The sequence below is a fragment of the Pelodiscus sinensis genome, chromosome 4 (genome assembly GCF_049634645.1).
Source record: "Pelodiscus sinensis isolate JC-2024 chromosome 4, ASM4963464v1, whole genome shotgun sequence".
In the NCBI taxonomy this organism is placed as follows: domain Eukaryota; kingdom Metazoa; phylum Chordata; order Testudines; family Trionychidae; genus Pelodiscus; species Pelodiscus sinensis.
In genome coordinates this window covers 116,862,830-116,915,167 of record NC_134714.1, presented here as the reverse complement: position 1 = coordinate 116,915,167, position 52,338 = coordinate 116,862,830, and the positions used below count along the sequence as shown (strand labels likewise).

At 49.7% G+C, this 52,338-nt stretch overlaps 1 protein-coding gene across 1 annotated transcript; it reads right to left on the bottom strand.

Moving 5' to 3' along the window:
• Nucleotides 1-632: 632 nt before the first annotated feature.
• Nucleotides 633-39,846, bottom strand: CTSD (cathepsin D). The gene is made up of 9 exons (XM_006134928.3): nt 39,508-39,846; nt 36,042-36,198; nt 21,328-21,451; nt 17,679-17,797; nt 11,221-11,420; nt 8,451-8,573; nt 7,479-7,623; nt 5,807-5,905; nt 633-3,902 (listed from the first exon to the last, which is right to left on the bottom strand). Exons 1-9 carry the CDS (start codon nt 39,570-39,572, stop codon nt 3,741-3,743), a joined length of 1,194 nt encoding a protein of 397 aa, XP_006134990.1. The 5' UTR covers nt 39,573-39,846; the 3' UTR covers nt 633-3,740.
• Nucleotides 39,847-52,338: the final 12,492 nt, after the last annotated feature.

Genomic DNA, 52,338 nt, shown 5'->3' with positions numbered 1-52,338 from the left:
GTAATAATATGGGGAAGAGAATCAGCACATAGGATGGATTTCTTTTTATAAATTTGAAAAAATTAATAGTGCACTTCCTAACTCTAAAACCTTTAGTGTGATCCCTATTTTATTCATCCTTTAAGTGAGGCACAAAGACATTGGTGCGTGACTTGTCTGTCGGCCCACAGTAGCTCATTGACAGAAACCAGGATTATAAACTCAGGCTCTGATCTTTGGTCCTAGGCAGGTGGAAGAGGTCTGCTTTATGTCATATCTCCAGCACGAAGAAGTCCTAACGCTGTTACAATGGATCACGATGCAGTGATCCTATGGTAGGTGGCTCCTTCATTGTGTAGAGTCCATGTAATATTTTTGGGCGCCTTTCGGAGAACCACACAGTGGGCGTGGCTGGGTATTGCTCTCCTTTTCACTGTCTTGTGGCCAAGAGGCTCAAGAAGTAGATGATGGGTGTTTTATTCTCAGCGCTACTACTGGCCTGGGGGAGAGAAGGGGGCTTTGGACCAGGCCCATCAGCACTCTAAGTTCACAGGGTCCTCTACTCTTCTAGGTACTGTCCCCCAGCCTTTTAGAAGCCAGTTTGCTCAGTAGCTTGGCAATTCCAAACCACTAAAAAGAAAACAGGCACACGGTAAAGGGGGGAAAAATACATTTTCATTTCAATTTTCTATAATAAACGAGACAAGAATTTTGACAGCAAATGAGATTGCTCAAAAAAGAAAAACAGTCAAGCAGCAGTTCAAGCTCTCTTTGAAAAACACAAATAAAAGAAAAGGGAAGAGACTGATTTCAGAAGCTCCATGATCTTTGCACTGCAAATGTGTTGCATTAAATAAACTGTGTCCCCAGCCTGCCTTAAGGTGCATCTTTTAATTTAGGGCATCACCATGGATCAAACTCTTCCCGCAGGTGTAAACATCCTGCATGTCTGATACAGAAATTAGTTCAGTATTAACAGTTACTGTTGTCATTCTACAGCATGTACAATATAAGGCATTATATGTTCAACAGCAATGTCTGTACAATGGTGCCTTCTTATAATGCACTGTGCCTGATTTGAAGGGGTTAACAAATTGATCCTTAATCCAATTTGACCTTGGTCAATTCCCTGCTAGAGAGTTACCATCTTCCACCCAATCTAATTAACAGGCATCTGAGAAAAGTTCTTTAAGTCAACCTATGAGATAAATTCTTCAGCTGAGATAGGATTTAGCAACACTTTAAAGAGCTCTGGGCACTTGATCAATTTGCAAACAGGACTCTCTGGAGGACAGCTGAGTCTTTGTGTTTGATGGTTTTTAGGAACAGGCTATTGTTTCCTAGTTAGGCTGTAGCAGATGCCTTCAGGTTCTAATCTGAGGCTGCAGCTGAAGAGTGTAAACAAACAACAGGCGATAGGAGGAAGAGCATATTCATCACTCCTGGGGCTGTGCAGCCAGAGACATATATTAGAGCTACTACATTCACACCAGTCACAGCTGCCTCAGGCAGCCCCTTCCAGGTGTCTGAGGAAGAGTAATGATTGCAAGCATTAAGTACACACAAACAACACCCGGCCCAGTCTGAGCAGCAGAGGCAGTTATTAAAGTCTGAGCCAAACACTGCCAATTCCTAACAGGTGCAATGGACTTGAAAAGGGCGACGCTCAGCAGGCTGACGTGACGTGACTCAGTTTAGATCTTTCCCCTGAACGGCCCTTGCTGAACTGGCAGCCCCTTTCTCTCCCCAGACAGCAGGCTCAAGGTTGGCTAGGACCTGGGGGAAAAGAGTGCATGTCTCCTAGTGTGATTAGCCTCCATTATGCCCCCAGGCATAGGACTGCACTCACTGACAGCTGCTCCCCAGGGGGAAGCCTGGCTCCCTTAAAGTCAGTGTCAAAATGCCCATTGATTCAATGAGGACAGGATTTCATGCTACTGTACGTTTCTCCCCTTCCCCTCACGTTACTGCTACCCTTAGTGTTGCACTGGTTCACAAGAGGGGAGGTTTTGGATCTCTAACCCCTTTTCTACTCTCCACTTTGTACCATGGCTCATGCTGGATTAGACACTTAGGGGCCAAGCCAAAGCCCACTAAAGCCAATAGGAGTCTCTCTGCTCACCCCAGTGGGGTTTGGATCAAAGCCTTGAATAACCCTGCTAAGCTCACTTCCCCCCCTGCTTCCTCAAAACCCAATTTTAACTTCCTTCTGTCCACCAATCCCCACTGGCAGTCCCTTCCCCAACCACTACCCTTCATTTGTTTTGTCTAAGGGCCCAGCTGGGAGAACAGCTTTGCATCCACAATTCCTGACTCCTGGGAGAGTGTGGGTCTGTGCGCATGACCTTCATAAGCTCTCCAGACAGGGCAACGTGCCTCTCTCTCTGTTGCCCAGTGTACGTTTACAATGGCTGCTACATGGCTTTTTAAAGGAAAAGCAAGCTGCAGTTCTGAATAGGGAGTGTAGAGTACAGCTGAGCTGGCTTCCAAAAGTTTAGAGTTTTGGTAAAGAGAAACATCTGGATGCTTCCCCAAACCTCTGCTCTGGAAGTCTTGTAAGCATCTCTCAGGAGAGTGAACAGTCTCGTTTGATCAGATCAAAAATACCACCAGGACAATTTTCAAAAGCATTTAAGTGACTTAAAAGCACCTAATCCCCATTGACTGTCTACAGGACCTAAAGCTTCTAGGTAACTTTAAATGCTTTCACAAGCGCTTTAATGCTTTCACAAATGTTACCTGCCAGATAACAGCTCTGGACAGAGTCAGCGAGGCCTGAGGTTTGGGAAAAATTAAGGAAGAAAAGACCCCCATCCAACCAAACTATTTCAAACCTCAAGAAAAGTTTGGGTCTTCTTTCATCTGAACTGATTTGCTCAGCCCTACGCATAAAGACGGGCCGTTGCAGATATGAACTCAAACACCACTATCAAACCCTCCCATGGTCCCCTTCCAATTTCTGGTCCCTGAGGATTCTACTGGCTGGAGCCCCTATTGTAACCACCCCTGCCGAAGTGTCTTACCGGGCAGGGATGACACCATGCCACATTTCCTCTGTGCTGCCACGCCACAGGAAACACAGCTCATGGTGTTTGGATTCTAAACCTTCCCCTTGTGCATTTTAAGGGCTGGCTCATGCAGTCATCTCCCTGGCACCCTCCTCAGCTCCACAAGCGAAAAAGAAAAAAAAAAAAATCAATCGGTTTCGCAAGGAAACACATTAAAGCAGCACAAGCTTATGAAGAGCCACCAGGCGATTGCTGCTGTTCTTCACGGGACTCCCATCAGCCATAAGAAAAAACTCAGCTCCCTTTCCCTGTCACTGGTTAGAGAAGAGGAAGGGGAAAGTTTTCTGCATCTACATATAATCCTCCTCTCACCCACCCAATACAACAGAGCATCCGTTCCCAATGTGGGTTCTCTGCAGGAGGAGTGGTGTCACCACATGGATCTCATAAGCTGGCTCCCCCATTTGTGAGGCTGGCGCTTGGAGACATGAGTGGGCATTGTGCAGCTTCAATAGCTCATCTATAAAATAGAACTGGAAGATCTAACAAGGCAGGGGCTACTCTAGATTGAGTGATCAGCTAGAGCTCTCTGATTATCACTTACTCAAAGAAGGGTTATTATGAGGGCAAATTATTTTTTTCCTTTTAAATATTTCAAATTTAATTCATTTCATATGCTTTCTAACCCTGGTACTCACTCTCTATAGTGTATGTATGTGTGTGTGTGTGTGGCAGGTGCAATGGGGAAGGCACTCAGACACACTTGGCAAAGCCAACAGAGTCATTATCACGGTCAAACACAGTGTAGTAGGGGCCAATGAACACATCTCCCAGGATCCACAGCGGGCCCCCAGGAGGTGGGATGTCCAGGGCTGAAAAGCCACTCATGCAGATGGTCTGTCCCTGGACAGTAATCTACAGGAAAGAGAGAGAAGGTCAGTAGAAGGACAAGTCTCTCATCCCTTCCCCCAGCCTCCCACATGCTCTCACATAGGGCACCGATTGGTGGAACTGACTCTACATGGCGTGAGGTATTAACAGTGATTAATCTAACTATATATTTGAGAGAGTTTGTCTGCATGTCTGCCTGTTCAAGAACACTTCTAAAAACGGTAAGAGCTTGGACCACCAAGCTTCCTCTCATCAAAACCAAGGATGGTAAGAGGCAGGCAATCCGCTAATTGCAGAGCCAACAACATTTTTATCGACTACATGATTGGTAGGCTTCCTCAATCCTGGCTCGCATCGGGACCAGGACCTACCCCTGCTGTGGCTCTGCAGTTTAAATGTAGTAAGAGCCAGGTCCAGTAGCCCGTGGCCAGACCGCTGGGACCTCCCTCTTCCTCCGGTGGACGGGGGCTGCTGCTGGACCAGCGGCGAGGGCCCCTTCCCCCACCCCCGGCGGGAAGGCAGGTTGCACCTTAGAGTGCTGGGGAGAGGGAACCAGCTTTTTAAGTACCAACTCCTGCTTCCCCACCCCTGCTGCTTCTGATACAGAGGCAGCAAGGGGTGCATGGGGAGTGAGCAGTAAACTCAGCTGCTGACATCCCTAATCAGAATTTAAAAGAAGTCTCAGCATCTGTTTGTGCCAGGAAAAGTGGGATGTACCTGGAATGGGATTACTTCTCATATAACCCATACAGAACAGAGACCGAATCACCAAGCAGATGAAAGGGGCTGCCCAGGGGTGTACCCCCCTCTCGTCTGGGACTGCCCCAACCTCCTACCCCGCCACGTACCCTTTAGGGAGGGCGGGTGGGACAGTCCCATACAGGAACATCACTGGTTGGTCCCCTTTGTCAGGGAGCAAGGGGAAGTGCAGAATTTGCTGCATTCCTCATTCTGCCTCAGGAGCACAGGGAGCAGATGAACCTGGACCTACGTCAGTCGAGGAACATGCACCCCTCTCCCAGGCTCTGCCTGTTGGAGCTACAGCAGCTATGGAGAGGTGCTTCTCACCTGGCCCCAAGCTGCTGCAGAGAGAGAGCTGGGGTAGGCCTCTCTCCCCAGGGCAGCCTGCATCCTGAACCCCTCATCCCCAGCCCTACCCCAGAGGAAGTATTCAAATCAAGAAAATGTTTAAGATAAGGACCTGAGCAACATTGGGTAAGTCTTCTAGCCACCAATATTTATCATGTCAAGCACTAGCCTTGAGCTCTCCAAACCTAGTGGTAGATGGACTCCAATAGCAGATGAGGTGTTTAAAGAGTCTCATAATGTCCTGTCCATTTCTACCCCATCCCCGCTGCCTCCCTAGTGTCCTCCACTGCAGGAGCATGTGGATTTACTCAGCCATCTCCTGCTACTGGAGCAAGCCAGCGGAGGTCTGCATTGCTCCCTATAGACCCAGCAGCTGAAACTCGCACCCCAATTCTTCAGACTCCTGCTTCTCCTCGAGACGGGCAAGCAAGCGTCCCCTCAGGAACCGCAGCACGTGGAACCAATTCAAACCAGTGTGGGTAATGTCAAACTCTCTGTAGGGTAACTGCTGATGTAGCCCAGAGGGAGCGAGGGGCGAGTCGGACCCTGCAACAAGCTCTGGGCTGAACCTGCTGCAGGGCTCACGCTTTGGAGTCTTGAAGAGAAGCGGCTCTGAGGAGGACTCAGAGCCAGGCTTGGCAAGCAGCTAACCTTGCAGCAGTGACCAGGCACTATCGAGGCAGGGCTCACACGGGCATGGAGGTGAAACCCCTGCTCTACTGCAGTCAGCCAGCCTGCTCCTGGCTTCAGAGGGACCAGGATTTCACCACCATGGCCCTGCCTCCTATACCGAGGAGAGACCAGCCAGCATAGGAGAGGAAGCTGGGTTGCAGACTCACCTTGAAGACATACTGTTCTCCGGTGAGCGCGTAGGGCTTCCCGCCGAGCACGAGAGAGACGACGGGCAGGGACGGCACTTTATCGCAGGGGATCACGTACTGGAAAGAAAATGGCAGCAGCACACTGAAGAGCAAGACCTCGTGGGCACAGAAGAGACTCTGGCTGGCAGGCGTAAGGAAAGGGGGTTCCCTATGGGAGATGCCACACTGCTCCTTCCATGCTCAAGGTGAGTCTGCAACCCAGCCTTCTGTGTGTAAGTGGCGAGCATGCCAGGCAAAACTGCCTGCTTGGCCCCACCCACACTCTGACCCCCGTAGGCATTCTGGGGAGGAGAGGCAGGGGCTGTGCTCCGCCCCCCCTCTCCATGCTACAGGGCCAGGCAGGCAGAGACTGTGGGCCACGCTGCATTGTGAGGCTGGGGGGGGGGGCAGGGCCTGAGCAAAAGAGGTGGGGCTGGGGGTGGAGTTGGGGGGCTTGCCTGCCCCAGACCTAACTTTACTCCCCCCCCCCATGCTTCTGTGGATTAAGGAATGGAGGCAGCTTACAGTCACTAGCACCCTCAAGCCCTAAGGAGCTGCTAGCTGAGCCACAGGTCCTGTCTCATCAGAAGAGCTCAGCACAGGCCACTGCACAGAGATCCAGATAGCTAGTGGGCAGACTAGCTTAGAGGTGCGGTGGTGTGGGAAGGAGCGGAGAAGCACCCTGGACTGAGAATCTGGAGACCTCGGTTCATTCTCAGCTCTGCCCTGATCTGCTGTGAGACTTGAGGCAAGTCACTGCACCACTCTGCCTGGCTCCCCTCCCGCCCTTGGTCTGTCCCGTCTCCAACTCCGCTACAGTGGGTGCCTCGGAAAACCCCTCCCTCAAGAGCTCTCTGGGGAACAGGCTATTTTACCAGATGCCCATGTAGTGGCCTAGTACAACGGGGTCCCTAGGAGCTGCTGAACTATCATGAATAAAAGCACAAGCCACCGGATGAGCAGAGCAGGGGCTGGGCACAAATACAGGGGTTCAAGTCCCTCAATCCCAGGGCCAGCTAGCCCCAAGTTGCTCTCCACAGACCGAGTTGTGTCAGTGGGGCTTGCTGGGGGACATAATGATGAAGTGTTGGTTTTGTTGCACCACTGGGGCGATCTCTCAAGGGCTTGTAACTAGGGATGCTAGATAGCGATTAACTGAGCAGTCATGTAACTGCACAAAATACGATCAGTTACAAGTCTATGTGATAGTCCCTGGGGGCAGGGCTGGCAGCCAGTGTGCTCCCAACCCCACTCCTGTGCAGACTAGCATCTGCCTGCCACCCCAGAAGGAGCTTGCAGTCTAGAGGCATGTGCAGGACAGACCGACATGCAGGTAGAACGCTACCACTGGGTTTCCGGAGCTATGAGCCAGGGGACGGTAGGGGGGACAACTTGTGTCATATTAATCAGGAGGCTTTCAAAGGCCTCTGCCAAGAGACCCTTGGGCAGAGCACACAGTGTGGGGAAGGCAGGCAGAGATGCAGGGAGGGAAATACGAAAGCTGCAAAGCATGCAGAAGCCAGATGTTGACCCCTCTGAAGAGGGGAAGCCAGTGTAGAGATTGCAAAAGGTGGGGGCCCCAGCATTCTGGAATATTCTGCCCTCCCCAAGTTTCCAAGTCACAACCCCAACTTTCTCTGCCCAGGTTTACCTGTCCTTTGATGAGTGGTTTAGCCCCAATGGCAGCCTGCAGCGCCTTCACCTCCTCCGTTGGCCCAGTAATAAGTGAAGTTCCCGTGTCCACAATGGCTTCACAGCCCCCTTTGCACAGGGTCAGGCTGTTGGCAACATCCACTCTATGAGAAGAAGCGTCCCAGACTGCTTACAAAAGGCTTTTGTTGGCATTCAGGTTGCAAATGTGAATCAGTTACTTAAACAGAGGGAAAAACCCGACCCCTTAACAGTATAAAAGAAATCTGCAAGCCTGTGTAGGGGAATGAAGAGTTAAAACTCCCTGAACATGTGGATAGATGGAAATTCCTAGGTCTTGATCCAACCAAGCACTTGAGCAAATGCTTAACTTTAAGTAGCTAGCCCTGCCACTTTCAATGAGTGCACACATGCATCTGAAGTTATATAGACTTTGCTGGAGCAGGGCCATAGCAGCATGTGTCCAGACACTTAACTTCTGCCTAGTATCCCACAGCTAGCTACCTAGTATCCCACAGCTAGCTGCACCTGTTACCACCAGGAGTTACCAGGATGAGGACACTGAAAACTGCATGACCTTTGGCACTTCCCCAGCAGGTATCTGAATCCATTTCCACAGTGGTTTGCGCAGCAGAATGTACCATGACGGAGGGCAAAGGGTTAGAAGGGTCATGTAACATTTCCCACTTCTAGGAACTACATTAGGCAGGTGAGATAGTGCCTGGTTTGGCCTTTGCAGAGGTTAAGCATCACAATATTCAGCACTGCCATAAAACCTTTAAGTCCAGGGTCAGTGAAACTTATGCTCATGCATCTGAGGGAAGAATTTATCCCATTGCCTTCTGCTGCCCTCCACTTCCCGGGGCTAATTGGTTGGGTGTGATAGGAGATTTAGGAGGGTCCGGTCCAGATATGTGCATGGGCAAGTGCAAGAGGCAGAGAAAGGGCACACAGAAAGGGAGGTGGAACTTACTCATCCATGTGGACCTGCCAGTATGCCTTGCGTGTGACATTCACCCACTCTAAGTTTCCGGTATAATACTTGGGGTCAGTGCCCCCCAGAAGCAGCTCTCCTCCGGGCTGAGCTTGTGGGTCCCTGAAAGAGACGAGACAGAAAAATCAATTCAACTGAAGTGGGCGGGAGGAAGACGCTGCTTCCGCAAGCATGCTCATCTCAGGCGGGATCCCCTTGCGCTCATTCCCCAGGGAGAGAGAGCAGGCCACCCATGTTGGAAAGGTATACAAATATTAAGCTGCCACCACGGTGGCTTAAGCTGTGGGGAGAGTGGCACTGTAAGGGACTCTGGTACGGCCCAGGCTAGCGGAGGGCCGAGCCATTCTAGAACAGCCACACATGTTGTTGTGGGCAGGGATTCAGCTGATCAAATGGTACGTGGTCACTGCCTGACTATCATGGCCACTAGTCCAAAGAACCCAATTCTCTGGGTTTCCTCAACTTGGACTTATTTCACCGCAGAGATTGCAGCCGAATGGGTGTGAGGAATGGTCGTTCCCTGGGATTTTTACCTACAACTAAGCCAGAAATCCCCAACAAGACATATTTAAGCCTAAGAATCTCATCTCTCCTGGGTCCATGGAACACCGTGCCCATGTCTGTAGAGGTGGCGATGGAGCCAGTCAACATCTTCTCGTCAGGGCCTCTTGCTGCCATGATTACCGTCCTCCCTCTGTATTGTTCCCTCCCCCCTCCACAGCCTCTCCTGGCCCTCTACATTTAACTCTCCCTCTTAGGGAAAAAGCCCCTGAATCTTCCTTCCCCCCACTCTGGCTTCAGACCAGTGTAGCTCCGCGGAGGAACTCCCAGCTGACACCGGTGCAAGGGAGAGGAGAGTCAGGCCTAGACTCCCTCAGCACGGCACGCCAGGGATGCCTGTCAAATGTTACATGGGTAGGGTTGATGTGAAAGAACCCAGAAGGAATCCATGACTCCTTCCCAGTCCCAGGTTTGACTTCCAGCCAACCTATAAAACAGTGCAGAACTCTATCCACTATCCAAAGCCCCATTCCTCTGCACCTTGGGTAGCCATCTGGTGTCCCAGGCCCTGCCTCAGAGCAGGAGGACAGACTAGATGGCCTCTGGAGGTCCCTTCCAGCCCTACAGTGCTATGACTATTAACTGCACCTATGCATAGTGGGTGTGAAAAGTGGCATGACCCTATCCACATTGCACAGGTGGGAGCGACTGGGGTGCTGAGCAAGCTGCAGGCTTATGGCTGCAGGAGTTTGGGCTGGGATGCATGAGGGACTCAGGGCAGGGAGGCTGGGAATGTGATGGGCTCAGGACAGATTTGCAGTGTGTGGATGGTGCAGGAGTGTTGTGGCAGAAGACAGGGGATGTGGGGGTGCAGGAGTTTGGGAATGTGAGAGACTCAGGACAGGGAGTTCCAGTGTATGACAGGCTCAGGTTTGGGTCTGGGGGGTGCAGGAGTGTTATGATGCTGCAGCCAGATGGGGGCTTGGCCCCAATTGGGGGCTTGTTGGCCAGGCTTCATTTTTAAATAAAATATTATGTCAAACACAAAATGTTTTAGCATTGTCTTTATTTATGAGAGGGGCAGAGAACCTGTTTTGAGTCAGGGGTCACTGACCCATAGAAAAGTCATTCGGGGCCACACAAGTGAGATGCAAAAAAACCCCGAACCGCTCCAAAACCTCCAAGCCTCCCTAATGTGGCCCCAACTGTGCTGGTGGGAGTAGGGGATAGGGTGCAGGGGCAGGGTACCCATGGGGGGGGTGTCTGGACAGGGGGAGGGGACAGAGACAGCTGGAGCCAGTACTTGGGGATCCCGGGTCTCAGGAAGCACACTGGCTGCTCTTTCCTTCCCCTTCCTTCAAGCACCCCACCCCCAACTCTAACCCAATCCCCGTCATCCCCTTCCCCAGAGCCAGGCGTGCCCCCCCAACCCAGTCCACTTCCCCAGAGCCAGGCACCGCCCCCCAACCCAATTCCCCCTCATTTCCTGTGCTCTAACCTAATTCTTGGGTCCCGGAGGCAGAGCTGCCACGCATCTCCCTCCAGGTGCTGGAGCATGGGCGCTGAGCAGCCAGCATGCCATGCGCCCCCCCCCCAAATCAATACCCCTCTCCTCCCATCCTGCAGAGCCAGACACCTCCCCTCCCTGCTCTAACACAATCCCCCACCCCCCACAACCTTATACTTGGGTGCTGGAGCCAGAGCTGATGCTCCCACTGCCACATGTATTCGGGATGCCACGTACACCCCCCCACCCAATCACCTTCCTCTCCCCTCCCCTCCTCCAGAGCCAGGCATCTCCCCCTGCTTTACCCCAAATGCCCTCCCCCACTAACCTTATGCCCAGGTCCTGTAGCTGTCGCTGGCACTGGAGCCGCCGCGGCTGCAACCAGAGCCCTCGCCACTGCCTGCTAGCACATGCAGGCAGGGACGCTGTGTGCAACCTGGCCTGCACGTGCAGGATATGACGCAGTGCGCTGGGGGCCGTGGGCGGAACGGCACAGGCTGTGAGCACGTATGCGGCTCAGTGGCCTGGCCATGCGAGTGGCTGACCTGAGCAGTTCTGGGTTCCATCCCGGTTCCGTCAGGAGCTGCAATTTTTTTTTCTTTGCGGCTCACAAGCCGCGGGATACCCACTGCTGCACTACACTATTACATCCCTAATGGGAAGAGAAGAGGTGGCCCATAGTTTGGAGACAGCCAGACTTCAGATGTCTCAAGAATGACTGCCACAGCCCCACTGTGTCACCTGTTGAGGTAGAAGGAAAAGATGTTCTTCTCTATCAGCTTCTGCAGTATGACATTATCAAAGAAGGGTGTGACTTTGTCCACAGAGATCTTCGGGAAGGCCATGCCCATGATCCCGTCAAACTTGGCTGCGATGAAGGTGATGCCAGGCTGCTTAGTTGCTTCACCAAAGACCTGGTCCTTGACAACCAAGTCACCAATCTGTGGGGGAGTGGGGAAGAAGAGAGAAAAATCCATCAATATGGTTAAAAAGAAACCAATCTTAGAGTCCCAAGGTGGGAGAAAGCACGGCCCTGGAAGAGAGGGTGGACTCAATGCAGTTCTGGCTAGATAGATCCTTCCTCTCAATTCTGGCTTGAGAGAGACACTATGGGTGGGTCTCAGGCCAGATGGTTATGCTGCAAGTACAGGCCATTGAAGAGGTGACTTATCTAGTGCAGGCAGACCGACATTGGGCTCTCTTAGTGCTTCCTGAATTTAGGGACAGGAAATGCTTGTGTTACCTTCCCTGGCTCAGACTAGCTGCCCTTTTTCTTGGCTTGCCCCGTGCCCCACCCAGTTGCTCCCTTTTGACCCCTCCTCTCAATCTGGATTTAGTGCTTAGCACAATGGGGTTCTGGTCCATGGCCTGGGAGGCCAGGCGCAGTGATGACACAGGTCATAGTAACAATGAATCCCACCATCTCCCTGCCTTGCATCTCTGTGCTTCCATGACCCTGTGCTTTCCTGGCCTCCTCGTGCCCTCAGCATGTGCTTTGGTGGCTTCCTCTCTGCCCCACACGACCCTGCATGCAGTCCTCTTTGCGCTCCCCCTCTTCTGGTGTCCCCCTCCCACACATCTCCTAACCTGCCACAATGACTGCCACTCCTACCCCCCCCCCCCCCCGCTCCCCTGCTTTGGGAGAGTCACACATTAGTGCAGAGATTAGAGCGGCAGCTAGTGTGGCCAACTCCAATTCCAACTGGCTCTCAGGCCCCATCCCACCACCATTATCCTTCCTGTCTCTGCTCTCTGCCCCCACACATCTGGCCAGGTACTCAGCCCCAGAGCTTCCGCCAGCCCTCTCCTGGCTATCCCTTAGCTGAAGTCACCTCCTCCAACCCTGCCCCTTCTGACAACCATCTCCTCTGGCTTGATGGCCTCACTGCTCTTCCACATCGAGGCACGTCCAGTGGGTGCTCCCATGCCGACCACATCACTTCTGATCTTTTAGTCCTCCACTGGTTTCTGGTCACTTACTGCATTGTATTCAAAGCTCCCACAGAATCCTACCTCCACCTGCCACTCTCCCTTTCATTCCCCATGCTACTCCTTGCCGTACCCTTTCCTCCCTCCCCTCTCAGCAGCCACCACGTTGCCACCTACTCCCAAAGGACCTTCCGTTCCCCATTACTGTCTGTTCTCCAAAACCAAACCCCCCATCTACCTGTCTAGAATCTGCATCCATCCTCCTTACCCACTGCTAGTCTGCGCCACACGTTTGTCTGCCTGCTGGGATTTGGACTGCATGTCCCGCAGGGAAAGGAATGCTCCCCCATCGTCATTTATAGCTCTAATGATGCCCCTTAAAATTAGGATCCCAAACAAAGACAGCAGACATCTTGGATGCTGACTCCCACAAGCCCCAGGAAAACAGACACATGGTTGAGGGGAGAACTGAAGCATGGGTTGGGATGGTGGGAAGGGTGAAATGGCAATCAGACTGATGTGAACTTAAGGCCAGATATCTTGCCAGACACACAGCTAGATGGGTGAAGCAGTAGGAAATCATCTAGCTCAGTATCCTGTCTTCTGACAGTGGCCAATGCCAGATGCTCCAGAGGGAATGAACACAACAGGGAATCATCAAGTGATTCGTCACCTGTTACCCATTCACAGCTTCTGACAGAGACTAAGGACACCATTCCTGCCCACTCTGGCTAATAGGCATTGATGGACCTAACCTCCATAAATTTATCTATTTCTTTAAACTCCTGGCCTTCAGAACATCTTCTGGCAAGGGGTTCCACAGGTTAACGATGCGTTGTGTGAAGAAATGCTTCCTTTTGTTTTAGGCCTGCTACTTATTAATTTCATTTGATGGCTCTTAGCTCATTGGCAGCATTACAATGAGATGTATGGGACTGAAATGAAAAGCTCAGCCTCTCTGCCTTGACAGCGGAAAATAATCCCTTGGAAAGGACTCAAATCCCATTAGGGTCTGATAGTGACTCACTGCGCCATTGCGAAGGACGCGTACAAGCATCGTACTTTGTAGCGTTCTTATCTGAATGGACTAGGAGCATTTTTTTCTTTCACTGTGCAATTTGCTTCACAGCAGATAAAAGCCAGAGAGCAGGATGTGGGGCAGAAAGGACGCGAGTGACACATCCGGCAATGCACAGAGAAGGGGGAGGCATTTTCAGAAGTGACAGATGCATTACTGCAGCACTGCTTCAGTTTTTAAACAGCAGCAATAAGCTATCTGAAGGACCAGCTCCCTACGCGGGAACGATGCTGATTTATGCCAGCTCAGGAACAGCCCAAACGCTTGAAGCCAAGTCCGTATCTTTCACGATTTACCTGGCGACATCCCTGATCAAACAGTTATGTACACGAGTAACTAGATGGCCCTGAGTTATCTCCTTGAGCATGACGTGGCCTCACCCCCGCGACGGTAGCTGCAAGCGCCAGCCATTGCAGGATCAAAGCATCATTAGCAAAGCAAAGGTGTTGGCTTACAGAACTTCCCCTCTCCAAGTCACTTGTTTGGCGCCCAGCCAGGTCCATAATGACCAAAAATCATTACTAGCTGATGGCGGTTTGATGGCCTCGCTCCAGCTCCCTGCAGAGAGGTGTCACGCATCACATCCGGCAATTGGCACCCTCGTTAGCAGCCTCAGCAGAAAGACCAAAAACTGGAAGGGGCAAGGAGGCGGACGGCCAAATCCTCAACCGGAGCAGGGAAGGGGAGCGCCAGTGACTTCAGTGGAGTAGGGCCGACTGATCCCAGCTGAGCATCTGGCCTTGAATTCTCCCTGCTACCTTCCATACCAGATCCACTGCGTGGCTGAGGCCCTCACTGTGCAGGGCTGTCAGCATAGATGTGGGAGTGCTGGGCTTTCTGTCCTGTACTTGTGAAGCACCCCCTAAGCTCCCTGGGACACTAGAGCCCCCATGGCAGAACTCGGAATCACTAGCACTATGGGAGGCAGGGGTGTCCCTGCTCCAAGGTTACTTGGAGTGAGAGTCGCATCACCAGCAGGAAGTACCTGGATGTGGAAAGCTAACTACCAGAGCACGGGAACAGGCATCCCAGGAAAGCTGCGGAATCCTCCTCCTCGGCAGCTTTTCAGACCAGCTTGGACAAACTTCTTGAGGGTGGTCTTGGTTGGTCCTGCCTTAGTGTGTGGCTGGAAGTCCCCACCCACCCTACATTTCTGTGACTATTCCCTCTCCTGGAATGTGTCTCTGGGGTGCTCCATAAAAGTGCTAGATGCCCAGAACTCCTGTTTAAGGGCAGGGGTTGGGGGCAAGCAGGGCAGGGAAAGACACGCCACACCAGATCCACAGCCTGGCAAACTGTGACTTGGACGGAGCTCTGCTGAGCCGCCCGCCTATGGCCGGGGCTCAGACACTGGCAGCGGCCCTGCTGGGCATCTCGTGTGCATCCAAGCCTCTCTGATGTCCATAGGAGGTCCTGGTGTGCAATGAATGCAGAACCAGCCCAGTACAGGGAGCCACTTAGGTTCCCAGCATTTCGCGCCCCACCTCTGAGAGCACCAAGAGCCCGCTGCAGTGCGCCCCTGGCTCTCAAACTCGGCTCCTCATGGAAGTTTACTTTGATCACTTCTACACACAGGCTGCAGAGAGCCCTTTTCTCCCTCAGGCAGGCAGGCTCAGGAACAAACTAATTAAAAAGAAGGCATTATAGCGATAATTAAAAAAAAAAAAAAAAGCTATAATTTTCCTTCTGACTCATTTTGTTCCCTCCATTAAATCGGAGAGCATTGGAACCTACCAGCACAATCCCATAAAGCCTGCTGCTTTGGATCACCGCCCCACTCCATCACTGGAGCAGCTCCTTTCAAATTGCCTCTTCATCTCGCCAGTCACCTGCCCTCAGCTGCCCCCGCTGTTCTCTCCCTGCAGTCCTCTAATCCCACTAGCAGCCGCCGACAACCCAGTGCAGACAGCAAACATCTCTACTGGCTCCAGACATTTCTGTAACCTAACAGAAGCGGTGCATTTATGGCTGAGTGCAAAATGACTTCATCCAGGGATTATTGCGGTTGCCAAATGGGGTTTGAGTGTATCCTAGAAGCTGCAAGGTTGCAACAGAATGACTAGGGCAAGGCTGGGCAATAAGACAGAGGCGGTTTGCTAGGGTCAGCCGCTGGTTGGGCCGCTGCCATTTTATTTACCTGCACCTCTGCAGGTACGGGCGATCACAGCTCCCATTGTTCACGGATCACCGTTCCCGACCAATAGGAGCTGCAGGAAGTGGCACAGACCAAGACACCACTTCACACTGGCCAGGAACAGGGGCCCATGGCCAATGATTGCTGTACATGCAGAGGTGCAGGTAAACCAAACAGTGGCAGCCCAGCAGGGGCTAACCTTGAAGAACTGCATCCGGTCCACAGGCTGGTGATTGCTCACCTCAGGACTAGGGTCCCGCTCGCTCCCTAGAGTTTAATGTTGCAATGCCAGGGATGTATGGCAGGCAGGGACAGAAAGCCAGAATGGAGGTGCAAGGATAGTATTGGGCTCTGCAAGTCTCCCAAGATCAGTGAACTACTTGGGGATGGGAACGGGGAGAGGAAAGATCTAAAGCTAGTAGAGGTCTAAGCTGGTTCATGGTGGGGTGGCAAATCTGCTCGCCTGTCTAGACCATCCTGACAATGATTCTGAGAAGGGGGAAAACTCACTAATGGGCTTCATCTGAACTCAATCCGCGTCTGGTCATTGACTTGGGATTTATTCTGCATCAGAACCCAGGGTCTTCTCTGTCACTTATGGGGATATCCTCGCTGCAAGTCAAGTATTTCTGCACTCATCTAGAAAATACTCGGGCAGCGGGGAGTCAGAGTCTATTCCAAGCTAGATGGGAAATGCGATTCAGATTGTTCTTGTGCTCAGTGAGGGAGGGAGGGATCCCTTTCTTGGGACACCAGCAGACTTCATTAGCCAACGCTTTTCAACTGGGACAGTCACAGAGAAAGCCCCCAATGGATTTCTGGGCATACTTAAAACAGGGTTCAGATAGATCTGGGCTACTATGCAAGTTTAGGTCTCTCAAGCCAGCACTAAGGACTAAAGTCAAGATACTCTGTGGTCTACAAGTGCATAACTTGCATTGATTTTAACACCTTTGAGGATGTGGGCTGCAGTGTTCCCTCTAAGTCATGGGTTCCCAAACTGGGGGGCGTGAAGAAATTCCAGGGGGGCCCCCCAAGGCAACCCCCCCAATCAAGTTTTGCTGCCTTGGTCAGTTCCTTTCCCCCTCCCCACTAAGTTTTGCTGCTATTTTTTGGGCAGCAGGGGTGTGGTGCTGAAAAGAGGTGTGGTGCGGAAAAGTTTGGGAACCACTGCTCTAAGCTGAGCAGCAGCACAGCTTGACAGGTGATTCATCAGCCCTGCCCAGTCAGCCAGCTTCCTGCTCAGAGCCCTGGACCTCTGACTAGGTGGGGCTGCCGCACAGCTTAGAAGAAACACCTGTGGGCTCCCATAATTTGGAAGCCCAAGTCCCAATGATTTTCCACAGGACTTTCACTCTCCGTCACAGCTGTGCTGTTAAAAGCCCGGAGCCCATTGAAGAGTGAAGAGCAATTTCCAGATCTTATTGTTCTAGGTGCCTAACTTGACACACTCTAAAAGAGCCTGATTTTCAGAGGATGGATGCACTTCCTGGGCATCAGATCCCTTTAAGCTGTATGTAAGGCACACCTCCCCAGAGTTTCTACCAAGGGTCAGGATCAGTGCTGTTCAGGCGATAGCAGTACAAGCTTAGCCCTGACCCTGATATGATGGAGCCACCTGTAGCGGTAGTGGAGTTTAATCTCCATTCTCTCTCAGTGCTTTAACCTTGCTAATAAGAGCTGCCAAATGCACTGTGGACATGAGTCCCTGGGGGAGCTGGATTGAACCTCCAACAAAGGCTGACTCAGCAAAGCACTTACGTATGTGCTTATCTTTAAGCAGCAATGGGACCAGTCTTTCCTAGGGTCTAGAAAACTGGACTGGGAGTCAGGAGACCAGGGTTGGTTTTATTCCTAACTACCATTGGCCTGCTGGATGACCCCTCCCTGTGCCTCAGTTTCCCCCTTCCAACACTGACCTCCTCTGTAAAATGCTTTGAGAGCTGATAGACGCATTAGGTATTACAAAGTGCCAGGGAAATCAAAGGTAAACACCTCAGTTCCCAGCTCAACAAGAGCTCACATGGGTTGCAGAAGAGAAGTAAAGTAATTACTAACCGCCACAGTATCCTGGCTGAGGAATCCTGATAGGCTCCCGGTTCCATAATGGATGGCGAAATCGGTGCCATTCTTCTGGTACGTACTGGATTTGTCTGAGTTGTATTTGTGATGTATCACTGCAGCAAGGAATAGGAACAGAGGAGGTACATGCAATATTAACACTGCTCAGCAATTTATAGTGTGTTTGTTTAAAATGCTGGTCAGGCATTAGCCAATTAACTAAGCAAAATCTCAAAACGTTGAGGATAGATAGATCAATACATAGATAGATATCAGGAAGGCCTAATAATGAAGTTTCACAATCCACCTGCAAGGTGCAATAGGGGATTATTATCCCATTTTACACCGGGGGAGGTAGTGGAGAAGCAGAGAAGTAAAGGTTACATGAAAGTCAGCAGTGGAACACAGATCAAGAAAGTGAGGACTTCCAGACTCACGACCCAACACTCATAACTTAGTCTGCCATACTCTTAGAAGTCCATGCATGTTGAAGGAGAGGCTAAGCAGAGCCCTGATTCTTACATATGCCAAATCTGGAATGCCTTACAAAGCATCTCTGACAGGCAAGGAATTCAATTATGAGATCCAATGTAGCACTTCAATAGGATTTGGCTACAGGATTTAGAGACTAGACTACACATGGCTGAGGTGTCAGGGGACATTAGAAACCACCCAAGTGATGCTCAAATCACCATAACTGCCCCCAAGAGGAAGATGCTTTGTGCTATGGAGGATATGGGTGAATTTAAGTATATAGCGGTATTAACACAAACATTTTATATTCACTCATTGAGATCATAGTTTCTCTTTCTTAAAGGTGATCTGGAGAAGATCTTTTAAAAAAAATGGTTTTCTGCCTCTTTTGCTTCTTCACCTGGAAAGCTTTAGTTTAAAAATAAAATGAAAAAAAAAAGGCAGAGAAAGGGGGGGATGGTAAGAAAGAAGAGAGTCTTCCCCCAGACCTATTTGTTCTATACCTTAGGACAGCGGTCTCCAACCTTTTTAAGCACAAGATCACTTTTTGAATTTAAGTGCAATCCAAGAGCTACCTCAAACCCAAATACTGTTGCCCCACCCCCTTTGTGTGCCTTTTCTGAGGCACCACCCCTGCTCACTCGATCCTTCCTCCCTCACTTTCACCATCTGGGGCAGAGGGTTGGGGTGCAGGCTTTAGTCTTGGATTAAGGGATTTGGAGTGTGAGAGGGGCTCGGAGATGAGCTCGGGGCAGGCAGCTAGGATGTAGGAGGTGGTTCTAGGTGCAGGCTCTGGAAGGGCATTTGGATGCAGGGGCTAAGACAGGAGCTTGGGGTGCAAGAGGGGGTTCATGGCTGGGGTAGGAGTATGGGATGTGGGCTCCAGTGGGGCACACCTTACCTCAGGTGGCTCCTGGGTGGTGGTGCACTGGGGCTAAGGCAGGCTCATCCCTGCCCTGGCCCTGCACCACTCCCAAAAGCAGCCAAACTCCATCCCAAGTCTTGTTGTGCCCCCTCTGCTCTGGTGAGAAAGTGGGAGAGGGGGGAACCTTGATATCAACCCCCGTCCTCTGCCTCCCCTGCCCTACAGAGAAAGCAGGAGGCTCCTAAGGGAACAGCTCCCAGGCAAAGGGCAGGAGATGAGCAGCAGTGGGAGAACAGACAGCTGAAGTGCTGACACTTGATAGCCTTTTGACCAAGCCAGTCAGGATCACCTGTCAGAGGCTCCAAGATCTACCAGTAGAGCCTGATCTACTGGTTGGTGACCACTGCCGTAGGAAGACCCGGGATTTTATTTCTTCTCCTGTTTTGCTCAAGGACCTAAATGGAGGTTTCAGCAGATATGAATTTTTTTAAATTAAAATCCCAGAGACAAGAAGTTAGTAGCAACATCTTTGTTCCCAAATATCTATTCATTCCTGGAGTTAAATAGGTCAAAAGACAAAACAAGCCAAAAAGACAGGATCACTGCCTAGCCCCTTGTATATAATCACTTATGTCTGTGCAAACAATTCCAGTTTGGGGGCATTTTACATTTGCTTTGCATGGGAGTGAAATGAGCTGGGTAAGATGCACATTGAGAATCAGGACCACAGAGCTACATATACAGGCTAAAAATCTTTCCCTCTCCAATGCTTGGCTCTCTTATCCTTGGCTTTTGTGTTGGCACTATTTCCCTAGTTTTCTAGCTGTGCAAAGTCTCCAAGATAGACCAGTCCTGAGTCAGAGTCTCCAGCCTAGATGAGACCCAAATCTCCAATATAGAAAAACAAGTGGGAAACAAACCCACTTAAAAATATCCTCCTGCCAACCACAATACATCATAAAAGGCACAAGTCCAATACACCACCCCACCCCACTTTGCAGGTCACCTTTCATGTTTGTGTACTTGCTGGCTCCATTTTGCTTAAGTAGCACATTTGGTGGCTTTTAAAAGGCATTTTACCACAGTTGGGTTTGACACCTTCTTTGTGGATTTATTATACTGGAACATCCCAGGGTGAAAACCTTGTAATTTATAAGCCTTTGTTTTAAGCCACAACATTCTTCTAAAAGCAGTTATTAATTATGGATCCATAAACATGTGCATGCACAGTCTATGCCGTAATAAACTAGAAACTAGGACAGTCCGTATCGGATCTAGCAAGATAGGCTTTTTTGACAGCACTAAGCAATAGGACAACACAGCTATAATCTGGGGACATGGAATGGCTCATTACCCAGTCAAGGTCATTCAAAAAAGAATTAGTGTGTAGAGGAGCCAGAGAGGGGGAATGAAATGAAGAGGACAGAGCTAGGGGAGAAGGAAGGGTCAGCAACTCATCAGCACACTAGACCAGGACCCAGGACCCATGGGTACTAATCCTGGTTTTGCTGGTGACCATGGGCAAAGGTGCTTTGCCTTCTGTGTCGCACAAAATGGAGATAAAGATACTGACACCTCCTCTGTAAAGGGTTTGAGATCTACAGAAGAAGACTGAGGCAAGAGTTAGGCATTATTGCTACTTTCTATTTCACTCACTCCCGACCACCAATACCACTTCTCCATTTTAGATTGGCCATCTGCCTAGACTTTCCTATTTCCTGCTCCTTTGTTCAAAGGGGGTGCCAGCGCCCAGATATCAGCCCTGTGCTCCACTAACGGTGTGAAACTCATCACAGGATATGAAAAAGAGCTTGCGCTGGTGAGTCTGAAAAGAGCAAAATGTCAACAAGAAAACCCCTGCACTCTCCAGGCCCGTGGAGCAGGACAAAATTAAGGGAAGGGGAAAAGGGTCTCTTCTTTTGAGGACCTAGTGGCCGCAGGTACCAAAGACAGGCAACATCTCTGCAGTCCCAGAGCTATTTGTGTCTAGCTTAGCCACGCTGCATCTGCCTAAGCTGGAGGAGCCATTCTGCAACCTGGCAAGCAAGCAAGAGCATTAAGCATTCTGTGCATCACCCAGATCATTTCCTTGCCTCCTTGCCCCGCCCCACCCCAGGCCAAGAAGTCTGCAGGACAGACATGTTTGGAGGCTTCTGGTTGCTTTCTGCAAGCCAGGGATTTTCAGATTCTCCCTGGCATGGTTGGACCTTCAGTCCCTCTTTGGGGCCTAGCCTGGATAGGTGAGGAAACTCAAGGACTGCTGGAGGTCCGGATGCCAGGCAGCTCTGCAGCACAAAAACCACTTACAGCATGCGATGTCCAGGAGGTGGCAATGAACAGAGGGCACCCAGAGGTTGGATGAGCCAGTGTCAAAGACCACGGTGAACTTTTGCGGTGGGGTCCCAATGCCAATCTCGCCGTAGTACTGCGCCTGAGGGAGGAGAGAGAAGGGAGGGGAGAGAAGAGGCATTTTAATATAGGTACAAGTTTCTGGTGATAAGCAGGTCATTGCCATGGGCTCTCGCTCAAAACTTCATCAAATAGGATAACCCTGTAGTGCTGATGCATACACAACCTTGCAGTAGGTACAAGAGTGCAACCCAAGTAGGAGCGCGAAATGGTGTGGTGGTCCCAGAAAGGAAAAGGGGCCACCACAACTGGTTTTCTGCATACAAGAGCCAGGGCTGGCATTAAGGGGGGGGGGGGCAAGCAGGGCAAAGCTAAGTTGCGCAGGGTTTGGCTTAAGCACCAGGCTGTGGAGCTTGGAGCCCCAATGAGTCTAATGCCAGCCACACTTGGCGGAATCCCTGAAACCTGTGCATGGTCCCCCCCCTCCCTCCAAAGGGGCACCAGAGCCCTGGTTGAGGACCACTGGAGTGGACAAGTGCTGGCGGGAGTGAGCTCATAATCACTCCAGTACCAGCCTCTTCCAGCAGGGGTCACTTGTAGGGGAGCGTTGAGCATATTAGCTACTATGTGTGGGGAACTCAGAGCTTCTCCAACCCCAGCCTCTCCCGGGAGGAATTTAGGGAGGAACTGGAGTAAGAACACTGGCTGCAGTAAGTTCCAAAGAGCCTAACTCCCACTGATTTCAGGCCTATGAAAATTGAGCCTCACCCAGCAAGAGTCACTGCAAGGAACAGCAGAGTCTCCAATAGATACAGTAGCACCCAAATACATCACAATGTTGCATGCTGGGCAGGAGTCTCCCTCTCTCCTCTCCTCAGGCCACACAGCGACAGAGTGCTGGAAGGAGGGCCGGGCCTGTGAGGATATTCTACTGCAGTGGTTCTCAAGTCATGGGTTGGGACTCCAAAGTGGGCCGTAAATTTGGGGGCCTGTGGGATCACTTGGGTCGGTTTAGACTTGTTGGAGCCGAGGGCCAAAGCCCAAGGGCTTCAGCGCCGGATAGCAGGGATATAAAAGCCCATTTAAAAGGTTAACCAGTTAAACCACATGTTTAACCACCTGCCCTCCCGGCCGTATGGTAGGCCCAAGGCTCATCACACTACATGGGGGGGGGGGGGGGGGGCAGCTGCTCCAGCCAGTCCACATACTGGTTAACCGGATACCCCAGCAAGCATGCCAGTAAGGCATGATAACTCCTGATGCTCTGGAGTTTTAGCTTCCCCATCCTGAGGTGGTGGGGTTGGGCAGGCTCAGGCATTGGTCCCCTCTCCGAGGCTCATGTAGTAAGTTGTATCATCAGAAGAAGATTGCAGTGCAATAAAGTTGGAGAATCTCTGCTCTGTAGTACCAGTCATAAGTTCTGGGCTCTGTTCCCAGTTCTGCTACAGGGTTCCTGCATGACCTTAGCCAAGTCACTTAATCTCTTGGTACTTCCATTCTCCCCTTTTGAAACAGTGGCAATATTCCCTTCGCCTGTCTGTTTCTCACTAGGTGTTTGCCCAGCACCTAGCACAATAGGGTCAAGGCTTCTAAGAGCTACCACAACACAAACAGAAGGAAACTCATCAGCCCACACCTGGACGTTAACACATTTCACTGAGTGAGGCAACTTCCAGTTATATTTTTCCCGCTTCTTAAAGTGTCTGTCTCATCTGCTGAGCATCTGCAGTCAGCTCTTACTACAGGGGTGGGGACCTTTTTTGGGGTGGGGCTGCGACGTGGCCCCCGACTAAGGAGAATGGCACTCCCCCTAAGCTCTGGCGTGCAAGGGGAATGTGGGGACCCAAGCTAGTCAAGTTTGTGCTTTCCAGCCCTGCAGTGGGGGGCTAGAGCACCAGCACAGGCTCCCCAGTGTTGGGGGGGAAGGAGAGGGGGGCGCTGAGCCTCAGGGGCCTGATCCAGGCAAGGTGGGGGCTGCATCTGGCCCGCAAGCCTGAGATTCCCCATCCCTGTCTTAGCAGGTAATAACATCAGGAAAACTATGCATGAAATAGAGCAGGTCCTTCTAAGTCAGTATGTGAAGCCTCTGCCTTTGGTGCTCTGCTGGGTGCCTGTGAATGGATATGGGGCTGTCCCCACTCAGCTCCTCCCAAGCAGAGCAAAACCGCACAGATCAATTCATCCGACAGATGGAGGCACACCTCAGTGGAGGTTTTAGCCTGCCCAGAAAAGCCTGGCATCCTGCTGGTTTCTTACCTGCTCAGTCTCACTCATTTTAAAATACACATTTACATTTTAGAACATTTAAAACACAGCATCAGTGCCACAAAAATGTGCTGCCCCCCAAAAAGCGCCGTGGGCATCCAGCTCCCTGAACTTTTGTTCTAACCCCCATATGCAGGGCTGCATTACACTTGCTTGTCCCTGTGGTAGATTTCCTAGGTTAAGGCCAAGTTTTGGCTCTTTTGAAGTAAGTTTCTAACCTGTATGACAGTGCAGACAACCTTCCCTATGTGAACCAAGCATGCAGGGATGCAGAGCTGGCAGAGGCTGTGGATAGCCAGCTCTGGTGCCTCTGCTCTGCCAAGCTGCAACAGAGTGACTTGGCACCACTGCAGTGCCCATTTGCATTGGTGCCATTCCAAGAATCAGGCCAGATCCAGTCCTGCCAACACTGGACAACACTTGTAAGAGCATATACAGATAGATGTAGCGTAGCAGGGAACTTCCAAGCACCATTGCAGCTTTGTGCATATGAGAGGAGAGAGGAGAGAGAGGCTCAATTTTCCTTCCAGCAGGCAGGGGATAGATAGTACAGTACGGAATACACACCAATTATACCTGCATGGATTGGTTTGAAAGAAGCCCTTGAGCAGAGATCAAAGATTCCAAGAAGGACCTCCAGGTGTTAGACTGGCTTTTCATGTGGGTAATGCCTTTCCATCCTTCTTATCGGTCTCTGGCTAGATAAAATGGGTGAAGTAATATCTTTTATTGAACCAACCTCTGGCAGCAAGAGACAAGCTTTCAAGCCAACACAGAACTCTTCTTCAGATCTTTAGCTACTAGTATTATTCCAGAGGCACACAGACATCTGGAAAGATTTTCAACCTCTCTTTGAGAGAGAGTGGGAAAGGGAAAAAAAAGTCAGGAAAACTCAGAGACAGGATGATTTATTTATTCATTGGAGGGAGGGAGGCAGAAGGAAAGCCAAAACAAAAATTAGAGGGGAAAAGGTAGAGAAGTGGCAGAAGGAGAGAAAAGGAAGAACATACGCAAATGCTGAAGACACCTTGCTCTATTATAGGACAGAAACAAAAAGGTGGAACAAAGCCAAGAAGGAAATAAAAGCTATTACAAAAGAGAGAGATAAGGTGAAATATTATTAATTAGAAAGCCAGCTGGCATGATGACAATTAATTACAGTGCACAAGAGTCCTATTCCTGCACAGTTCAAGGAGTGGGGAGTAACAGCACAAGTATTTCCCACCCTGGCTGGCAGGCTAGTAGGTAATCAGAAACTTTCAAGTGCCAGGTGTAGAAGATAGTTGTGGAAGCCTGGGGAAAGCCAGGAGTGAAGGAAAAGACCCCCACCCCTTGTGCCTGGAGCCAAGAATGGGGATGGGAGAGGTGTTGTCAGTCTTGTGAGGAAGAGCTGCCACAGCAGTTTAGAAGCAACCTTGGAGTCTAGTTTATCAGCCAGCAAAGCCTGGGAGTTGGCTGGAGGCACAGGACTGCAGAGCGGACGAACACAGAGATGGCAGTACAAAGTACAGCCAGTTAGGCAGGGTTGATGCTCCTGTTCAGGCAGCATCCCCTGGCAGTGGCAAAATTTTACTTATCCCGATGGAAGTGACTGCAGAGGATGGGGAGGGAAGGGCAGTCCCCTCCCAGCGTGCTAAAGGCAGAAGAAAACCGAGAACTGAGGCAGCCCATAGGTGCAAGGCACACAGATGTTCTCAGGTTGCTTTTACTGAGACTCTCACACTAAGGGGCATGGCTCCATGCTCTCCTAAACTTTCTTCCTGGTGTCAGGAACTACTGGGATTGGGAGGGCTAAGGAAAGCCACATGGAAAGCAGGGACTGCTATACCAGGGGAAGGGGGTAAAATGAGGTTCAGCTGGAGCTGCTCATCCTCCTGCCTGGACTTAGAACTATGCAGAGGAGAGAACCCCACACCCTCCGGCCACTGCCCCCACACTCTGGAGGCAATAGGACCCAGATGGTGACTTCTCCTGGCCCTTCCTGCCTCATGTGGTCTTGGGGAAAACAAGCCGCAGTGAGGAATGAGCCAGAGACTCAAGTCCAGCTGGTAGGAGCACCTGCTGACGCAGCCAGAACAGGCACCTTCTGAGTACCAAGAACTCTTTTTGCCCTGGGCCGATTGTGTGGTCAGGCCCTTCTCCCAACCTGCACCTGTCTTGTTTTATTTAGATTGCAAACTTGCTGGGGCAGGCACCATCTGCTACTCTGTGTCTCTACAGTGCCTAGCAGAGTGGGGGCCCCATTCTTGATTGGTCCTTAGGCACTGCCGTAATAAACATGATTAATTGTAATAAGGGAAAGCCGGGCAACTTAGAAGTCAGAGCAGTTTACAGGATCAGGACCTTAAAAAGGGAAATTTAGGACATGGGTTCCCAAACTGGGGGGCATGAGGCCCACCCAGCCTCCTCCCCTTCCCCGCCCCCATCAATCCCCTCCCCAGGTTTTGCTGCTATTTTTGTTTCTCCACCCAGGTCAGTTCCTTTCTTGTTTTGTTTTTTGTTCAACAAGTTTTGCTGCTGTTGGGGGGGGTGGGGGAGGCATGAGGGTTTCCTCAAAAAAAAAAAATCAAAAAGGGGGCGTGATGCTGAAAAGTTTGGGAACCACTGATCTAGGAGGAAGGGAGGTCAATTTTGCCCTCATCTCCTATCCCAAACGGCTGGCACATCCCTGCAGCCCCTGAGAAAGGCAGAGCAGGGGGTCTCCACATGCTGCCTTTGCATGCAGACACCACTCCTGCAGCTCCCACTGATCAATAAACGGGAACCATGGACAGTAGAAGCTGTGGACTCACAGCCAACCCTCCCTACCTTCAGAGGGTCCCTTATCCCGCCCTTCTAATGCAGGAACCAGGTCCATCCCTGGGGCAGCGGGTGTTGGCTGCCCAACTGCTGCATGAGTGGGATGAAGCCCAACACCCTGTGCTCCAGAGGCTGAATGCCTTATCCCCAAGTCCACTCCACCTCCTTACCTTCGGCGGGTCCCTTATGCTGTGTTGGCTGTCTGGTCATTCCCAGGGATGATGGGTGGGAGGGGGGGGAGGAAGAGAGGGAGAGAGACTTGAGCTGCTGAGGGGGGAAAATGGGATTTGAACCCTACACCCCCCAAGCAAATACCTTATCCCCTAAGCCACTCCAGAACCCAGCCTGTGAAATTGCTTTGTGTAGCCACCTACATCAAGGATGTGTCCTAAACACTTAGAGCAGGTTTGTAAGGCAGCTTGGATCACTACATAGTTAGTGACGCATTACACCAATGGGAAGGCAGCAGTGCTCTAGGATTATTGCTACAACTCACCAAAAAAAAAATTCACCTCTAGCGTGCAGGCAAGGAGGGATTAGCACTGAACATGTGGCTGACTGCATCAGTGTATGGAATCTGGCGCAAGATCCTCTACTGCCTTGTCCCTGGAGTGGCCATTTATACTACCACCAAGTGCTACCCAACCAGAACACCGCACTAGCTTAGACTGGGGTAGGGTTTGTGCAGGTTCTGGGAGAGGGTTTAAACAGCCACGCAGAGACAGTCTTTCCCGCAACAGCAGTTCTGAGCGACTGACCAGGAGAGCCAATTACATGCAGCATGATAAGAGGCTGAATGGAGGTGTAGCCAGAGTACCACAGGGAGGCTGAACAACATGAAATGCTCTGTTGGATGGATTTAAAAAAAAAAAAAAGCGCGCACGCCTTATCTGAAGGAGTTTCACACATAAGAACTCATCTGATCTGATCAGAAGAGCCCCCGGGCCAGTTTTCCATTGGCTCGCCAGCAATAGGCTGACTTGCATTCACAAGGGAAGGCATCATGGATGGGCCAGTGAGTCAGCATGTATTCTGTGTTGTTTTTTTAATGCCTGTCCAAACCCAGCACACCTCAAAGGTCACACAATAGTGGTGGTGAAGATTTTCACTCCTCTACATTCTTCCCCTGGGGAAAAGGAGACATTAGACAATGACCCAAAGATCAGCTTACTTTAATATCAGAGGAGGAGGAGGAGGGCGGCTCTGGGTTGATGAGAAAAAAAAAAAAAAAAAAAAAAAAAAAAAACACCAGAGGAGTCCTGTGGCACCTTAGAGATTAACAGATGAGATTGATGCTAAAGCCTCATCTACACCTTAACTGGAACCAAGTCAGGAAACCCAGTTACAACATGCTTGTTCCATGACCTGATTACATTGTAGATACAAGTTGGCACCACCAATACGTAACCATGTTGTAACTGGGTCAGGTGACAAAAGTACCTGACTGGATTAGAAGACAGACACGATTACAGTCTTAGAGAAAAAGCTTCCAGTCTTTTCTCCTCCACTCAAGGATCTTTTAAAGCATCCTTCCATAACCCACAAATGCCTCTCCACTAAGAGTGACCCATTTCTACCTTGTCACTGACGGTCACAGTCATGGTCAAATCCTCACCACGTAATGAGCTATTTAAACTCGGAGGCCAGCCAGAGCACTGTAAATGCCTAATCTGTCAAGTCAGACAAGCTGATGGGGGAGGACAGATCTTTAATTGGACCAGCTTCTGTTGATGAGAAACGAGTTTGAGCTACACAGAGCAGTTCTTCACATTTTGGTCACCATTGCACGTTGACCTAAAGATATTAGTGACCAGGTGGGTGGAAGAATATCTTGCACCAACATAGTTACCACACCCCTGCAAATAGTAGAACGGACAAGAAAAGCTGTGCAGACACCCCAACTTCTGAAGAGAGCTTGAACTTTTGGAATTGAGCAGAACTTTCAAACACATGCTAATCCTTGCAGGTTGACTTTGCAGCCAATCCAGCAAAGTACTTCAGCACACAAGCAGATTACTGATCCCAGTAGGGCTGAGTGCATGCTTAAACTGAAGTACATACTTGAGTGCTTTGGTGGGACAGGCTCTGCCACAGGATGAGCTGGGCCTATATGGACCTGTGTCTTCAGCCACATGACCCCACCACCTGATTGAAGTAGAAGCTAGAATTGGGGGCTGGAATCTTTGATCAACTCAGCTCACGCTACAACAGGGCCACAGAACGTAGACTCAAAGGGTTATTTTAGGTTCTACTGGCTACAGTGGAACCCCACTGGGGTGTTCTGGTACCTGGGAATGGCAGGACTGCAGCAGTACTCTAGACACGCACCCCTTCCGTATGCCATGCCTCTGTGCTGGAAGTCAGATGGGTGACCCACAGCTGGCCATGCCAGTTCCATGCCCATCTGCAGATTCTCAAGGGGAAATCCTTAGGTTGCCGGGTAAGTTGGCTGTCAGATTGCTTGCACTGCTCAGTTGGTGCCAAGTGTCCTTCATGTGAGCCATGATTGGCCAACAGTCTCTCCTCAAGGACCTCAACAGCTAAGTGGACAGACCAGAACCAAATACACTGTAGACAACACACAGGAAGTGCTATGTGCTTTAATACTGATGAGCTTCACGGCAGAGATACTTGAACCCCAGAACACAGATATACTGCTTCCCTCAGCCAGTGAGGGTGTCCTATGTGTAGGGATGCAGGACTAGGTTGACACACTTAAAGCCACGATGAGACCACCTGGCACGTCATTCTCAGGACACCAGACATCTCAACGCCTCTGTGATGCAGTCTCCATTGCACATCGCACCCACATGGATACTTCGGGTAATGAGGTTTAGAGGGTCCTCCAATCTCTTAGCACTTGGGGTGGGGTTCTGGCATGCCAGTGGAGTCTTCCTAAATTAGGGCTAAGGCACAAATGTCTCCCCCTCCCCGAGTTCCTTATCTTGGAAAGGGAAAAGCCCAAACAAGCCACTAGGAACCTCACAAAGCAGACTTGAAAGCCATGCTGTGTCCACTAACAGATGCAAAGTCTCCCCTGAGGGACAGCACTGGGGGCTATTCTGTGGTATGAGAGAGCCAGAAGCTCAGGGAGAGGGGAATACGATGAGTCAGGGGACCAAGACTCAGGGCAGCCTCTCAGAGAGACTTGGGCAGGATCTTCTGCCCATCTAACAAGGGGACAATGGCCTAAAGTGGGCTGGCAAGTGGCAACGTGCAGGAGAGTGTTTCAGGCGAATGGGTGGAACCTTGTTATTTTTAACTCTTTAAGCATAGGGCATGCAGAGCTGAGTGGGAAGGGGAGAGGCAAAAAGTTGGAGGTGGGGGTGGATTAAGAGAGACACAAGTGATACCATATATGAGCAGCACAATGATTCCTTAAAGGTTACAGATCCCCTCCCATCCAGCGGCTGTGCCTATGCTCTGTGCACTAGAAAGGACAGTCAAGTCAGAAGTACAAGTCATCATGCTGACTTGTATTGTCTCATTTCCTGTAACTGCCCCTGCTGTTGTCTCCCCCTGTGGCCTCTTGCCTTTCTCTTCTGGGTTTGCACAGTGCCTAGCACACAGGGCTCCTGGTCCATGGCTAAGGCTGCAAGGCACTATGGCAATACAACTAACACACCCAAGCTACCCCAAAGGCCCGCTGTCTGTCCAGCTCCTGGGGTCCAACGTTCTGGCCTGACATCACAAGAGGCGTGCACCCAAATGCCCCTGACTTTATGACTTAAGAATAAACCAAAAAGGGGTTGAAATCATAACTCGCAAAACAATTTGCAGACAGAAAGCCAGCCTGAGATGCAACTTCACATCCACTCCCAACAAGCAAGAGCTGAAAAGGAGCATAAAGGGCTTTATAAGCAGCAGCCAAACGTGTTTCGGAATCGCAGCCCACCGTTGTGTAATCCCCACCTCTCTCTGTTTCGACATGGCTGATTAGCCAATCGGCCCCTCCTTGCTGATCCCAAGGGAGTTCCTACAAACAAACAACCAGGTGCCTAGTCAAGGGAGAAAGAAACTGGAAACCTGACAAGAACCCAGGAGGCTAGGGAGTGCAAGCCAGGAGCTGCCAAGATATCCCAGTTCCCAGGAGAGCACTCCACAAACACAGGACAAGACATGTTTGGTTGTTCACAAGTCCATGCCTCCAGGTCTTTGAGCTTGAAATTCCACCTGTTTCGTAAGAACCATGGTGGACTGGGCACTGAAATGAAGAGGCCTCAATTTTGGGGTACCCATCCTGAGGCTAATTTTCAGAAGTGCTGAGCCCCCTCAAATTTAACTCAAGTTAATAGGAGCTGCAGGGGCTCAGCAAAAACTTAGAAGTAAAAACCACATAAACCAAAACAAAAAACACACCACGACCCCATTCCTCCCAAAACAGACCAAAACCACAAAAATCCCCCCCCACACACACACAGGCCACTACCTTTAACTTACAGCATCCAAGTTAGAAAAGTTTGGCGTAACTAAACAGACTAATTACACAGTTAGTCAGACATAAGGTCTGGAAAGTACGAAACAGTGAGAGTGGCAAAAGGAAACAGGCAGTGGTGAGGCTACAGCACAGCTGTGGGGGAGGTGGTGTGATGTGATAAGAATCAAGAGCAGAGACAGAAAGTGGGGGGTAGAGCTGTGCTTCCGCTCAAGGACCTGAACAGGAACTTGAAGTTTCTGGTTACATGAAGGATAAATAGGTAACTCTCTAGAGCCGTGGTGTCCAATGCGCTAGCCACTAACGGCTACTTGACCGGTTGAGTGTGGCTAGTTCATTACTGCAGTCAATTTATTTCATCTATGACTCCCACTGGATTGACTGCTCCCTGCCAGCCAGCAGGGAGACATGCCCTAATATTATAATGAGCATATGTACCAATGCCCCTTATTGGATGGAGGACTATAACCATGTTTCATGAGCCCTATACTGCTAAGAGCTAAATTAGGTTCCCTTATTAGTCCAAGAGGGGACATTTCCTTTTGAAATGGGTTTTACAGATTAGAACCCTCAAGATGTGCACCACGGCAGAATTCACAGACACTGTTACAATACGACACTGCAGTTAGCCAGACCGTTCTTGGGCTACCAATTCCCACAGCTTTATGTGCAACAGAGGAGATCTGATCCATTGCTAACCCCTACCATGTGTTTCTCCAGACAGGAGTTGAACTGAACCCCTCTCCAGCATTCCAGGTACATGAAAGTTCCCTAGCGAGGTTGAAAATGGATCTTCAGGAAACTGCCTAACTTTGTTCATTAATGGAACAATTTACTGCAAAGCCTCTCGTAATCTTCCCTCTCTCAATGTACTTGGCGTGAAGGCTATTTTCTCAGTCACCTCGGTGTAGCTTATTTCAAAATTAGGAGCATCTACACGGCACTTATTTCGAAATAGAGCACTCTTCCTCCAACTTCCCTTGCTCCTCGTACAATGAGGACTACAGGAGTCAGAGTAAGAAGTCCTCCAGCTTGACGGTATTTCGACATTATTTTGAAATAACTGCCTGCTGTGTAGACAGACTAAGTTTATTTCAAAACAACATTAGTTATTTTGAAGTAATGTTGCTGTGTAGACATACCCTAAAAGTGCAATGGCAATTATGTGAGGAGACAAACAAACAAAGATAGGAGCAAACCCAGCTAGTATGCTTTGATGGAAGGAACGCTGCACTCCAAAATATATCCAATGTTTGACTAATGCAAAATGGAACATTTTTTTCTGAATTCCTTTTCACTTGACCCTCATTACTACAGTTTCCAATATATATGCACACACGTATCATCTATCTGCCTTGCAGTTTTCTGGAGGCCCAGTCTCAAGTGCACTCAGCAAACCAGACTTTCCAGACAGCTCATGCCCAGCTGGGGCCAGACTTTCCAAACAAGTCGGTTCCCAGCATCAACCTAAGTGATTCTTATAGACTTAGGCTCTGATCCAGCAAGTCCTTTAAACGTATGTTTAACTCTAATGGAGCTACTCAACAGCTTAAAGTAAAGCATGTGCTTATTTGCTTTGCTGGATCTGGGCCCTAAACAGCAGCAACAATTCTTTTCAACCACAGAACTCACAGCACTTTATAAAAGAAATCCATTTTATAGATGGGAAGATCACTTCCCACATCATCCAGCAGCTCCTGCTGTGACCACACTGTACTTAAAGATGTTAATGTAAGGTAAGGAGGAGTATTTGGGGAAATATTGTTTTAGGTCAGCCATAAAAATACTGGCATATTGTGGGGGTCATCTGGATACCCACAGTAGTGCTGCTGACTTGAAGGTATACATTGTCTCCAAACCAGAAATGAAGGGTGAGGACAAAAGTGATAATATGCAACCAGTGGCTATTGCCCCATCATGATCAACCAGAACAACTCTGCGTTCTATACTTGGCTCTCTCAAATTCCAGTCAAGTGGCCACAAGGGGCTTGTCTACACTGGCAAGTTACAGCATTGCAACTGTCTCATTCAGGGAGGTGGGGGAAAAACCCCTCACCCCAAGCAGAGCTAGTTACAGTGCTGTAAAGCACCAATGTGGACTGTGCTCCGGCACTGTTCACTACTCTGGTCTGGAAGTAATTTACCCAGAATGCAGAAAGAACTCTCAGTGCTCTGCTAGGGCCACAGAGCCATGTTACAGCACTGACCCAGCTGTGCTTTAAATGTCAAGTGTAGACAAATCCAAGGACTAGTAATACTAACAGCTATCTCTCCCTCCTGCTGGAGGCATTCAGTGAAAACAACAATTTGTTACACCCTTTGTTGTGCATGACAGGCAGTGGATTGTGGAACCACAAATCAGCTGAGAAATTGAGATATCTGCATACAAAGGAAAAAGCTTCTACTGACAAATTATAAAGTCAGGGTAATTAGTAATGAGGCTGAGAAAAAATAGGTTGCAGAAGCAGTAATGTCTATTTTAAAGCTCTCTTGGGTGTGGCAGTGGCTTTATTAAAACTGTCAATGTTGAACAGCTGTAGCGCATCCTCCAAACTGTAGCTCTTCCATTCTGCATTGCATGGCCTTCTCCTCCCCCTGAGGTCAAATGAGGTGTTGCCATTGACTTCTGTGGAAGTAGGTCTGGACACTAAGGCTCAGATCCTCAAAGGGAGTTAGCCCCTTATGTCCAGATTACCTAATCCCCGCAACAACTCTGTAAAGCAGGTTTTAATCATCAACATAAGGGCAAAGTTTGGTGACAAAGTTTGGTAGAGTAGACAAAGCCTTAAACTCTCAAAACCATGAGAATGCACACTCTGCAGTGTGAATTTAGTCGTGAAAAATACCCAGTTTTGGTGATAAAGCCTTCCACACCTACGAGAGACTCTTCCCCTCCCTTTACTGTTGACAAAGGGTCAGTGTAGACACACATTTATTTTGCCCAGAGAAATGACTTCCTCCAGTATCCCACAATGCCTGCCCTGATGGCTGCACCCCTCTCCTTTCAAAGCTCCAGGAAGTAGCTGACAGTTGAGTGTGCTGATGCATTTGGGGAATTGGAGTACTCTTGTTCTGCCCTGCACTAGGAACACAACAGCAGGCAGACTGCTGTTGCATGGGGAGGCTGGAGAGACTGATATGCTGCTTTGACATTCCTCAGCATGCAGAGCTCAAAGAGCTACTCTTCATGCTACCCCAAGAGCCGAGGAGGCTGGGGGAGACCTTGGAGGGAATCCCAAGATGTGCAGGTGTAGATACATCTCTGTATTAATCGTTAGTCTCTGTATTAATAGTTTTCATATGAGTGTGGATCATCTTCATATAATCTCAGTGACATTTTTAACTTTACGGTAATTTTTCATATAGAACATAGAAACTCTGTATTAAGTCTTGGTCACTGCTTAAAAAAAAAAAAAAAAAAAAAAAAAAAAAACCACACACACACCCCACACACACCAAACAAACAAAGGTGCCAATACTCCAGGGGAAGAGAGTTCTGACTGGAGGTGCTGGTACTGCATCTGGAGGTGCCAGTACTGTGTACCGCACAGTACAGTCACAAAAAAGCACTGGTCTTGGTAGAATAGTCCCTAAAAATAAGGTAAAAAGAATCTTTGTACCAGAATAGATCTTTCCCTTTTTACTTAAAGGATTGCCCTGTTAAATGAATGAGATGCAAATGGATACGGCATGAAATGCAAGCACCTCAGGACAGTTGCAAAGGTTGGAGAGGGGATAGAAGCCAGATCTAAGGACAATGAGACCTGCTAAGTGGGTTGATTGAAAGAAGACTGGACATGTGGACGGCCTTAGGAGTCAGCAGCAAGTGCTTGCTTTTGGAAGCCCCCTCTTTGAAGATGAATGTGGCAGCATTAAGACAACACCCAGAAGGCGCCATAGACGACTAACTGACTATACATAGGATAACCCAGATTTTGCATATGCATGAAAATAGATTTGCATGGGAGGGAAGTACAATAAAAATCTAAAGTATCTTGCAGGAGGACCCCAGGGTTGTGTCTTGTCAACATGGATCTGGATAGATGGGTTCCACCCCTATTGCACGTAACTCACCTGGCCAGTGCTATCAGAGGGAGCAACAGACTGGTAACAACAAGATGTAGTGTGCTGTGTGTGGGGGGGATATATATCATATGCATGTGTTAAGGGTTGATTGCTATACGTATTACCAATAAGTGTGCCCCCCCCCCCGAAAGATCCTATGCAGTACTTCAAGTACACCACAGGTACCAGCTCTGCATTCCCACAACATTGTGCTGTGGGATACATACTCACAATGCATTGCTCACCCTGTTGATGATGGTGCCCTCTAATACAGACAATCTGTCAGAGGGAGCAAGTGTGAACACCCTCTGGTGCTTTGTTTTGTCAGCTGTTGGACAGCAACACCAGCCTTATCAACAAAACTCTGTAATGCAGTTGTCCCTGACCTAGGAACACCTTTGGTCCAGACCCTGGCAGGGGAAGTGGCTCTGCACACAGAGGTTCCCCTTTGCTTCCCATCTGGGAGAGAAGAGGAGGGGGACAGTGACATACTGGTCTGGAGGCTCTCTCCCCACCACTCCCATAGCAGCAGGGGACATGGAGCCACATGTGCCCCTGGGAGCGGGGTGCCAGGTAAGTGCCCCACCCCACTCCTGACCCTTATCCCCCTCATGCACCCACCCTCCTTTCCAGACCCCACGCCCCCACTTCCCTTTATTACAGCGAACACCCATGATCCAGAAAATTGGGAAATAGGCTACACCAGATTATGGAAGAGAAGTTCAAGTGCAGTGCAGACAGAACCTGAGGCAGGGCAAAGGGGTTGCTGCAGAACAGAGACCCCTAACTTTGGCAGGGTGAGTTTCCTTGGGAATGGAGTCTGCAAACAAACAACGTCCATGGGCAGGGACATATCAAGGGGGAAGGCCTGAGCGTGATTCCGTATTCCCAGCCAAGCACCAGGCACTTGAGATTTGCAGCAAGATGAGTCGGCAGTCACTGTGGGCAAGCAACAGCTGCTTTGTCCTGCCCTGTGTGTGGTGAAGAGGTGCAGGTGACAAGTTTGCAGGTTAATGGGAACTCTTATGGCCCTGGCCCAGGGAACCCCTGCAATTCCACATCATGTCCCACAGAGCAGTGAACCTGTACAATCAGCTGTGGTACTTACATCCATGTAGTTCTTTAGGGTTTCCGGAGTGGGCTCCCCTACGCCAGGAACGCCCAGCTTGTATTTCAGGAGTTCGCCCATGGCATTCAGATCGGGGATTTCGCTCCCAGCTTCATTTAGGATGCGGCGAACTGAGGGGAACTTGGTCAGTGGGATTCTGTTTGGTAAACAAAGAGAAGCACAACGCCAGTTAGAGCAAGGAACCCTGCCAATGCCACACAATGGCATCCACCATCCCCACAGGTGGGGCTGGAGGCCACACAAAGCAAACAATCTGCCAGTGCACAAGGAGCACTCACTTTACACAAATCTAAACCGTGCTGATATTTAATGATCTGAGGGACAGAATTTCCTTCCTCCTCCCCTCTCCCGAGGGTGACAGCACCTGCTGATCTGTGCTTAAAAATAAATACACACTAGGGCCTGTAAGGTTTTCGGGGACACATCTGCTGGTGCAAAATGGCACAGTTCCATGGAAGGGAACAGATATGCCCGTTTACATCAGCAGAGAATTTGGCTCCTAACGACAGTGATGTTTACAGTGCAATTCCCAGGCAGGGCAAGCGTTGTTTTTCTGAAGCTTACTCTTGGATCTTATTTCTGCATCCTTAATAAGAGATTATGTAGCTCTTGGTGCTTTTTACATATGGATTTCAAATTGCTTTCCAGAGTGCTTTCCATTGATTTTTGTGGGCTTTGGACCAGGTGTTCCATTAGCAGGGTATACAGGAAACAGACCAGTCTCACTCTGAAGGGCTTGTAAAAGCTGTGTTTGGGGAGATGGCAGGAGTAGCATGTAGTGTTGTTCAGTTTGGAAAAAGGATTCCCTGTTCATCTGAATCAGGGAACCACAATATCAATCATCCTTACTGATCCGGCCATTGGATCCTACCATAGTTAACTCCTCAGACTAGCAACAACAGAAGAGAAGAAGTAGGTGCTGGCAGACCCCTAACTGCTAGGGATCTGCCAGCACCACTGAACTCCAGGCCCTCAGCCATTTCACTCAGATGGGGAAAGCACTGTCATGCTCAGGGCTCGTATTCGTATTCCTCTAATCATCTTCTGCAACTTCTAGTGCCAGTGGTTCTGCTCAAGAAAGTTGCCTGCCCCTTTGAGGTGTGGTAGCCAGCCTGCTCAAAACCATTCAGTCCCCTCTCCAGTGAGGCCATCCCCTTGGACACTGCTGTTTGTAAGGATGAGGTCAACTTCCTTCAAGGCTCTGTATTTCAGGTCCTGGCCACACTGGGAAATTGAACATGTCCTAGCAGCTGTCAAGCATCAGGGCTGTGCTGGTTGTTGGTGACCAGTAACAAAAATGTACTTTTGTTAAAACAGTTGGTGAAAATTGGTCAGAGTCCATAAACATCCAATGCACACAAGGGGCTTTAAATCTCCAGAACCAGGCAATTTACCACACACTGACTGCGGGGAAAGCTAACACTTATCTGAAGGCACTGTCTGTGTCAGTTATTGGCATTAGCCAATGTAGGGATGTTAATTTCAAGTAACTGATTAATTGAATAGTCAATGCATTTTGCATCAACTATTCAATAGGGCGCCTCTGCCTTTGAAGTGCAGCAATAGCTCTTGGGCTGTTGCTACACTTCAGAGGCGAAAGCGCTGTGTGGAACCCGGGATCAGCTGGGGAGTCTCCAGCTGATCCTGGGCTCCAAGGGGCACTGCTGTTTTGAAACTCTGCATGCAGCCTGGGGACACGCCAGCTGGCCACTGAAGTGCTGTGACTTTGAAGCATCTCCTTCTCCTCCCCCACCTTGCTGCCTCTTTCTGATAGAGGCAGTAAGGAGGAGGGCAGGAGCAACTAGTCAACTAGCCTATCAGCTATCCCATAAGTACTTGCTTATCAGACAGTCAACTAGTTGTTCAAATCCCCAATTCAATGCAGCTAAAGAAAGTCAGTGTGCTGACAGAAAGCTTGAGCTTAGCTTACACAAGAAAAGGAAAATATACAGCTGGTTTGCTTATCACTACTTAGAACTCTGTAAAGACTCTACTGAGGTTGGAGGACAACTGCCCCTGCTTAGCACTCCCTAGACTCCTGACTCCCCGGGGCCAGATTCACTGCTCTCCTGCACTTCGCATAGTCATCTTCATGCCAGTGTTGTGCACACACTACTATTCTCATCTCAAAGCATTTTACACACACCTAGAACACTTCTGCATCACAGATCAAACAACAGATTTGAACAAGAGGGCATGTTGTTTCCACAACACACATTCTCTCTGCTCACCAGTTGCTTACTACCAACTAATCCTCCAGATTCAATGCTACATTGTTTCAGAGTAAATGGATACTCGGTGGGTGGCTTTTGCTTGTTTGTTTAAAATTGACACATTCACTATCAGTTTCAGCAACAAGATTGGGGGTGGGGAGTGGAGGGAGGGGAAACCCCTACTGACCACTAAATAATTCCTCAAATGTTAATAATCTTTCAGAAGATTTGCTTCTGTGAACTTCAGGCCCTGATAGCCAGAAGGGCTGAAAACCCAGAATTCCAGCAGAAGTCAAGTGCAAACCTCTTCTTAACAATCAGGCCCCTAGAAAGTTTTGCTCCTGTAAAAGGTCAATAAAACTTCTGAGAAATCGTCAAGATTTGAGGTTTAGCATTCAGGAATTTTCTTCCCTTGTCTTTGAAAAAGACAGGAATAGGTAACTGAAAGTTAACTCAAAACAGGCCTCCTCCAAAATACACATGTACTTTAGAATGATGCAGAAATGAATGTGGAGGACTTGCTGGTAGCAAGCGGCCAACTGAGCTGGACAGGTTTGCTTCCTTCTGGCCACATTCTCCTCACTTGTGCAGCCTCAACTCTAGCCAACTTCCATGGGGGCCAGGAACACTGAGCACAATGGCCCTGCTGAAAGGTGCTACAGAACCGGTAACAACACAGAGGGGCACACTACATGCACTTCTGCATAACAGGGAGCAAGACATTTAAAGGCACCCAGATGCCTCATCAGAGAAACTCCACCCAGATTGTGTACAACCAAACGCATCGCCCAGAGGAAACCCATGGAAAAAGGCATCTGTGCATAACCAAGGACCAAATTTTAGCTCACGACCGATCATTTTCTTTTGCTTCTTTAGTTTCCCCTTCCACCGTCAGCAAGGGTTAGAAGCCAGGGAGACTGGCCCTTTGCTCTGGTAGGACTTTACCTGAGCCTGCAGCCAATTCGTGGAGTCCTGACCCCTGACCCTCCCTCCTCACCACTTATGATGGCAGAGAAATCAAACCTCCCATAAGCCAGCCATCCACACTCGGAAGCATCCCAACCCCTGCTTGCCCTGCTACCGCAGGCCGCCTGCCCCAGGCCAAGCACAGGCAGGATGCCTTCTCACGAGGGAGTGGTAGGTTTCCCAGGAGGCCTGGGCAGCTCTGCGGGGCTGTCCCCACCGGCTCCCAGCCCCGCTGTTTCCTAGGCTCCCCCAGCGCCCGCTCCCACCTGATCAGCGCCGAGCAGGAGCCCAGGAGGAGGGCCAGGAGCAGGGCGGAGGCGCGTGGTTCCATGGCTCCCGGCGTGGCCGCTGCTGCGCTGCGAAGTGATCCGGCTGCCGCCCCCTGCCCGCGCCTTTATCCGGGCAATGAGCGAGCGCTCCGGCGGAATCCTGTGACTGTCGGATCAGCTGACGGGGCTCCAATTGCAACCTGGCGTCACGTGATCGGCGACCCAGCCCGGGGCGGAGGCGGCGGGCGACAAGGTTTAACCCCGCGAGCGCCGCCGGCTGGAGGTTCGAGGCCGGACGTGCCGGCTGCTCTGGGTCTCGGGCGAAGCCAAGCACGCAAGCAGCGTGAGTTAGCTCCCGCCCCCCTCCGCCGCAGACAATCACGCGCCTGCCTTATTTTGCTGGCTGGGCCGGTTTGTGGGCCTTTAGGTTACAGGCCGGTCACAGGTTTGGGGCTTTTCTCTGCAGCCAGGAAGGCTCAAAACTTCATAATGAAAAAAGAAAAAAAAAAAAAAAGAGGAGGGGCTGGTGCGCTTGTAGGGCTGAGGAGAAACTCCAAACGTGACACGGCTTGCAAGAATTTGCAACACTGCTGGAGAGATTGGGCCATGTCTACCTCCCACTCACAATCATAACTTCCCTGTGGCAATCCATCACGGCAGCTGCTGGCAGGGCAAGAGAAGAGCAGGGCAGTATGTTGGTGCCTGCTCTGTTGGTCTCTCTTAGTGGATGCATAAGATGCCTTCAGGTAGATTTGAACCTTGGACCTCCGTGTAGAAACCACTACAGCTGGAGTGCTAGAGCCAGATAGCTCATCAGCTAGGCCAGCGGTGTCCAAACTTTTTTCAAAGAGGGCCAGATTTGATGAAGTGAACATGCATGAGGGCCGACCATTTTGCCTGACATTCTTTGAACCATTAAAATTAAATGAAAATTAATATTTTATGCAAAGTTTATTGCAAACGGCATACTTTTCATTTCATCACATGGATGACAAATCTAAACAGGTGTTAAATCACTCTGCCTTTCATATCTGAAGGCCAGATGAAAAAAAAATCCAGGAAGCTGAAATATATGTCAGGAACATTGTAAAGTACATTACATTTTCTTGGTAATAAAGGTTGTCTGTCAACTTTTAAGTTCAAAAAATATGAACAGGAACATAACACCAAGTATACATGTTGTGTCCAAATATATTTATAACTGATTTAGACCAACTGACATTAACTGAGATTTTACAATGTATTCATCTCAATACATATGGATTCGTTGGGGGGCCATAAAAGATAGATATTGCCAAATTACCTGGGGGGCCATATTAAACCGGAACACGGGCTGCAATTGGCCCACGGGCCGGACTTTGGACATGCCTGAGCTAGGCTATAGAGCTCCCTTGGTCTTAGCTCTGTCTGTAAGTGGTCTAAGTGCCACTGCATAGGACAGTGAAGCACATTAGGTGTGCAGGTTACATATGCACAGTTGGCCCAGTCATTTGACAGTGCTAGCTAGGGTTGCCAGGTTTTGAACTGGACAGTCCAATATTTGAGCTTTCTGTCTGGGAAACAAATTGAGAAAATATCAATGTCCGGTATTTTCCAAATAAGATGTAATGTAGATTGTGATGTAATGACAAGTGTGTCTGGTACTTTTGTTAAAACCATCTGGCAACCCTTGCCAACAGCAGCCAGGTAAAGAGCTGGTGAAAGTCAGTCAGCGGGCACTCTTCAAGGACATGCAGCATAGTCTGAAGTTGACTTCATCTACATTGCGGGTCGTGAGAGAACCCCCCTTTGAAAAGACAGGACACACTTTTGAAACCGGTTCAGGGATGAGCAGTGGTGCCTTTGCAGATGGTTGGGGAGGTGGCCAGAGAGTGACTGACAAGTGTCATCGCTGGTCACTCGTTATGCCAAGCAGATTCATATCTTTTGGTGGCATAAGGCAGTGGTGCTCAACCTTTTTCCATTCGTGATCTCAGGAAAATTTTTGTTGAGAAAAAAAAAATGCCACGGGAGCATTTTTTGTGGCCCCTTTATTTTAAAGCGCTGGTCTGCTGCCCGGAGCCAGGAAAAGAAAATGCAGGCTGGCTGCTGTGACCCCGCCCCCAGGAATACAGGCCACTGTGACCCTCAGGAAGACAGTTTGCATATCACTGGCATAAGCAGGGCTCGACAAATACATTTGCCTGCTCGCCCGTGGTGAGTCGATTTTGCCAGCTGATGAGTGGGGGCGGACTGTCCCAGTGGGCCATTGTAACAGGCTGGCCGAAGCCGGCACTATGGGCAGCACAGCTCCATCCGAGGAGGCGGGGTGACGGCAGACGATTTTAAAGGGCTGCGGCAGTTCGGCTCTGGCCACATGTCCCTGGCAGCTGCGCACGGCGCAGCCAGGCCCCTCTCCGCTGGCTCCAGTCCTGCCACGGCCCCAGCCCCCTTGCCAGCGAGAGACTGCTCCTGGCCGACCGCCCGGCTCGCTGCACCCACCCCACCCCACATCTGGCTCCCGCCGCCCATTCCCCACGCCGCCCCTCCACCCCGGATCCCCTGCTCTCCCTCTGGCTCTGCGCCACCCTTGCACTCTGCACCCTGCTCCCCCCGATCCCTGCCCCCCCAGTTCTGTGCTGCCCATTCCTTGCACTGCCCCTAGACCTTGATCCTTCTGCCCCTCCCGTTCCCCACGTCCCATTCCCCGTGCCTCCACCGCACCCTGCACACTGCTTCCCCCCTCTCCCCGATCCCTGCGTCCCTCTGGCTCTGTGCCTCCCTTTCCCCGTGCCACCCCTGTCCCCTCCCCCCCACACTGTTCCCTGTACCCCTCTGGCTCTATGCTGTCCCTGCACCCTGTTTCCCCTGTGGGTCGGGAGTGAGGGGTGCTTGTCCATAGGGAGGGGTTGGACAGGCCAGGGAAAAGGCTGCTGTGACCCAGCAGCAGTGAAAGGGGGAGTTCACTTGAAGCGCCTTTGCCTTTATGGGAAAAAATGAATGAAAATGCTATTTGCTATTTATAGGGCTAAAATGCTGGGACAAAAATGAAAACAAACAAACAAAAACCCATTGCAAAATGTAAACTTGTAAAAGAAAACTAAAAAAGTGTGTGTGGGGGAATGTTTTGCTTGGGGCAGCAAAAAACCTAGAGCTGTCCCTGGGGGAGAGGAAGGGGCTGGGCTGGGCTGTGGGGAGAGGCGGGGAGGGGAAAAATATGGGGAATGGGCTTGTGCTGAGGAGAGGGCAGGGGAGGGGAGGAGGTCAGGAGAAGAAGAAGAAGAAAGGGGAAGGCACCAAGGGACAGGGGTGCAGGAGAGACAAATCCCAGGGGGCCAAGTGGAGACAATGAGGAAAAGGGCAGGAGGGGAGGTGTCAGTGGGAGGGGGGACAGAGTGATGCTGGGAGAGGAGAGGGTAAGGGCACTGGGAGCTAGAGGGGGGAGGAGAAGGTGCTGGGAGAAGGCTTGAAAGAAGGGGTGGGCATGAGGAAGGTGGAGATGGAGCAATGCATGTGTGAGGGCACAGAGTCATGAGGGGAATGGGGGCAGAGGGTGCTGAGAGGGTGGGTAGCAGGGAAAAAGAGGGCAAAGGCAGTGAGGGAAGGGGGAGGCACCAGGAGGGTGCAGGTGCCAGGAGATTCTGGGGGTGAAGCAGAAGGGCAGGCACCTGCAGGAGATGAACCAGCACCAGAGGAGAGAGGCAGGGCAGGGGTAGAGGGAGGTGTAAGAAGAGGAGCTGAAGAGGGGTAGCTCACATGATCAGAGTGGGGCTACTGGAGGAGAGGGCACAGGGGGGAGAGAAGGGCTGGCGGAGGGGGGCAGGTCTCAGGAGGGCTGAGGGCAGTGAGAAGGGCAGGAGTCAGGACAGCAGAGGAGGATGAGGGGTTGGGGGGCAGCAGGCACCAGGGGAGCTGATGGAGCAAGGAGAGGAGACATGGCAGCAGAGGGAAGAGGTAGACATTTATAAGATATTTATTAATAACTTATTAGTAATTACTGTTCTTATTCTTATTAGGAATTTATGCCATTAAAAAAACACTTTGAGGGGGGAGGGTGGCGAGTCCCTTTTTTGTCTGGCGAGTAGGGTTTTCCATAATTTGTCGAGCCCTGGGAGAAGAGCAGCAAGTTGTCAGGTGTTTGACGAGAGCTGAGTACAGAGGCAAGTTGCTGTCCTCATGGCTCTTGGCCAAGATTATGATGGAGGCCCCTTGCAGTGAATAAGGAGTGGTGGTGTGTTACTTAACATTGGCAATGGCAGTTAAAGTAACAATGTGCATTGCTTTTTAAGCACTACATTGAGCAGCCTCATGTGGGAGAAGCAACACCAGACAGTGGCGCATCCTGTGCTGTCAAGCAGCAGAGGGCAAGAACTGACCTTCTAAGCGTCCCTCCCTGAGTGTAGAACTAAAGATGGTTAAAGATTGATTCAGTAGCTAGAAACGAGGCAGAGAGAACACTATGAGCTGCAGGCCAGCTTTGTGGACCATCTGCGGTGTATGCAGGGCTGTCCTTAGGATGTATGGGGCCCTATGCAGTTTTATTAAATTGGTGCCCCCAGAAAACCCTCCCCCAATTGCTTACACACACTGAGCTTTGTATGCAACAGATGTTGTGGCAGCCTGGGTGAGAGGCCGGAGGGAAAGGATAAGACAGCAAAGGATAGGGAGCCTGGCCTGTTACCTATCAGCTCTGTGTTCTTGAAGAACCAGGGCACAGTATCCAGCCCATCTGACTCATGGAAGACCTTCCCCGCCAGCCTCTGTTTGACCCAAAGCCAATGAGAAAAGGTTAAGGAAACTCCCCTGGTCTCATTTGCATCCAAGATGAAAAACTGAGATTTGAAGGCTAGAGACCAGGCACTGAATTCTGGGACCAGGAAAGCAGGGGAGCACTGCATGATGGGGGATCTCTGCTCCAGTTGGTAATGAACCCCACACCTGTGCACACCCAACTCAGAAGTTATCAGACCAATTCTAGTAATACATTTTCTCTTGCTATCCAAAATACTGAAGCTGCCTAATGGCATTATGAACTTCCTCGAAGGGACACTGCCCATAACCAGAAATGATCAGTTCCTCTTGTCTAACCTGAACAAAATAATTTTGTGTATTCCATTGAATCATCAGTTTACCCAGAAACAAATCTGTTTTTCTCCCTTGACCTTTCCCTTCAAAAACCCCTACCTGAGCTCAGGAAGGGTGGAGTTTTGGGGTTTTTTTTATACCTACATCCAAGATCTGCATCTTTTCCATTGGGACTTCATCTTCTGATTGATCATGCTGGGGGCTCTGCCTCCAGTCCTCCACACTCTCAGCTACTACCACCGCTACCTGGGAACCCAAATCCAGTCAAGCTTCATGGAGTGGTGAGATCCAGCCCTCTCTCTCTCTCCCTCTCTCTCTAGCTGTTGCCATCTGACCCTGACTGATGTGATCAGTTACAATTTTCCAAACGTGACTTTTGTAATCAGATTTAAGTTAGATTTAATATTCTAATTGTTTTGTTTATTTGGCCCCCCTTGTGTGGAAATAAATAACTTTCATGGTTAAGAGGATTGCTTCCCTCTCTTTCGCGTCTCCCTCATAAGTGATTTTGGCTTCCCCATTTGCTCTGCAGCAACGCTCCTTATACCTAAGCTAAAGATCCCTTCGGTGCCCAACAATCCTATAGGGTTTGCTCATCAAATGGGTTACTACCAGAACAATTGTACCGTGAAAGTGGGGATAGGGATGTGCTGAATCTGGGGCACATGAGGATGGCAGCTTGAAAGGGCTACTTGACCCAGCATGCTCTGGTGTGGTGCCCAGGACATGCTCCAGCGTGGTCAGGTGTACTCCATATAAGGGCTCAGCTTCGGATGCTGATTAACCCAGTCCTCTCAGACGCACTCTGTTGACATGTTCATCTGACTTTAGGATGGAAAGAACCCTACCCTGGGAACCTAGCTCCTGCAGGATAGTGACACTGGGCGGGAACTTGCAGCGAGGAAAAGTACAGCTCTGTATGACAGCACAAACAGTAGACTGAGGCTTTGTCTACACTGAAGGGTTTTTGCGCAAGAAGCCTTTTGCGGAAGAGATCTTCCGCAAAAATTTCTTGCGCAAGAGCGTCCACACTGCATGGACACTCATGAGCAAGAAAGCTCTGTTGGCCATCAAAGAATGGCTCTTTTTGCACAAGAAACCCCTGCGGAGCATCCACACCTGCCTTTTTGTGCAAGAGCTGTAGCACAAAAAGGAGTTATGCCTCGTAGAAGGAGATTTACCTACACTGCAAAAAGCCCTCTGTTCTGTTGATTGTAGATTTTCTAGTGCAAAAACACGCTTGAGGTGTGGATGCTCCATAGCCTGAGTGAATTACTAAAACACCCCCCACCACACACACACACACAAAGAGTAACTGTAATAAATGAGTATATTGTAAAGTAATAGGGAAATCTGGTAATAGGCCCACTTCATTGCAGGGGAGAGTCACAGTTCCCTTCCGAGACCCCTGTGCCCTCTCTCTCATGCATGGTATGCTGCACCGGTGCATTCGGCTCTGTGAATACAGCCCCTACCTAAGTAGACTGCAGTGTGCACTGGGTGTGTGAGAGCCAACCCACTCTTATCTACTGTCCCAGTAGTGCCCCACATTTTCAGGTGCCCTACTCAGTCGTTATGTGGTGTATATATAAGAATGATGCTAGGTCTGGGTTACAATTTGGGATCCCTGCCTAGGGACCTTAGCAAAATTGCAGTACTGAGACTTCCAAGTCCTATCAGTGTGAGCTTTTGTAGGGCAGATGCCCCATTTCAAAGCAGGTGGACCAGATTTCCTGGATCTTTTAGAGAATAACGTGAAAAAGCAAGGTGTAGTCTGGTTTGCCTGGAGGTCTTGGAGCATTTTTTATGAAGCAAGGAGCCTTTGACCAAAAATTTACCCACTCCACACTCTGCAGTGTGTGTGGGGTGTTTGTGGCGGTGGCCTTCCAGGCTAAAGATAGTAAAGCAAACCTTGGCTGCATTGACTGTAAAGGGATCTGCCAGGATGGAATGTGCTTTATAATGGCAGCTCCTCCAATGGCTGCAGGCCTCATGCCGCTGCAGACTTGGGCTCTAAGCCCACCTGCCAAGCACTACAAGAGAATCATCTGAGTGCAGGGAGGGGAGGAACCTCCGGCTGTCCACACAGAGATGCCTATCCCAGTCCCCTGCCCTACCCCTGCCAATGTAGTGTGGGGAACTGGAGGGATGGGAATGTAGCCAGGATGCCCCCTTAAAGCACGCTGATCGTGGGGTATGTTTTCATCCTCTTGGGATCGCTTCACAGCTGGCACAGAGGAGCAAGAAAAACACCAAATATAATGAGGCTCAGGATGAAAATTGTGGCAGTTGGCAGCAGGAGATGTGGGCAACATACAGTTTGGTCAGACTAGGAACGATGGGTCAGATTTACTGATGTGTTCAGGCTGCTTTCAGAGTGAAACAGTGACTGATTCTATGTGATTCATCTTGCCAAGAGGCAAATTAGGGACTGGGATTTTCACCACCTGAAGCACCCCGTGGAAGTTCTTCCCCAAGTCTCCACCATGCTATTTCTTGGGGTAGCAAAGGGAAAGCCATTGTCATTTTTGTTTTTCTCTGCATATGCAGGGTTACATTGGGGTCAATGAGGAAAGCAGGCCGCCCAGCAGGAATAAAAGTTTGGCAGAAAGTGTTGGTTTGCATAGCACCAACTTTGCAAAGTGGCTTTCAGGGGGGAAGAGATGGGGGTGTAACATCTGGGAGGTAAAATTGCAAGAGTTTAACGGGTTAACCGATAACCTGATGCTTATTGGTTCTGGTTAACAGTTAAACTCCCATGGGGCAGGAGCCTGCAGGACCGGCGTGGGCTGGGAATGCCAGGAGCGCCAGCAGGCCTGGTAGCCAATGAGGGCTGGGAGCATTGGGAGCCCGCGGGAGCCAGGAGCACTGGGTGTACTGGGAGCACTGACAGCCTGGGAAGCTGGCAGCTTGTGGGGGCTAGGAGTGTTGGGAGATGATGGAATGTGGCAGTGCTGGGAACACTGGGAGCATGCAGGGGCCAGGAGCCCACGGCGGCTGGCAGCCCATGTGGCTGTGGCCCCGCAGAGCTTGTTTAACCGGGTAACCGATTTCAGTTTGAATCAGTTACACGGTTAATATTTTTTAGGCGTTTTGACCACCCTATTGGAAGAGCACTTCTGTTAAGAAAATTGTCTGTGAACTGAGTGCCTAGTTAATGGTGCTGGACAGCCAGCCATTTTTAAATCTATAGCATAGGTTAGAACAAGAGCTTCTCCAATCACATGAGAGAAAAGAGAGCTCAGTTTCTAACCCCATTCTGCTTCTAGCCTCTACCAAGGCTGCCAACAAGAGTTTCTATTAGTAGCAGCTGAGGTAGTGCACTTGGTGTTGTACATAACATACCCCGTTCCCTGAACCCCTTTCTCAGCCTCCATCCGATTCAAACAACTAATCCTGGGAGGCCCTACATAATCTCACCCCCACCTCCACTTCTGATCTGAGTTCTTCCTACTCTCCTGTGTTCCTCCCACTTCTCTCTCCTTCCTTTGCCCTTTCTCCCACACCCAGCTTCACAGTGGTTCACAGTCATGCTGGAAGAGCATAACAAGTGGGGTCCTGCAGGGGTCTGGTTTGGGACCAGGTCTGTTCAATATCTTCATCAGCGATTTAGATGATGGCAGAGAGTGTGCGATTATTAAGTCTGCAGATGATTCCAAGCTGGGAGGGGTTACAAATACTTTGGAGAATAGGGTCATAATTCAAATGATCTGAACAAACTAGAGAAATGGTCTGAGGTAAACAGGAAGAAGTTTAATAAGGACAAATGTAAAGTACTCCACTTAGGAAGGAACAATCAGTTTCCCACATACAGAACGGGAAGCGACTGTCTAGGAAGGAGTACTGCTGAAAGGGATTTAGTGGTCACAGTGGACCACAAGTTAAACATGAGTCAACAGTGTAAACGCTGTTGGCAAAAAAGCAAATATGATTTCTGGGATGCATTAACAGGAGTGTTGTGAGCAAGACATGAGAAGTCATTCTTCCACTCTACTCTGTGCTGATTAGGTCTCAGAGTATCGTGTCCAGTTCTGGGCACCACATTTCAAGAAAGATGTGGAGAAAATGGAGAAGATCCAGAGAAGAGCAACAAAAATGATTAAAGTTCTAGAGAACATGACCTATGAGGGAAGACTGAAAGAACTGGTCTTGTTTAGTTTAGAAACGAGAAGACTGAGAGGGGACAGGATAGCAATTTTCAAGTGTCTAAAAGGGCGTTACAAGGAAGAGGAAGAAAAATGGTTCTCCTTGGCCTGTGAGGATAGGACAAGAAGCAATGGGCTTAAACTGCAGCAAGGGAGGTTTAGGTTGGACATTAGGAAAAACTTCCTAACTGTCAGGGTGGTTAAACACTGGAATAAATTGACTAGCGAGGTTGTAGAATCTCCATCACTGGAGATATTTAAGAACAGGTTAGACAGACACCTGTCAAGGATGATCATTCTAGACAGTGTTTGGTCCTGCCGGCAGGGGACTGGACTCCATGACCTCTCGAGATCCCTTCCAGTTCTAGGGTTCTAGGATTCTATTCTTCTTTGTACTCCCCTGTCAGCCGACGGTCAGGGCAGTGAGTCCCTTATGACCGGCTGAAGTTCTTTTAAATTGTGCTTGGTTCTGTTACAGCAACTGAAGGAGTCAGGTTAAAGCTTAAACAGTTACTATTTTATTGTTACAGGGTAAACTTAGTTGTTAAATGCTACTACTGTGTTACAGATAACACAGCCACTACAAAGGACAGGACAGAAATTACACTAATAAGTCACTTACAGGTACCATGAAACCCTTTGGTTCTCTGAGCTCTTATTAAATGCATGCAAAATAGACACATAGCAGGTACATATTCTCACCCCTGCGTTCCAGACTTGGCGTGGCCAGCGTCTTTCTCTCAATCCCTCGGGAAGAAGTAGGGCGAGGTTGGGCGTCCCACAGACCTCGGGAGACAATCAATACCTGCCAGCAGGTATAGATGATTGGAGCTCAAATGGGGTGGGCTGCTGAACCTCTTTTATACCCCTTGGGTCATGTAGGCTTCTTCCTGGGCTCAAGTGGCCAATTAGGAAAAATGGCTTTGAATGCCAAGTTTCCCACGAAGGGTGCAAAGCATAATTTACACCTGGGAAAATGCGGACAATGGGCACCTCTGGTATGTGATGGGCGAAGATTCCTCTCCTGGGACAGTGCAGGCGTGTCAATTACTGGTACTAGCCATCAGGGCGACGGGAGGCCCCGGGTCGTCAGCTAGCCCATTTACTGTCTGGTTTCTGTTTATGGTAGAGTCAGGGACAGGCAGCAAACCTGTGTTCCCAGGGCATCAAAGGCTGACTGCCTTTCTCTTGCTCTCTGGGGGGAGGGGGGGGGAAACAAGATGGGGCTCGTGGAAAAACAAGATGGGGTTTTTGTGTCTGGCTACATTGCAGGGGACTGGACTCCATGACCTCTCGAGATCCCTTCCAGTTCTAGGGTTCTAGGATTCTATTCTTCTTTGTACTCCCCCCACCATGCTTCTGAGAAGCTCAGCCAAGCGGTCTTCCTCCACCTTCAGACCTGCTGCTTCAGACAATCCCCCCTGCCTTCCTCCCTCTAAGGCAAGGGTGGGCAATAGCACAGCAGTGGTTCACCAGGGTTAGCTCTTGGCAGGCTGTCACTACTATATTTACCTGTGTGTCTGCAGGTACAGGTAATTGTAGCTCCCATTGGTACAGACTGGGTTACCTGCAGCTCCCATTGGCCGGGAATGGCACTCAGTGGCTAACAGGTGCTGTGATTGCCCATACCCATAAATATAGCAGTGTGGGCCCACCAGCTGCTAACTCTGGCTGACCAGATCTGGCCCATGAGCCGGCCAGTATTTGACCAGTTCTACACTAGGGAGAAAGTCAGCTTAAGATATACAACTATATGAGAATAACGTAGCTGGAGTCAACATACCTTAAGTCTAATTTTTCTGTGGTGTTCCCAATGTGGGAGGTCAATGGGAGAAATTCTCCCCTCGACTTCCCTTACTCCTTGCAGCCCCGGGAGGAACCGAGATTGATGGGGGTGCCATTAGCAATTGATGTTTTTTTACTAGACCCACCAAATCAAACCCTGGAAGTTCGATCTCTGGAGCTTCTATCTCCGGGTAAGTATAGGCAAGGCCTATGATCTCTCCACCCTCCTGTCCCTCCTGTGAACTGCAGCCACCTCATCCCTGGTTGATTGTGATGCCTTCAGGGAAGACAGCATGTTTGTAAAATGCTGGGGGAAAGGACAGGTGTATAAACATTCATAAAGCAGATCTTCTGAAAATTTTGACCTGACTCATTATGTTGGGTACTCACCTTAGGATTAGAGCTGGGTCTGACAGATATGTAATATTCTGGATACACCATACTGAATGAAGTTTAATACTATTGGGGGCCATGGTATTAACATGCAATTGTTTATGAGTTATTGTGAGATCTGGTCTACTCCACGGACTTACGTCAATATAACTATGTCTCAGGTGTGAAAAATCCATAGCCTGGGCGACATAGTTATACCGACCTAACCTCTGATGTAGACAGCACTATGTGGGTGGAAGAGCTTTGCCTGTCAACATTGCTACTGCCTTTCATGGAGGAGGATTAACTCTGCTGCTGGGAGAGCTCTCTTTCATTGGTGCAGAACATCTTCATGAAAGCACCACTGGGGGCAGCTGCATTGGTGCACTAATGCGGTGCTGTAACTGTAGACCCGCCCTGAGATTGTATGTAACTTCACAGTGAGGAAGGGATATGCTAATGTAGTCCGTCCAATTATCAGCCCTTTGGAACTGTCTCTTGGGAAGGGGATCCATTGCTTGGCTGATTACCCAGACACTCTCTCTCCAGAAGTTCAAACTGGATTCCCTACACATGAGGGCTGTGTCTAGACTGCATCCCTTTTCCATAAAAGGGATGCAAATTAGACACATCGCAATTGTGAATTTAAATCCCCCCCACTTGATTTGCATAAACATGGCTGCCACTTTTTTCCCGCTTGGAGCTTTGCCGGAAAAAAGCGCCAGTCTAGACGCGGATCTTTTGGAAGATAAAGCCTTTTCTGAAAGAACCCTTATTCCTTTTTTAAAGAGCCCTTGTTGAATGCAGGGGATGATCTCAGGTAAGCTTATTTAGCATGCATGTAGGTTCTTCTGTTGTTTTTAACAGGCTTCCTCTATAGTGCTTTTACCTTAAGAATTGAATTCACTACAGCTTAGAAAGAGCGGTGTGCTACCTTACATCTGTAGCAATTACACTGGGTACTGTCTCTGATGCGTCTACACTGCATCCTTACCTCGAAAATAAGCTATGCATTTTGCGCTACGCAGTGCAAAATGTCTAAATAAAGCACTATTCCAAAATGCCCTTTAGCCCTCATAGAACAAGGTTTACAGGGATGTCGGAATAGCGATCCTGTTATATTTTGAAATAATGGGCATGCTCAGAAGATGCAGAATAACTATTTTGAGATTCTTCCGGTGCCTCAAAATACCTCCGCAGTGTAGATGTAGCTTGATGGAGGGGGAAAAGGCAGGTCTGCTTTCTGGGAATAATACAGGGAAGGCATGGAACTGTTGAGCCTCGAAATACCCTTGTCAGGAAGGAGAGAGAAATTGGTTTCCATGTAAGATGGCCCATTGAGTGGAAATACTAGTGTATTGTTGGCCCAAAACTGGGACACTGGACAAATTAATTTTTCCTCCAATTAGAAATTGTTTTGCTTAGAAATTAAAAAAAAAAAAAACCTTAACTAGCCAAATAA

What these genes read in the sequence shown, in the direction of transcription:
- CTSD (XM_006134928.3), bottom strand. Translation starts at nt 39,572, where the DNA reads ATGGAACCACGCGCCTCCGCCCTGCTCCTGGCCCTCCTCCTGGGCTCC. An exon ending in TCCTGCTCGGCGCTGATCAG is followed by an intron (nt 36,199 to 39,507) that starts GTGGGAGCGGGC and finishes TTTACCAAACAG; the next exon opens with AATCCCACTGACCAAGTTCC. An exon ending in TCAGCCAGGATACTGTGGCG is followed by an intron (nt 11,421 to 17,678) that starts GTTAGTAATTAC and finishes ACTCCCCCACAG; the next exon opens with ATTGGTGACTTGGTTGTCAA.